Genomic DNA, 71,655 nt, shown 5'->3' with positions numbered 1-71,655 from the left:
CAATAGGCAGCAAGGTCGTAAGTGTTGAACAATCAATTGTGAATATCGTTAGTGGTTGTAATACTAGTGAGTGTAATTCTTTGACTTTCTTTCTTCACATCCTGAGAACACGTTCAGTGTAAGAAGATGTGTTTCATTTAATTCCTTCTCTTCTTGTAACCTTGATAAATACCTCCTCTTGAAGGTGAATAAGATTATCCAACATACAGTTGATGAACCTTAAGCTTATTGACATGGTATCAGAGCTCCATGGTGTGTTGAGTGCTTCTTAGTAATAGCGAGTGCTTCGATTTCCATGGTGTGTTGAGTGCTTCTTAGTAATAGCGAGTGCTTCGATTATTTCGATTTATCCTTCTTCCGCTGGCTTAAGGTTCTTGTCTTTCTTAATACACTTATTGAAAAAAGTAAGTTATACTTCTGATCTTATGATAAACTTGTTATGTTGAGTTTATGATCATTCCTTTTTTTTTTAAATCCTACTTAATCTTGTTAATCCATTTATCTTGGACTGGTAAGTTGTATTGCTTTTGCTTCTTACAAACAATTGTCATCTTTGATCAACATCTTGTTTTCTCATCTGACGTCTACTTGTTTACCTTGTGTTTCTTTTATCTTAGCTAAATTAATTGATCTTAGCTATTAAAACCGTAAGCCTCCTTATCTTGTGTTTTTTGATCGTAGCTAATTGAGTCCATAAACAAACCCCTGTTAAGTTTGTTTTTATATTTGGTTGATTCTTTCGAACTTAAATTTCTCTGCATATAACCGATTTGGATTTAAACTATTACCATTTTACCCTTGTAGGATTTATTCCTATTCGATTACGCATATAATTTCTAGGTAAGAGTATCTAGCAGGTTTGATTCCCGCCGATTTGTACCTATAAACAGTTGTGTACAAAATCAGTTTCATCTGTACCTTTTTTCTAGTTTGTGGAAGTCTTTTTTCCTTTGGAAAACCGCTTGCAAACTTCTCCCAAGCTACTTGCGACCTGCATGCATACTTCATATTATTTCTTCTTTAACCGTGATAATGTCTTCCGATAGACGTTGTGTTTACTGTGGAAGCGACTCACATTACGTGGATAAATATTTCAAGAAAATTGGGTATCCCGATTGGTGGGACACCTTAAAATAAAAATAAAGACCGATCAAAGAGGGTCACATACATGTACTTCAGTGATGAAGACAACAACCAATACTCATTCTTCCGTTGTTGTATCTCATTCTTTGGTTAATCCTAACATTTTTCAGCGATCAAGTGAATTTGATATAGCTTTACTTATTACAAATTTTGAAAAAGATCATGGTTGGGTACCTGACTCCGGTGCCACTAATCACATGACATTTGAAACATCTATTTTGAAAGATGTATGTGCACCTGAATGCTCAACGGTTTATAATGCCAATGGCGTTCCATGTCCGGTTACTGCAGCTAGGAGAGTGGATTTGAATTCTTCCTTGACTTTAGAACATACTCTGTTGATTCCATCTCTTTCTAATAACCTTTTATCAGTATCACAAGTGACTGCACAATTAAATTGTGTAGTATTGACTTATTCGACTTTCTGTTTTCTCCAAGATCTCAGTGACGGGAAGATAATTGGGCGTGGTATTAAGAAAGGGAGTTTGTATTACGTAGATGATGTTTGTGAAAGAGGGTCTTTGTTATCCAAATGGCCTTCCCGTGCAAATGAAGATCAAATATTATTATGGCATCACCGGTTGGGTCATGTTTCTTTTGGTTATTTACAACATTTATTTCCAACCTTATTTTCAACCTGCAAACCCTCTGATTTTAACTGCGAAACTTGCATCTTAGCGAAGAGCCACCGTACTACTTATCCTGATAGTTCTAATAGAATATTAGTTCCATTTTCTTTGGTTCATTCCGATGTTTGGGGACCTTGCCGAATTACTAGTACTTCAGGATTTCCTTGGTTTGTTCTTTTTGTCGATGATTGCACCCATATGACTTGGCTTTACTTGATGAAAAAAAAAGTGATGTAGATGATATTTTCAAGTCTTTTCATGTAATGATTCAAATACAATTTTCCACCGTTATAAAGGTCCTTCGTTCTGATAATGGTGGCGAAAATGTTAATGAAGTTTTACAAGGTTATTTCCAGGAACATGGTTTAATTCATGAGACTACTTGTCCTTCTACTCCACAACAAAATGGTGTTGCAGAAAGGAAGAACGGGCAATTACTTGAGATTACTAGAGCTTGTTTGATTGGATCAAACATGAGGCCACATTTTTGGGAAGAAGCTATCACAAATGCATTGTATCTCCTTAAACGTGTACCCACAAGTGTTTTGAAATTTCAAACACCTTTGGATAAATTGTCTTCTTTTGTGGCAATTCCTTCCCAGCTGAAACTTTCTCCACGAGTGTTTGGATGTGTTTTATATGTCCATATACAAATAAAATTACGAAGTAAGATGGACCCATGTGATCTAAAGTGTGTATTATTTGGTTATCATCCGTACCAAAAGGGTTACAGGTGTTATCACCCTTCTACTCGCAAATATTATGTTAGCATGGATGTTACCTTCTCTGAGCACGAGAAGTTTTACTCAATATATGATACAGGTTCTCCTCTTCAGGGAAAGAGAAATATTAAAGAGTTGAATTGGATGGATTTATTTCCAACTAACAGTGAGATATATCTTTCTGTCACGGAAGAAAGTTCAAGTAACCCTCAAGATTCTACCGATTTTGGCATGACTACTATGCAACCTCCTGAAACAGTTAAAGAAGTCGAAAATCTTATCGTGGAAGACCCCTTATTTTCTTCAGCAGTACCTACACCAAATCATCCTCCCGCTGACGTTCTTGAGGTAAGCGTTGAGGATGAGATTAATGCTGACAATAATTGTGAATTAATTGAGACAAATAGGTATCAATGCCACAAAGGAGTAACCGTGGGGTGCCGCCAAATCGTTTTTTGCCTGAACCGATAAAGAAGGTAAAATATCCCATTGCAGATTACATGTCTACTCACAGATTGTCAGAATCTGGCAAAGCATTTGTCAACCAGATGGAAGATGTTACCATTCCTAAAAATGTACAAGAAGCGTTATCTAACCCGAAATGGGATGGTCCTATGAAAGAGGAGATGGCGGCACATGAAGAAAATGGTACATGGGATATAGTCTCACTACCAGAAGGAAAGAAACCAGTTGGATGCAGGTGGGTATATACTAACAAGCATAATCCAGATGGGTCGATTGATAAGTACAAAGCAAGACTTGTGGCTAAGGGATTTACCCAGAATTATGGTATTGATTATCAAGAAACATTTGCTCCTGCTGCGAAATTCAATACTATTCGAGTCTTGATTTCCTTGGAAGGCACCAAACTTAGGATGGGCTCTACAACAGTATGATGTAAAAAATGATTTTTTACATGGTGATTTGCAAGAAGAAGTCTACATGACATTACCTCCAAGTTATAATGCTCCAAACAATGCTAATGTTATGTGTAAGTTAAAGAAGGCTTTATATGGTTTGAAACAATCTCTGAGAGGATGGTTTGGTAGATTTCGTCTTGCAATGAAGAAGTTAGGGTATATCCAGAGTAATGCTGATCATACCTTGTTCCTTAAAAGTGTAGGTGACAAGGTAACCGCTCTTATTATCTATGTAGATGATATGGTGGTAACAGGAAATGACCCTGAAGAGATGAGTAATCTGAAGAGGTGCTTGTATTCTTAGTTTGATATGAAAGATTTGGGTAGACTTAAGTATTTCTTGGGTATTGAAGTTAATCGATCCAGAAAGGGAATTTTCTTATGTCAGCGAAAATATGTGATTGATTTGTTGAAAGAAACTAGTATGACTGGTTATGCGCCAATCGGGTCTCATGTGGAACAGAATCATGGTCTTGAAGAATGTTCTGATCAAATACCAGCAGACAAAGGACAATACCAGAGGTTAGTTGGTCGCTTGATTTATCTTTCTCATACAAGGCCGGATATTGCCTATGTTGTAATTGTTGTAAGCAGAATTATGCATAATCCGGGTCAGCAACACATGGATGCAGTCATCAGGATACTAAGATATTTGAAGTACGCACCAGGCAGAGGTTTGATGTTTTTAAAACATGGACATCTTGATGTATCAGGATACACATACTCGGACTGGGGAGGCAAAGGTGTTAGGAGAAGATCGACATCTGGGTATGTTACCTTCGTTGGGAGTATCTTGGTAACTTGGAAGTCTAGAAACAACAGGTTGTTTCCTTGTCAAGTTCTGAAGCAGAATATAGGGCAATGGTAAAAGGAATTTGTGAATTGTTATGGTTGAAAAGGCTTATGGGTGAGCTTGGTTTCCCCTCTGAAAAATCTACGATGTTGTTTTGTGATAATCAGTCGGCAATCAAAACTGCAGAGAATCCAGTGCAACATGATCGAACGAAGCATGTGGAAATTGATATGAACTTCATCTATGAGAAACTAGAAGAAAACATTATTGAAGTATCACATGTCCGTACAACACAGCAGTTGGCGGATATTCTAACCAAGGCACTATCGAATAATATATTTAACGATTCACTTGTCAAGTTGGACATATGTGATATATATGCTCCACCTTGAGGGAGAGTGTTGAACAATCAATTATGAATATGGTTAGTGGTTGTAATAGTAGTGAGTGTAATTCTTTGACTTTCTTTCTTCACATCCTGACAACACGTTAAGCGTAAGAAGACGTGTTTCATTTAATTCCTTCTCTTATTGTAACCTTGATAAATACCTCCTCTTGAAGGTGAATAAGATTATCCAACATATTGTTGATGAACCTTAAGCTTATTGACAGTAAGAACATCACATGAGGAAATGAAAGATGGGGAAGCTGTTAAAGACTCCACCAAGGTTGAAGTAAGTGAGGACATTTCCCTCTCAGCTGGAACTGGAATTTGAATCCCAGTAATAAGGGAAGAAGAAGTCTCCTGGTAAGGGTGATACTGATGATACAATTGAAAATGTAGAGACTAGAGACATTAAAAGTCGAGAACCCATTCATGGTTTTATCCGACTCCAAGCGAATCTGAAGTTATGACGAAAGGATAGGATTGAAGTTTCTTCATAATTGATAGGTTTGCTCAATGGTTCCATGTCTATTTAATAGTCCAATTGGTTAATTGCTTAGAGTTTCATCTTAATTGCTTCTGCTTGATTAGACCAATTTTTTTGGTTAGAGTTTTTACTAAGGGCACACACCACCACAGACAAGTTCGTTTTGTTTGCCATCTTTAATTTTTTTGGTTAGTATTCCGTTATACCAGTATAATGCATGCATAGCCAACCGACGAGGGTGCATTACTTTAAAATTTACTTTGAGATTTCACACAGTGCGATTATTGAAAGACTACATCGGTCACTGACGGACCTACAGCTGGCTAAATGGGGCTTTTTCCCGGGTAGCCTTCCCAGTCCACAAGCCAAAAAAAAAGAATCTCTCGACCAATGCTTCTAGCGCGGGTCTTAAAAGGAAATTTATCCTTCCTGGATCCGCCCCTGACATCGGTTCAATTGTACAAAATACAAAGAACCCGCACTCTCAAGTCTCATCTAAATGCTTCCATCCAAGGAGCAGATCAGAATCTCAGGGCCGACGGTCATCTAAAACAATACAATTGAACCTTCTAGTATCTTGGGTTTTATTACGCAGTTGAGCAAGTAGCTACACTACTATTGATCCTGACAGAATAAAAACTTGAAGCTACATTGTAAATTGTACGATAAAGTTCGCCAAAGAATTAGATAAAAGCTTTGGGCATTAGTAAATCTGGTGAGGACGCTTGGTGAGACTCTATTGGTCAAAAACATTAAAGTTTCGGTTACACTCTGATTACAACCAATATTGATCCAACAGTTTGTAACATCTTTAGCAAAAACATGGGTATACAAAACTTATGTGAGGATTTGCACCTATTTAATTACTTTGGTTTACACCAAATACTTAATTGGACTTTACTAATGCCAGTTACGTAGACAATACATCCGTTAGTTATTAGGTATACTAGTAACTCACCCGTGCGATGCAAGTGCATCAGCTGTTCATCAAGGAACCTATATAGCAAGAATATTTTGTTGAACTCTGAATACGATCCTTGAGTTTCTGATTTCGGTACGGCGAGGATTTTAAATCCAGATTCATCAAATTGGACTTCACTTGCAGGAACCTATGGATATCTTTCTCCGGGTATATAATTCAATTGAAACTTTTTATTCAGTTTTTATTGGTACCATTTTTCTGAAGTTAGTATATAAATTTCACATTCATTTTCTTTGTTGTGACAGAGCTTGCCTATACAATGAGGGTCAGTGAGAAATGTGATGTTTATAGCTTTGGGATGATTATATTAGAAGTACTAATCGGAAGGCATCCATCTGAAATCATCACATTACTCTCGCAAAATATTGCTTCTACTTCTTCTTCTTTGAGTAAGGTGGAGCAAAACACAAGGTTGAGAAACATTTTTTTTTTTTGATCAGTAATGATAATATATTGACGGAAGCAAATGCTAAGAAGCATAGCCCAAAAGAGGTATAAGGTTATATACAATGGATGTCACAAGGACCCAAAAGAGGAGCAAAAGGAATTTTTTTTTTATGGAGGATCGAAGAATTTCGAAACCCAGTTTACAATGATATCGTCAATTGCGACATTAGATAAAAAAGGCAGGTTACTAGTACATTAGAGGTATAAGGTTGAGAAACATATTGGACCCATGCCTTGGAGCACCAACTGATATTGTGAAGAAAGAAATAATGTATATCACGAGGGTTGCATTTTCATGTTTACGTCCACTCGGCCAACTATGCAAGAAGTATCAGTAGAGCTATCATTGTCAGCACAGAACAGGGCTGATTTAGCAAAGCCTTTTAAAATGATTACACTAGGAGACCTACTGCAATCATAATAATTCGTCTAACCAAGTCATCTTCTCCTTTTCATTTCAGTTGTTTCCTTCAAAATATTTAGTTATGAATATATGCGATTGAAATCCTTTTTTCTTATCCTGAATCCGCTACTGATAAAATAAATAACAGCGTCTAGGAAGGTTTGCATCCACTGGGGCTGCTTCGACACTGACAAATTAACTGTAAAGTTAGGTACACGATCCACACAACTGGTAAAGATTAATAATATCTCACCGTAATCAAAACTCATCAAAGAAACCTTGAGGTGCTTGAATCGTCTTTAGAATCTTGCGATGTATATAACTATATGTATGTTGCTGATTCAGTCAATGAGAACGATACACTTCCTGTTTGCGTTTACTCAGAAATTTCTTAACACCGGCTTTATGGACCAAATGAACTTGGAAAATCAATGCACTCTTTTTTTCGCCATTAGTCAATTCAAGGAGTAATAATATCAAAGAGTGAGAGATATGAACGGATGAAGTCGTGGAAGATGATGCTCCGAGAGAGTCTTAAATCTAAGGTAGGTCCTTTCTGTAAACGGTTCATTTTTGACTTTTATTAGCTGGAAAAATAAGCAAAAGAACTGTATGCTTAATCGTTTAGGGCGATTGATATATATAAAGAATCTTCAAAACAGTAAATCTCTGGGTTTTTTTGTCTTCTTTCGGAGATGGAATTATAAAGTCTTATTGTTGTTGTAGACCATCTCCATCAAACAAGTTCCGCGGCACTTCTGGCAAGACTATTATGCACCCAAGTTTATTTTGGGCAATACACTGAGTTGTGATGGAATACTTATCTCATTCTACTAATTCTTTGGAATTGCGAGGTAAGACCCTAATTGTACTCAACCACACAAAGTCTTACCCTAATTGTGATGGAATACTTATCTCCTTCTAATTATACACAAAGTCTCAACCACATAGGATTTTATTATAAGAACCCCTTCTACTTAATTAATCATCATCGGAAAACCAAAACTACTATTCTTCTTTTAAAATGTCACGACGAGCTAAATTTAAAGCTCCTATTGATACTTCAATATTACAGTTGGCATTACTGTTAGTTTTATCTTATTCTTACACTGTTGTTGTTTTTGCTTCTGCTTCTTCTTTTTTTACAACTCATATAAAACAACAATTGCAAGTAGTAGGTGTAGAACAGGAAGTAGATGCTCTTTTGAAATGGAAATCTACACTTGTTAACAAAAATCACTCTCTCCTCTCTTCTTGGAAGATAAAATCTAGTGTAACTACAACGAGTCCATGCAAGTGGTATGGAATTTCATGTAACAATGAGGGAAGCATTGATAAAGTGAATTCAGGAGGTTTGGGTTTACAAGGTACGCTCCATAATTTCAACTTTTCATCTTTCTCTAACTTAGTTAGTCTTAACTTGAGCCTAAATGAACTCTTCGGTACCATTTCCGTCAAAAATTAGTAATCTTCCAAAACTCAACCACCTTGATCTTTCCGACAATAAACTCTCCGGATATATCCCATCGCAGATAGGCTCTCTCACAAGTCTGCTATACTTAGATATTTCTTCAAATTACATTACTGGATCCATCCCTCAAGAAATTGGCAATTTCTATCTTCTTACTTTTCTAAGCTTGTACATGAACAATCTAACTGGTTCTATGCCTACTTCTATATGCAATCTGGCTAACTTGACCATTTTAAAAATTCATGATAATCAAATCTCGGGTATCATTCCTCAAGATATCGGAAGGCTAAGTTCTCTAACCCTCTTAGAATTGTCAAGGAATAAACTCACCGGTTCAATCCCTGCATCAATAGGTAATTTGAGAAATTTGACTCATTTATATTTTTTTCAAAATGAATTAAATGGTTCATTACCAATAGGAATCAACAATTTAACACAGCTAAAAGAGTTATATCTGGTTGAAAATAAATTTTCCGGTTATTTACCTCACAATATATGTCAGGGCGGGACACTTGAACACTTTGCGGCAGGGAATAACCGTTTCACGGGCCCTATACCAAGAAGTATTAGAAATTGCACCAGCCTTATGTATCTCGAGCTTTCGAAGAATGAACTGGTAGATAATATAACAGAGGCATTTCACGTGTATCCGGATCTATTTAGGTTTCGTTTGAGAGCCAATATGTTATACGGGGAACTTTCAAAGGGCTGTGGTAGCTGTCAAAATTTGACAACCCTATCTCTTGCAGGGAACAATATCAGTGGTAGAATACCACCTGAAATTGGCCAGCTGAAGATTTTAGCTGAACTTAATCTCGATTCAAATAATCTAGTAGGTAAAATTCCTAATGAGTTGTTGAATATATCTTCGTTGATCAAGTTAAATTTAAGAAATAACAACCTAACTGGTAGGTTGTCCTCAACAATTGGAATGTTATATAACTTGCAACATCTGGATTTATCCAACAGCAACTTCAATTGACTGATACCCAAACAGCTTGGAGAGTGTTCCAAATTATTATCTTTGAATTTGAGCACAAACAATTTCAATGAAAGCATCCCACCTGATATTGGAAACTTGGATTCATTACAGATTTTTTTAGATCTTAGTTATAATGATTTGAGTGGAGAAATAGCGCCAGATCTAGGAAAATTAAACAAATTGGAAACACTAAATTGATCCCATAACAAGCTTTTCGGCTCAATTCCATCTTCTTTTGATCAAATGCTTAGCTTAACCACTATCGATGTTTCATCTAATGAATTGAACGGTCCTCTTCCAAACCTCAAGGCTTTCAAGGATGTTGGAATATTTTCAACGCCGCTAACCAAAGGGGGGTCCTGGGGGGCATCGCCCCCAGGCTGTGGTCGACCTGACAGGTCAGGTCGTGGGGGTCCAGGGGAGACCGCCCCTGGTGGGGGTTTCAAGGTTCAATGTGGTACCAACAAGTTATGGATGTGGATTATGGAGCACTAATATAAAAACTTCCCATTTCTTATTAGTGCTGGTTTCTGCAAGAAAATAGGATGGATGTAAATCCTTAATGAGTCTATGATTAGTAAAAGGTGTATCGCAGAAACACCTTCGAGACTTACCTATATGAGTATGGAAATAAGGCCGTTTCCTAAGAGAAGAAGACCGTTCTCTAAAGAAGACTCATGAACAAGGATATAAGCACATGGCCATTAACGTGCTTGGCTACAGAACACATGATTTTATGAAATCAATATGTGTGGAGACTCCGGTTTTATCATAAGGGGTACTTGGTTCAAGACTGGTTTCACCATAGAACCTCGATAAGACTTTGAGTTTCTTACACTAAGTGAAGGTTCAAATCCAAAAGATACCTATCATTTATGTGTTGATTTCAACGATGATGCTTAGTCTCAATTGTGCTTGAACTACGTTGGCTTGATCCCACTCGGGTACGTAGGCAGTCACTTCGGTGATGCAGTCACTCTGATTTAAAAGTTTTAACTTTGTTTTATGGTTTTTGAAAATAGGGGGAGAATGTTGGAATATTTTCAACGCCGCTAACCAAAGGGGGGTCCTGGGGGGCATCGCCCCCCAGAATTTTTTGAACTGACGGTTTTATTTGGCCGATAAAAGCCTGTTCGAAAATTTCGAATCCAAAAGACACCATTGATGTCTGTTGATGAAGGAACCTGACGTTTCGTGAATAGAAACCTGTTGGCGAATAAAAACCTATTCCCAACAGGTGCAAAACCCTTTATAAATAGCTTCTCCCAGTTTCGTTTAAGATATTAGAAAAATCAATCTGTTTTCTCTGTTTCAAAAAGCATCATCAGAAATCAGAAATCTCTTTGTGTGTTCTTGATTGAATCAAGGGGTACAAACCTTGAATTCAGTTTTCGTTGCAGGGCTTTCATTGTATCCTGAAGGCAATATTTCGCATACCTGTTGTAATCGCCAATTGTTATTGGGAGGGTAGAAATATTTGTCTAAAAGAAATTTATACAAGCCTTGAAAGTTTTGGAGTGCAACACTTTCTTCTCTGATTCATTCATCCTTTGTGAAACCCAATTTTTTCCAACAGTTTTTAGACAAATAATTTCTGGCAATGGAGGGTGAATCTTCGAATTCGACAATGTTGTCAGAATTGATAGCTTTAACTGATGCATGTAAGGAGGCAGATTGGCTTAGAAACCTACTTATGGAAATTCCTTTTTGGAAGAAGCCAACTCCGGCGGTCTTGATTAATTGTGATAATCAAGCTACAATCTATAATGTCTCTAATAAGACTTATAATGGAAAGTCTAGACATGCAAGTCTTAGACACTACATGGTTAGGCAACTACTCAAGAGGGGAGTAGTTACGGTTAACTTTATTGAATCAAAGAGAAATTTGGCAGACCCATTTACGAAAAGTCTACCAAGTTCAGTGGTTTCAATAAAAAGGAAAGAAATGGGACTAAGGTCTGTGAAGGAAGTTTGATCTCCCATAGCAGAAACCCAACCTATGTTTTGAAAAGGATAAACAAGGTTCAATGTGGTACCAACAAGTTATGGATGTGGATTATGGAGCACTAATATAAAAACTTCACATTTCTTATTAGTGCTGGTTTCTGCAAGAAAATAGGATGGATGTAAATCCTTAATGAGTCTATGATTAGTAAAAGGTGTATCGCAGAAACACCTTCGAGACTTACCTATATGAGTATGGAAATAAGGCCGTTTCCTAAGAGAAGAAGACCGTTCTCTAAAGAAGACTCATGAACAAGGATATAAGCACATGGCCATTAACGTGCTTGGCTACAGAACACATGATTTTATGAAATCAATATGTGTGGAGACTCCGGTTTTATCATAAGGGGTACTTGGTTCAAGACTGGTTTCACCATAGAACCTCGATAAGGCTTTGAGTTTCTTACACTAAGTGAAGGTTCAAATCCAAAAGATACCTATCATTTATGTGTTGATTTCAACGATGATGCTTAGTCTCAATTGTGCTTGAACTACGTTGGCTTGATCCCACTCGGGTACGTAGGCAGTCACTTCGGTGATGCAGTCACTCTGATTTAAAAGTTTTGACTTTGTTTTATGGTTTTTGAAAATAGGGGGAGAATGTTGGAATATTTTCAACGCCGCTAACCAAAGGGGGGTCCTGGGGGGCATCGCCCCCCAGGCTGTTGAACTGACGGTTTTATTTGGCCGATAAAAGCCAGTTCGAAAATTTCAAATCCAAAAGACACCATTGATGTCTGTTGATGAAGGAACCTGACGTTTCGTGAATAGAAACCTGTTGGCGAATAAAAACCTATTCCCAACAGGTGCAAAACCCTTTATAAATAGCTTCTCCCAGTTTCGTTTAACATATAAGAAAAATCAATCTGTTTTCTCTGTTTCAAAAAGCATCATCAGAAATCAGAAATCTCTTTGTGTGTTCTTGATTGAATCAAGGGGTACAAACCTTGAATTCAGTTTTCGTTGCAGGGCTTTCATTGTATCCTGAAGGCAATATTTCGCATACCTGTTGTAATCGCCAATTGTTATTGGGAGGGTAGAAATATTTGTCTAAAAGAAATTTATACAAGCCTTGAAAGTTTTGGAGTGCAACACTTTCTTCTCTGATTCATTCATCCTTTGTGAAACCCAATTTTTTCCAACAGTTTTTAGACAAATAATTTCTGGCAATGGAGGGTGAATCTTCGAATTCGAATGCTACTGCTCAATCTCTGCAAGTGATGAACCAAACCTTTACTCGATTGGAACGTTTTGATGGTGAAGGTTTTACCCGTTGGCAAGAGACTGTGAAGTTTTTCCTGATCACCATCAAGTTGTGGTACATACTTGAAGATGGATTGGAGGAAATTCCTGTGCAACTGACAATGACACTGAGGAATTGAAGGCTAGACGAAAGCAGCGTCAGGAAGATGATTTCATGTGTCGTGGTCATATTTTGAATGCTCTGGACAAACATGTGTACAATGCACATCGGAGTATTGGGACTGCAAAGGGATTGTGGACTGCGCTTGACAACAAATACAAGATTTCTGAAGCAAGCAACAAGAAATTCCTGATTTGCAATTTCATGGATTTTAAGATGGTTGACAGTAAGTCAATCATTGCCCAGGTCAGTGAACTTTTACTCATAGTTAATCATCTTAAGGATGCTGGAATTGATCTTGTTTCTGCGTTTGTTGTTGGGGTTATTATTTCTCGTCTCCCCCCTTCTTGGAATGGTTATAAGAAGAAACTTAAGCATGCTGAGACTGACTATGATTTAGAGGCCTTACAACGTCATCTTCGCATAGAAGAGGACTCTCGTAAGCGAGAACTTAAGGATAGTCCACATTCTGAAAACCATTCTAAGGTGAATAGCGTAGAAGAATCTAAAACACCGAATTCCTTGAAACCTAAGAATGATACTCAGTTTAAGAAGCATCCCAACAAGAAGAGTAAGAAGAAGGGCGCTGTCGGCCCTTGCTACTTCTGTGACAAACCCGGCCATTTTGCTCGTGACTGTCGTCTCAAAAAGAAACAACAGCAGAACCAGAAAAAGGAGGCAAATATGGTCGATGACAAACTTGTGATCGTGGTGCAAGCCGCCAATGCTGTTGCTGAAACTGGGGGTGGATGGTGGTACGACAATGGTGCAACCATCCATATCTGTAAGGATAGAAATCTTTACAAGACATACGAACCGGTTAGTGGAGAAGGAAACGATGTTGTCTCCGCAAACGGTCAACGCAGCAAAGTTATTGGGAAAGGCACTGTTGAACTCTCGTTTACTTCGGGAAAGACTGTGACTCTTACTAATGTTTTACATGTCCCTGACATCGTGAAGAACCTTGTTTCCGGCGACCTTGTTATGAAGGCTGGATTCAAGACGACCTATGAGTCTAATAAGTTTGTGTTGTCCAAAAATGGTGTGTTTGTTGGACAAGGATATGCTTGTAATGGGATGATTAAGCTTAATTTAATAAATAATGGTTCTGCTTATATTGTTGACTCTGTTAATTTATGGCATGGTAGATTAGGGCATGTGAATTATGGTTCTCTTAGAAACATGAATCGATTAGGCTTGATTTCTGATTGCAATTTTGATCATGCTTCTAAATGTGAAATATGTGTGCAAGCAAAGATAACTAGAATTTCCCATAAGTCTGTAGTACGAAATTCTTCCTTACTTGAATTAGTACATAGTGATGTGGGTGATTTGCATGGTTCTGCCACTCGTGGTGGAAATAAGTATTATGTCACTTTTATAGAAGATAGTACTAGATATGCTTATACATATTTAATGAAATCTAAGGATGAAGTCTTTGATAAATTTAGGATTTATAAAGCAGAAGTAGAGACACAATTAGAGCACAAAATTAAGATTTTACGTTCTGATCGTGGTGGTGAATACTTTCCTACTGAATTTAATTCCTTTTGTCAAGAGCATGGTTTAGTTCATCAACGTACTGCACCTTACACACCTCAACAAAATGGTATGGCTGAAAGGAAAAATAGAACTTTGATTGATATGGTTAATTGCATGCTTATAAGTTCTGGTTTGCCTAATTCTTTGTGGGGTGAAGCTATGTTGTCTGCATGTTATATTTTGAATAGAATTCCTTTGAAAAAGAAGAGTGTTTCTCCTTATGAGTTGTGGTTTAAGAGGAAACCAAACTTGAGAAGACTTAAAGTCTGGGGTTGTTTAGCATATGTTCGAAAGCCTGATCCCAAAAGACCAAAGTTGGGAAACAGGGCTTATAAATGTGCTTTTGTGGGATACTCTCTTAATAGTATCACCTACAGATTTATAAACCTTGACACTTTTGAGATTATAGAATCTGTAGATGTGGAATTCTTTGAGAACTTAAATAGGAACAGTTCTCAAATGCAACCCATGGAGAATCCATTGTTACCTGATCTAGAACCTATGGAGATTGATAACAATGATGAAAATCCCTCTCCTACTCATGACAATGATATTTCAGTGCCTACTGAAGATATCGAACCTAGAAGGAGTAAGAGAGGAAGGATTGAGAAAAAGCCTGATCCAAACTTTATTTATTACCTTGTAGAGGCAAATAAGAATAGAATTCTTAGTGTTAACCAGTATGTTATGCATACTGATGATGACCCTAAAACTTATGCTGAAGCCATGAGTTCTAGAGATGCAAATTTCTGGAAAGAAGCCATCAATGATGAAAAGCATTCGCTTTTGACTAACGGGACTTGGGTATTAGTAAATTTACCTCCTGGTGCTAAAGCAATAGGAAGTAAATGGATATTCAAGAGAAAGTTGAGAGCTGATGGTGAAGTTGATAAGTTTAAGGCAAGGCTAGTTGCCAAGGGTTATAAACAAAGACATGGTATTGATTACTTTGATACATATGCTCCTGTTGCCCGCATCTCATCCATTCGTTGCTTGATTGCACTTGCTTCTATTCATAAGTTGGTTGTGCATCAAATGGATGTCAAAACTGCTTTTCTAAATGGGGATTTAGAAGAAGAGATATATATGGAACAACCTGAAGGTTTCATATTACCAGGCCAAGAGAAGAAAGTTTGCAAGTTAGTGAAATCTCTCTATGGTTTGAAGCAAGCCCCTATGCAATGGCATGAGAAGTTTGATAAAGTAGTTTTGTCATATGGTTTTGTGGTGAATGATGCGGACAAATGTATCTATAGTAAGCATGATAGTTCTGGTTGTGTGATTCTCTGTTTGTATGTTGATGATATGTTAATCTTTGGGTCTGACATATCTGTTGTGGAAGAAACAAAGAAGTTTCTTAGTTCTAACTTTGATATGAAGGATTTAGGAGAGGCTGATGTAATCTTGGGAATTAAGATCCTAAGAAAGGGAGATGAGTTGGTTTTAACTCAATCTCATTATATTGAGAAATTTCTCAAGAAATATGGTCACTTTGATGACAATCCAGCACCTACTCCTTTAGACCATACTATCAAGTTAATGAAGAACACCGGCCGTACTCATGCTCAACTTGAGTATTCTAGTGTTATTGGGAGTCTTATGTACGCTATGCATTGCACAAGACCGGACATAGCCCAAGCCGTGGGAATATTATGTCGTTTCTCAAGTAATCCAGGATATGAACACTGGAAAGCAGTTTCAAGAGTTATGGCTTACTTGAAAGGAACAATAAATTTTGGTTTGCATTACCAAGGCTATCCCGCTGCACTAGAGGGGTACAGCGATGCTAACTGGAACAATGTAGAATCAAATTCCAAGTCAACTTCTGGATGGATTTTTACATTAGGGGGTGCTGCTGTGTCTTGGAGTTCCAAGAAGCAGACTTGTATTCTGATTCAACAATGTTGTCAGAATTGATAGCTTTAACTGATGCATGTAAGGAGGCAGATTGGCTTAGAAACCTACTTATGGAAATTCCTTTTTGGAAGAAGCCAACTCCGGCGGTCTTGATTAATTGTGATAATCAAGCTACAATCTATAATGTCTCTAATAAGACTTATAATGGAAAGTCTAGACATGCAAGTCTTAGACACTACATGGTTAGGCAACTACTCAAGAGGGGAGTAGTTACGGTTAACTTTATTGAATCAAAGAAATTTGGCAGACCCATTTACGAAAAGTCTACCAAGTTCAGTGGTTTCAATAAAAAGGAAAGAAATGGGACTAAGGTCTGTGAAGGAAGTTTGATCTCCCATAGCAGAAACCCAACCTATGTTTTGAAAAGGATAAACAAGGTTCAATGTGGTACCAACAAGTTATGGATGTGGATTATGGAGCACTAATATAAAAACTTCCCATTTCTTATTAGTGCTGGTTTCTGCAAGAAAATAGGATGGATGTAAATCCTTAATGAGTCTATGATTAGTAAAAGGTGTATCGCAGAAACACCTTCGAGACTTACCTATATGAGTATGGAAATAAGGCCGTTTCCTAAGAGAAGAAGACCGTTCTCTAAAGAAGACTCATGAACAAGGATATAAGCACATGGCCATTAACGTGCTTGGCTACAGAACACATGATTTTATGAAATCAATATGTGTGGAGACTCCGGTTTTATCATAAGGGGTACTTGGTTCAAGACTGGTTTCACCATAGAACCTCGATAAGGCTTTGAGTTTCTTACACTAAGTGAAGGTTCAAATCCAAAAGATACCTATCATTTATGTGTTGATTTCAACGATGATGCTTAGTCTCAATTGTGCTTGAACTACGTTGGCTTGATCCCACTCGGGTACGTAGGCAGTCACTTCGGTGATGCAGTCACTCTGATTTAAAAGTTTTAACTTTGTTTTATGGTTTTTGAAAATAGGGGGAGAATGTTGGAATATTTTCAACGCCGCTAACCAAAGGGGGGTCCTGGGGGGCATCGCCCCCCATTTTGAACTGACGGTTTTATTTGGCCGATAAAAGCCTGTTCGAAAATTTCGAATCCAAAAGACACCATTGATGTCTGTTGATGAAGGAACCTGACGTTTCGTGAATAGAAACCTGTTGGCGAATAAAAACCTATTCCCAACAGGTGCAAAACCCTTTATAAATAGCTTCTCCCAGTTTCGTTTAACATATAAGAAAAATCAATCTGTTTTCTCTGTTTCAAAAAGCATCATCAGAAATCAGAAATCTCTTTGTGTGTTCTTGATTGAATCAAGGGGTACAAACCTTGAATTCAGTTTTCGTTGCAGGGCTTTCATTGTATCCTGAAGGCAATATTTCGCATACCTGTTGTAATCGCCAATTGTTATTGGGAGGGTAGAAATATTTGTCTAAAAGAAATTTATACAAGCCTTGAAAGTTTTGGAGTGCAACACTTTCTTCTCTGATTCATTCATCCTTTGTGAAACCCAATTTTTTCCAACAAAGGATGCTCCAGTCGATGCTTTAAAGAACAACAAAGGATTGTGTGGTAATATCTCTAGAGGTTTAAAACCGTGTAATAATCCTACAACTGAACTCAAAGAAGATGTTCAAGAGGACACAAATGAGAGAATATTGTTTTACGGTGTTATTGCTTTAGGATTCGGGGTTGGATTTTGGGGTTTGTTCTTGGTTCTACTTCTCAAAAAAGAGAAATGGTGGTTTCGGTATTGGAGAATTATTGATTCCATTGTGATTACAATAATCGGTTGTATATACAAAAATTGATTGTAATAATGTTATTGTATTCTTGTTATAATGTTATTGGGAACTTGTAGGCAAAATATCACACGACACATTTTGTTAGTGCGCGAGTTTCATTCATCTACTTAGCGCGCCAGAGAACATAACATTGAGCGCGAGAGAACGTAGCACAGGCGTGGGGTGAAATTAGCTAAGTTCCACTACATATTAGTTATCATGCACTATGTAAATACATATATAAAGAGAAATGTAGGAGAGAAAAATGTAGGAGAGAGAAAGAGACACATTTTTGTAAACTAGAGGCACACTATCATCTTTTTCCTTCACAAACCTAGGAGCTCCAAATACTCATTAATGAAGTCTCAATGTAATCCAAATGTAATTCCAACAATCATATTGAAGAACCATGGATGTAGATCACATTAATCGAACCATGTCAAAAATCCTTGTGTCCATTTACAATTTTAGCTCTCTTATCATCATTTTTAGGTATAGAACTAAAATTTTACTAAACTTTGAAACCTCCACCGGCAGTCTAGGAAAGAGAGGGAATGGAGACGGTCCCTCAATTGTACGAGGAGGTTCAGATGACACTTATCACAAGGGTATGCAGTTGGACGTCAAAATCTATTGAGAACCGAACAGCTCAACGTGGATATATTAAGAACCCCAAGTCCTCAACTAACCCAATATGCAGGTTAACTTCTTGAAGTTCCTTATCCAAACTTCCATCAGCAATTGCATCTACAAAACACAAAATAACAGAACAAGTCAGTACAGAAATAGAAATAATCAGTGCAACGTATTCTAATTTAAGAAGAAAAACAACATAGGTTTGGGTTCAAACAATCTTACATTTAGGGATGGAGAGGTATTGGAAGAGAAAGAGAGCAGCCTCCATCTGCTACTCTGTATCTTATTCAGTGGTGGTTCTTTTACTGCACATTTTACAAGACATGGTTTTCTCCTATTGCTGGTGAGATTAGGGATATTGTAAACTCTGTTGATTTGAGTTTCCAGTCAAAATTGTTGGAATGGCTGTAGAGAAGATGAAGAGCGAAAGCTATCCTCTGTTTTTATGGAGTGAGGAAACGGATATTTCAACCCATTTTAGATGTCGAATTTGGGATTCCGATGTAGGAGTTCAGAAATGGCAGTGAAGTGGTTAAATTTTGGGTCACATAACATATTTTGATTCATAGGGAAAATAGTAAGTTACAGGGTTAGGAGTCTTAGGACTACGAGGCCAGGCTAATTGTGAATCACGCTGCAAATTTTGGGTTACCTGATTAGATTTAAGTCCAAGATGGAAATTTTTGTCGCAATACAAATTTAGATTCAACATACAAGAGTTTGTGTTTGTCAGATTTGACTAGCTACCTGATTACCACCTAAATTTTGACTCAAACCCATTAGAGTTAGGAAACAAATTTACACATACACTCTTATTATAAAGTTATAGTTTAATGTTAATGCGGACAGCACACAAACTAAACCCTATTCTGACATGAGTAGATCTGTTAAAGTAATAGTTTCAAAGGACTTCGGCAAAGATGTGATGCTTTGAGTTGATGATGATAGCTGTGCTGATATTTCTTCCATAATCGGACGAGTAAGTGGATCACCACGTAGACATGAAAATCCAACTTTCACAATACACATTATTTCCTTCTGAACAACATCTGGTGGTGCTCCAATGCGCTGATCCAAAATGTCTCTTAATTTTGTGTTTTGCCCGACATTACTCGTAGATGAAGATTGCAGAAGAATTTGCGAGATTAATGTGATGAGTTCAGATGGATGCCCACCCATTAGTACTTCTAGTATGATCACCCCAAAGCTATAAACGTCACACTTTTCTGTCACCTTCATTGTATATGCAAGCTCTGTAACAACACAAATAATGTAACTTTACTAGCTAACAACGGGAAATGGTAATTGTAAACGTTTACTTGGCGGATTAAATACCTGGAGCAACATATCCATAGGTCCCTGCAAGTGAAGTCCAATTTGATGAATCTGGCTTCAAAATCCTCGCCGTACCAAAATCAGAAATGTGAGCTTCATATTCAGCATCCAACAAAATATTATTGCTAGATATATCCCTGTGAACTATTGCTGGAATGCAATCATGGTGCATGTAAGCAAGTGCACTAGCTGTTCCCTTTATGAATCTCACCCTCTTTATCCAATCGAACCCCATTGCTCGTTCCCCATCACGTAAAACATTTTTCAAACTTCCCCTTTCCACAAACTCATAAACCAAAAATGAGATCCTCCTTTCTATATTAGAACAAAAACCAAAAAGTTTCACAATGTTTCGGTGTCGGATTTCTGTCAATGCGTGAACTTCCCTTTCAAATGATTTGAGATCAAGTAACTCAAAATCTTCATCTGACGAGTGAAGTTTCTTCACGGCAACAATTTGACCTGTTGACAGCTCTGCTTTATAAACGCTCCCATATCCTCCCGTTCCAATGCAGTATTTAGCATCAAAATCCTCGGTTGCTTCAATTATGTCTTGAAACACTATTTTGCCATCGTAATTCCACATAGAAAACAAATTTTTTTTGGTATTTGCAGTTGTAGCTTGCTCTGTAGGCGCGACATTTCTTACCAATTTTTTTCGAAGTCGAAATAAAATTGCTAAAAGAATGAATAAAAGACACAAGGAACCAATCAATGGAAGTAGGATTACGAGCAAAAGCTTTTTCTTGCCTAGTTTTCTTCTAATCAAAACAGAGGAATCACATGATTTTAAACCCTTACTGTTACTACCACATAACCCTTTGTTGTTTTTCAATGCATCAAGTGGAGCATCCTTAAAGGCCTTGATATTCGGAAGAGAACCATCCAGTTCATTGTCAGAAATATTGACAGAGGTCAAGCTAAGCATTTGATCAAAAGAAGATGGAATTGTGCCGGAAAGCATGTTATGAGATAAATCTAGTGTTTCCAATTTGCTTAGTTTTCCAAGGTTTGAAGGGATTTCTCCACTCAAGTTATTGTAACTAAGATTTAACAAAATCTGCAAAGAATCCAAATTTCCGATCTGGGGTGGAATGGTTTCATTAAAATTGTTTTTGCTCAAATCCAAAGTTAATAACTTTGAACACTCCCCTAGATGTTTGGGTATTGAACTGATGAGTTTGTTTGTTGATAGGTTGAGATATTGCAAGTTGGATAACATTACAATTATCAAAGACAACTTGCCAGAAAGATGGTTATTACTCAAATCTAACTGGATCAATGAGGACAAATTCAAAACCTCCTTAGGAATTTTTCCTACCAAGTTATTTGAAATAAGATCAACCACACTCAAAATTTTCAACTTTCCCAGTTCAGATGGTATTCTACCAGTTATATTGTTCCCTCCGAAAGATACTGCTGTTAAATTTTGACAATTTCCCCAGTCTTTTGAGAGTTCACCATACAACATGTTGTTTTGCACAGTAAACCTATCTAGATATGGATACACGTGAAAAGCTTCTGTTACATTATCTACAAGTTTATTATTTTCAAGCCCGAGAGTTTTAAGGCTGGTGCAATTCCTAAGGCTTCTTGGTACGGAACCCGTGAAATAGTTACTACCTACTTGAAATTTTTCAAGCGTTCCGCTTTGACATACATTTTGAGGTAAATAACCAAAAAGCTTATTCTCAGTCAAATACAATGTCTTTAACAGTGTCAGACTGTTGATTCCTGTTGGTAACAAACCAGATAATTCATTTTTGTAAAGAGATAAAATCGTCAAATTTCTCAGGTTATCGATTGATACAGGGATGGGACCAGTGAGTTGATTTTGGGACAAATATAAGGTATCTAAAGAACTTAGCTTTCCAATAGCTTGAGGGATGGCGCCAGTGAGTTGATTTTGAGAAACTGAAAAAAAGCTGAGGTTAGTCAAGTGGCATATAGAAGCAGGGATTGGACCAATAAAATTGTTTGTTGACAAGTCGAACAATACAAGAGAGCGTAGTCTTCCTATATCTTGAGGGATGATGCCTGAAAGTTGGTTAACATACAAGTGAAGAGTGTTCAAATTAGTCAAGTTGGATAAAGAAGTAGGGATATAACCACTGAGATTGTTGCCGGACAAAGCTAAGATGGTAAGAGAACTGAGCCTCCCGATATCTGGAGGTATGATGCTAGAAAGTTGATTATTATATAGTTGAAGAACGGCTAGACTAGTCAAATTGGTCAATGAAGAGGGGATACATCCATTGAGATTGTTGTCGGACAAACATAACTGGGTAAGAGAACTGAGCCTTCCGATATCTCTAGGAATAACGCCCGAGATTGAGTTTTCATAAATCACTAAACGGGTCAAATTGGTCATATTGCAAATTGAAGTTGGGATTGAACCAGTCAGATTATTTGTAAACAACCCTAGAGCAGTGAGAGAATATAGATTGCTAAGTTCTTGAGGGATGGATCCATTAATTTGATTTTCAGAAAGGTCCAGATATAACAGATTTGTGAGGGAAGCTAATTTTGGCGGAATCTGTCCAGAAAGTTTATTGACGGAAAGATCAAGGTGGGTGAGTTTTGAAAGTGTACTGATTTGGGATGAAATAGTTCCGAAAAGTTCATTCTGCCTCAAGACAAGACTAACTAAGTTGGAGAAAGATGAGAAGTTGAAACTATAGAGCGTACCTTGTAAACCCAAACCTAATACATTCAACTCAGCAACGCTTCCCTCATTGTTACAAGTGATTCCATACCACTTGCATGGACTCGTAGTCGCAGTAGAATTCATCTTCCAGGAAGAGAGGAGAGAATGGTTTTTGTTGATAAGGCTTGACTTCCATTCTAAAAGAGCTTTTAATTCTTGTTCTACACCTACTTGTAAATGTTGTTTTGTATTAGAATGATTAAAAGAAGAACCATATGCAAAATGAACAAAACTGTAAGATGAAACCAACAGTAATGCGTAAACAAAAAATGTAACAGATGCAATGTTTACTCGTAGCAACATTTTAAACAATGGTTTTCGTTTTCGAGTGACAATACAAAAAAAATCCCCACTAGGAAGGTGTTATATAGTGTCGTTTATTTTCGATATCAGAAGACTTAAGTTGGAGTCAAGTCAATAAACTCAGTATTTTATTCAAAAAATAATCCTCTCCATTCAAACAGATTCCATGACTACTTGTAAATGAGTGTACTAGGTCTTGTATCAGGAGACAAAAGTTCCAGCAGAACATGTTCTTGAAAGAATATTTTTCAGTAGGCACTAGCTAGGTGCAAGACTTTAGTCTAACGACTCAAGCCTCGTTATCATCACCAATCAACGCGTGAGAAAACCTCCACCAAGAACGTGTATTCCTACAGATGACATAATCATTCTGACGATGATCATTTTCCAGACGTTTTTAACGCGGTCATTGTACTATCACTTACTACAGATAAATTTTACTGGAACTAGGTACCACAAGTACAATTAGGAATTTGATTAATTACCCTTGCTACTCACATTCTAAATCCGAGTTATGCAAGTGTGAAATAAACGCAAAGGTCTAATCTTCACCCTAAACTATAAACTAGATCGGCCTGCATATTAAGCAGATAGATGGTCAAATTGAATCACATCAGGTTAAGATCTTACCCCCTTTTTTTTGTTTCAACCTCATATAAGAAAGAGATATTTTTACACCCTTTTCTCACTTCCTTGATCTGTGACTGTGGCTGTGAATTCAATTCACTTGAAAGAAAAAAATGATAGATTTTCAGGGACGCCTATTACCAGAGAAACATGTGACATATTTTGGTCAGGAGTACAAGACAAGACAGCTTTATTAGTTAGGAAAATGTTCAGATCTGGGGTACAACGCGTTCAATCAATCAGGACTAAAAATAAAGATTAGACTAGCTTAAACATACAAGCTTAAAATATGACATCAAACAAAGAATAAAGGTAAAACACAAGTCTGTCAAGGGGTTATGGAGATCTTTTTGATATAATGCACTGAAGTATTAATGTAGATACAAAATACCGCCCACCAATCAAGAATGTGAAACAATGATCACCAAGACCACGCGAAGACAATCGCGTATAGCTTATCCAGAACAATGCATCAGATGACGTCAGCGTAATCACGAGTAAAGTGTGAAGATCGTGCGATGTTATAGAGCACGTGCGAGAAGAGTCAGTGTACGCGTGCGTTAATGACGCAGATCCGAAAATAAAGGATTCATTAGTTGTCATCCATTATGTAAATCTCTATATAAGGGACTGAGCGACCTTGTATGAAGGGGAGATCTTTTTGAGAGCTTAGATAAGAAATCTAGGAAAGAGAAAGATTGTTTGTTCTCCAAGTTAGAGATTTTTCATAATTTTGTATCCAAATTGAAGATCTAATGAATGTTCTTATGAATTTTATGATAATCACTTGCGTTGTTCTTTAGATTTCATTTAAGGATGTGGTTGTAAGATTTCCTGCAACTACATTTTGACGCTAGAAAACAGCTCGGAATGATATAACCTGTTGGTGAATCTAATTGAGAAGCATATCTGAAGTGGTTAGTGATTCTTCATTAAAAAGAAACTTGTTACCAAGGACAGATCTTATCTTAAGAGGAATGAAAGATAAAATTGTTAAATCAGCAAAAATGGATGAAACGAAAAACAACCCACAACTAATCAAAGAGCAGATCCAAGAAAAGAACAATTACAAAAATCAAAAATCAAAAAGGTATTAAAACAAGAGACGGACAAGTAGAAGAGACCATAATCATCAAAGCAAGAGAGGGCTGCAGGAGATTACAGTGTAACCTAATAACCAAAACAATTATCAAGGATTTCCATGGAGGAATCACGGGAAAAATTATGACGGTAGAAAAGCTATCTCCCTTGAAGGAATGCGAAAAACAGAAGATAACATTCACAGCAGAGGAGATACCGGAAGAAAACTTAAGGCACACAGATCCTTTGGTAATTACAGTAACTACAGCGCGAAAAGAAAGAAGTGCGGAAGTGAAATTTTCAGATGAATGAGCGATAGATAAAACCTTGGTTTACACGGGAAGTTCGGTAGATATCTTATTATGCCGTGTGTTCAAAGGTATGAGATACAAGGATACATATATGACCTGCTCAACTTATAACATTCATGGTTTTAACAAACAACAACAAATCCAAAAGGAGAGATAATCGTGCGAATAATGTTCAGAGAAATAGTAACACAAGTGACATTATGCGTGGTTGATGTGTGATAGACACATTTTTGTGTCTAATTTTTCTAGATTCAATATACTGTTAGGCATCATTTTTGTACTTATTATGGTGTTTCATGTGTGAGTAGGTATTTTTGGCCAATAATTTGGAAAAATCGGCTCGAAAAGTTGATAAATGCACCCGGAGGACATCTACTATTCAGACTCCCATTTTGGATAAGGGATAACCCAGGGAACCCCCCAAGGCACCTGCTATTTTCACCCCTACTCTGGATAGGGGGCTTTTCTTATCAAACTTCAAATTGTGGAATTGGCGGGAAATAGTTCTTCACACAGGCAGAAATTAGGGTTTTGGTTTTGATCGATTTTTAAGGGGACTAAAAGGCTGAAATTGATAGGGTATCTTCCTTAGGACTATACATATTATAGTCGTTGGATTGAATCCAGTTAGGCTAGAATGCTAGTTTGAGCAAATCAGGGTGATTTCAACTGATTTAGAGAGATTCAACTGCGAGTTTTTGTTGGGATGGACTTCCTGGAGCATAAAAGGGTTGTTACGATTGATTTTATCCAACAAAATTTGGCTAGATAAGCCGGGAGAAGCAAACAGTGGAGGTGAAGTATATCGAGTTTATTTTTGAGCTATATTTGGAAGTTGCGTAAGAATTATGAGAAGATTGTATATTCATATCTATCAAGTTTTAGGAGGAATTAAAAAGCAGAGAATACCCGTGATGAAAAGAAGAGGAATAAATGGAAATTCCCGTAACTTGGTGAGAAAAGAACAATCGAAGATTTATCGAAGTTCTGTCGACCTGTGGGCTATAAAAGGAGTTGGGATAGGTAATACAAGGATTAAGAAATCATTGGATCACTTGCAGAGGAGTTTAGAGCACAACAGAGATGAGTAGATCGAGTTGCAGAAGAAGTATCGTTTTAAGCTGCTGCTGAAGAACCAACGTTGCAAATAAAACGGTGTTTCAAATTTTTAACAGTGCTAAAATGATTTCTCTGTAACAATCAACCCGTTTGTAACAGCTGCTTTGAACGTCAATGCACCGTTACGAATGGTCTTTTTTATTGTTTCTCATCCTTTTAATCATGTTTTGAGCCATAAACACATATTTTGAGATCATGATTAATATGAGGAGATAAACCTCATTGCTGAGGCGATAGAGGAAGTTATTTTTCCAACAAAAAGTGGTATATTCTATTTTATCTATTTATTGCAATTATTTACATGATTATGTTGCCTTGATTGATAATTGTTTGAATGATTTTCGTTAAGCAGTTGTTATTTTTTTTGATAAAGAATGCTTAGCCATAGGTTTTGATGCTCTATGCTCTGGACTTACACTTGTTATTTCGCAAATCTACTCGTGGCAATAGCTTATAATCAAATAAAACGGAAAAAAATGCATGAATATGAATACTGGATTAAATCACTTTGAACTTGGAAAATAGTGGAACCTTATCCTCAGTGTTCTTTTAATATTGAAATAAACTTTGTTAGTGTTTGCTATAATTATTAGTGTGTTTTCTAGTTTTTTTTTAAATTTAAGTCTAAAAAAATCCTTCGCAAGTCTGAGAATCAAAACTCTTTTTACCACTATCTACAAATCACATCAATTTTTGGCGTCGCCGACGTGGATTTTCTTTTAGAGTTTTAGATTTATTTTTTTAGGTTTTTATTATTTTTGTTCGATATTACGTTTTTTGGGTATTTATCTTTTGTCACAGGTTTTGGATCATAAAGAAAATTGAGCTAAGGAGTTTGGTGATTTCAGAAAGGCTTGGAGCAAAAGATTAAAGCGAAAAGAATGGAAAAGAAGACAGTTTTTTTTTTAGGTTTTTGTTTATCTTTCCTTTTTAGAAAAAAAAATGTATTAGGGTTAGTTATTATTTTTGTAGTTTTTCTTTTCTTTTTGGACACTCTTGGACTTTTGGACTTTGGGACACTATTTTTATTTACCCTACGGAAGGGTACCTTTAAATATAAACTATTTGCAGAGAAGGAGGACAATTACGATATTGTCTCTGCACCTTGGGTTCGTACACTGACATAGGAGTCAGTGGCCCGAGTCGACTACAACCGATTCATCCCACGTCTTCAACGGGAGGTAAGATTCTAAACACTTGTGAATCCCCTGTCAGCGAGTTACTGGACTCCTTCATATGCATATAAGTTGAGGACTGAATACAAACATTTATTTTTCTAGTAAAGGGAAAGGCCTGGCCATACAATCTAAGGATTCGGATTTCATCACCGTTCTATTCTTGCCCTCCTTAGAAACACGTAACCTACGCGAAGCTAAGCCTTAAAATTTTGACTAGAACGAGACCGATAAGGTAACGAGCTTATAGGAAAGTCGTTCAAAAGGATCGTATTGGGTATCTTGTTAGCCTAAGTCAAAGGTCGGGAATATTAATGGAAGTCGATTAGAGCCTCCTTGTAACCCAGGGAAGCGTTGCCACAGAGGTGGAGGTATCCAAGCTCCCCAGAGTTTCTCCTACTTGTCTTCGACTTGCTTTATTCAGATCGTCCTAGGAGGTTTGCTTTATTCATATCGTCCTAGGAGGTTTGATTTATTTAGTTTCCTCTTGAAAGAGTAGAAGTTGGTCTAGAAACAATCTAAGTGGAGCCATCATGTTTTTTGTTTGTTAGAAATCAATAGGTTTGATTTGGTCGAGTCACCCTTGTTTTTTGATTGCTTAGAATACCTTCCAATTTAGGAAACTTCTTTTATATGTATGAATGTAAAAAAGACGCTCTAGGTAGATTTTTTAAAGAGAAGCCTAGTAGTTCGAAGCGTCTTGGTTACCTAAATTTAGAAAGTCTGATTTTTGAAGATTCCGGTTTTGAACATCCGTTTAAGGAAAGAATCCATATTGCTCATATAGCGCCAGAAATGGCAACTTTGAAAACTTTGTTGAATCCGACAAGGACTGCTCGTCCCTTATGTATCAGGTTAGCAGACACGGAAGAAAATTATGAACTTAAACCTGAGACATTACAGATGCTTCCAATCGTTTTAGGGAAAGAAAATGAAAACCCTTATTTCCATGTTAGGGATTTTGAAGAAATTTGTAGTACCCTAAAAATTAGAGATCTTGATGATGATGCTCTGAAACTTAGGTTATTCCCTTTTCCCCTGGAAGATAAAGACAAATCGTGGCTATATACTTTGGCTTCCGGGTCAATTAAAACATATGAACAACTTACATCTTCCTTTTTGAACAATTTTTCCCTAGGCACAAAACATCGTCTATAAGGACGTAAAATCTGCACGTTTTCTCAACAGGAGGGAGAATCTTTGTATAGGTATTTGGAAAGGTTCAATGATCTATTATCTCAATGTCCTCATCATGGTTTAGAAAAGGTTAGGGTATAAGTCATGTTGTGTGTATAGAAGACATTAAGGGTATAAGTCCTGTTGTGTGTATGCATCAGATTCATTTATAGGAAGACTTCAAACCTTCTAGGGAGATGCAACGTCGACTGAACCCCAACATGAAGAGGTAGTTCGAAAAGAGGTGCTTAAGTTGTTAGATGCAGGTATTATCTACCCAATTTCAGACAGTAAGTGGGTCAGCCCCGTTCAAGTTGTCCCAAAGAAATCAGGTATCATTGTAGTCCAGAATGATAATAATGATTTAATCCCAACCACAGTGACCACATGATGGAGTGTTTGTATTGACTATAGGAAATTGAACAAGGTCACAAGGAAGGATCACTTTCCCCTTCATTTTATCGACCAAATGCTAGATAGGTTAGCTGGACATAGTCATTATTGCTTCTTATATGGAAACTTCGTATATGATCAGATTGTTATTGCCCCAGAAAACCAAGAAAAGACCAATTTTTACCTGTCCCTTTGGTACCTTTGCGTATAGACGCGTGCCTTTTGGGCTTTGTAATGCCCCTGCGACTTTTCAGCGTTGTATGATAAGCATATTTTCGGATATGGTAGAAAGGTTTTTAGAGGTCTTTATGGATGATTTTTCAGTGTTTGGTTCATCTTTTGATGAGTGCTTGCATCATTTGACATTAGTGTTGACTAGGTGTAAGGAAAAGAATTTAGTGCTTAATTGGGAAAAATGTCATTTCATGGTTAAATCAGGAATTGTGTTAGGGCACATCGTTTCCTCAAAGGGTATAGAGGTAGATAAAGCCAAAGTTGACCTTATTAAGACGTTACAGGTCCCAAAAACCGTAAAATATATTAGGTCATTCCTAGGGCATGTAGGTTTTTAACGTCGATTCATTAAGGATTTTATCTTGATTTCTAGACCTCTTTGCAATTTGCTTGCAAAAGATATTAAGTTTGTCTTTGATAATGCTTGTTTATAGGCTTTTGAGAAGCTTAAAACTTTACTCACTACCGCTCCCATAGTCCAGACACCTAACTGGAACCTATCCTTTGAGATTATGTGTGATGCTTCAGATTATGCTATAGGCGTTGTGCTAGGTCATCGAGAAAACAAATTACTTCATGTGATTTACTATGCTAGCAAAACTCTGAATGATGCCCAAATGAACTATACAACTACCGACAAGGAACTGTTAGCCATCATGTTTGCCTTGGATAAGTTTAGATCCTACCTATTAGGTTCTAAGATCGTAATCTATACGGATCATGCTACTTTGAAATACCTTTTGTATAATAAGGATACCAAACCTAGATTGATTATATGGATCCTATTGTTACTAGAATTTTGTCCATACATTAGAGACAAAAAGGGTGCATAAAATGTAGTAGCAGACCACTTGTCTAGGATAGTTATTAGTTCCCGTAATATTCCTTTCCTATAAGGGATAGCTTTCCTGGTGAACAATTGTTCTCTGTTTCCCAATCACCTGTATGCAAATATAGTAAATTATCTTGTTACTGGTCAAACTCCTCAACATTGGTACAAAAAAGATTTTTCTAGGATTTTAGCCGAGGTTAAGCATTTCTTTTGGGATGATCCTTATGTTTTTAAGTATTGTCCAGACCAGATTATTAGGAGATGTGTACCCGAGAGTGACCAGTCTAGTATTATGTCCTTTTGTCATGAACATGCGTGTGGGGGTCATTTTAGTGCTAAAAAGACTGCTGCTAAGATATTGCAGTGTGGATTTTACTAGCCTTCATTGTTTAAAGACTCCCATAGTCATTGTGTTTCTTGTGATCGTTGCCAGAGGTTAGGAACCATTTCCCATAGAAATATGATGTCTTTGAACCCTATTTTAGTGATTGAGGTCTTTGATGTGTGGGGCATTGATTTTATGGGTCCATTTCCTAATTCTTTGGGTTATCTTTACATACTTGTCGTTGTAGGCTATGTGTATAAGTGGGTTGAGGAGGTTTCTTGTAAAACAAATGACCACAGGGTCGTATTCCAGTTTTTGAAAGAGAATATACTTACACGTTTTGGTACACCGCGAGCTATAATTAGTAATGGAAGTTCACACTTTTGTAATAGACCGTTTGCTCTTTTAATGAAACAATATGGTATTACGCACAAAGTAGCTACCCCAAATCACCCAAAGACTAGTGGTCAGGTAGAGGTTTCCAATAACGAAATTAAGCGTATTTTAGAGAAAAGAGTTAATCCTAATAGGAATGACTGGTCGTCGAGGCTTACTGATGCCTTATTGGCCTACCGTACTGCGTTTAAGACACCCATTGGAGTGTCACCTTATCGTTTATTGTTTGGCAAGGCATGTCACCTTCCTGTTGAGTTAGAGCATATATCCTATTGGGCTATTAACAACTTAAACTTTTCACATGACAAGGCAGGAGCTCACAGAAAGTTCCAGCTCAATGAGTTGGACGAGATTCGTAGAGATGCATACGATAGTGCTAAGGAGTATAAGAACAGAATGAAACTTGTGCATGATAGGAATATTTTCCGAAATCATTTTCTCCAGGTCAAAAAGTTCTTCTGTATGACACTCGTTTGCATCTATTTCCCGAGAAGTTGCGCTCTCGGTGGACCGGTCCTTTTGTGGTCCGTACTATTTTTCCATATGTCACTGTTAAGATTGAGACACCTGATGGTAGTAGTTCTTTAAAGGTTAACGGTCATAGATTGAAGCCCTTTTTAGAGTCTTTTCCTACAGGTGATGTTGAGGAGGTCCCTCTGGGGGACCATGTTTACCTTGATTGACCATCGAGGCTTTTTTGTATGTTGTATATTATTTTTATAGGTTTCTGGTTATACTTCACCCAGGTACTATCTTTTCGACTTCTCTCTTTACTATTTCCTCATGTTATTTATACTTTTGGTATTGTTCTTTCATTATAAACATTGAGGAAAATGTTAGATTTAAGTTTGGGGGTGGGGTAGATACTTTTTGTTACCTTTTTGTTGCAATAAATACACTCCAGAGCCTAGAAATTTATTCTTATTAAGGATGGCACTAACCAATCTAAGTGGATGGAAGCATTTTGGTTGTAGGAGTTGAGGAACCAATCTGATTAGATGGAAACATCTAAAGAGACTATTCATAAAAGAATAGAGCTCGGGTGTTAGAAATAACATGGTAGTTTCGCCATATCTCCTTGAGTCATTTTCATTTTCATTTCTATTTTTATTTTGTTTTCTTTTTAAATTATGTTTCTCTAAGTGATTTGGTGGGGCACACGATTCAAGTTGTTACCACTGCTAGAGTGAAATAGAGTGATTGAGATATCTAAAAAAAAGAATATTTATGAGAAAAAAAAAGAAAGATGAAATTGAGACCAGACCATCAGACCAGCTGGAATAAATTCAATAAAGTCGACCACTGGTACCCTTGTATATGCCAGTTGAGTTGACCTAGAGTTAGGATTATCGACCACTGGTTCCCTTGGATATGACAGTTGTGTTGATATTAGTCAGACCGATATCTCAGTCCATTAGGATAGGTTCATTTTGGCAGTGGCCTTCAGACGGATATGGGAAACACCGTTCACCTAGTAAACATCAAAACCATTTATGCTTTTATATATCCATCTCATTATCTATCCATGTGATTTGTTGACTCCGGATATTGATGTCCATAGTGCGACTATCTGTGTAGAGATATTTCACTAATATGAATTTTAGTATGCTTGAGTGCAAACTCGTGTATATCAATTGGAATTTCGCATCAGGGTACTTCCTCCTGTAGTCAATAAGTATGCCAACCAAAGAGATACTTTAGTTCCTTCCAAGGTTCTGCGTAGATAGCTAGGGTTTGGAGTAGAGGTTTTGTAGGTATACCTCTGGTAAGCCCTCCCGAGACTATAACTCGGCCACTAGGGCCACCTAGGGGTTCAAAAGGCTTATTGCATACGCTAAATGCAATCGACGATGCCTGCGACAGTGAGTCAGTATTTTCTTTTTATTTTATTTTTGCTCGAGGAGTAACACATAATAAGTTTGGGGGTATTTGATAGACACATTTTTGTGTCTAATTTGTCTTGATTCTATATATTGTTATGGATCATTTTTGTACTTATTATGGTGTTTTATGTGTGTGTATGTATTTTTGGCCAATAAATATTTTTGGAAAAATCGGCTCGAAAATTATAAATGCACCCGGAGGACATCTACTATTCGGACTCCCAGTTTGGATAAGGGGTAACCAAGGGCACCCTTCAAGGCACCTGTTATTTTCACCCCTACTCTGGATAGGGGGCTTTTCTTCTCAAAATTCAAATTGTGAAATTCGCGGGATATAGTTCTTCACACAGGCGAAAATTAGGGTTTTGGTTTTGATCGATTTTTAAGGGGACTAAAAGTCTTAGATTGATAGGGTATCTTACTTAGGCCAAAAAATGCCTATTATAGTCGTTGGATTGAACCCAGTATGGCTGGAACGCTAGTTTGAGCAAGCAGGGTGATTTCCGGCGAGAATCCGGCGAGCTTTTCTGGATTGGATTTAGAGAGATTCAACTGCGTGTTTTTGCTGGGATGGACTTCCTGGAGCATAAAAGGGTTTTTACGATTGATTTTATCCAACCAATTTGGCTATATAAGCCGGGAGAAGCAAACAGAGGAGGTGAAGTATATCGGGTTTATTTTTGAGCTATATTTGGAAGTTGCGTAAGAATTATGAGTGGATATCCTTTTATATTCGTATCTATCAAGTTTGAGGAGGAATTAACAAACCAGAGAAGACCCGTGATGGAAACAAGAGGAATATATGGAAATTCCCGTAACTTGCTGAGAAAAGAATAACCGAAGATTTATCGAAGTTATGTCGACCTGTGGGCTATAAAAGGAGTTGGGATAGGTTATAGAAGGGTTAGGAAATCATTGGAGCACTTGAAGAGGAGGTTAGAGCTCCACAGAGCTGAGAAGATCGAGTTGCATAGGAAGTATCGTTTTCTGCTGCTGCTAAAGAACAAACGTTGCAAATAAGAACAACATCTTGTAACAGTACTATAGTGATTTCTCTGTAACAGTCAACCCGTTTGTTACATCTGTTTTGTAACGTCGTTACATCGTTGTGAATGGTCTGTTTTATTGTTTCTCATCCTTTTAATCATCTTTTGATCCATAACAAATATTTTGAGATCATGATTAATATGAGGAGCTAAACCCCATTTCTGAGGGGATATAGGAAGCTATTTTTCCAACAAAAAGTGGCATATTCTTTTTTATCTATTCATTGCAATTATTTACATGATTATGTTGCCTTGATTGATAATTGTTTGAATAATTTTCGTTAAGCAGTTGTTATTTCTTTTGATAAAGCATGCATAGACATAGTTTTTGATGCTCTATGCTCTGGACTTACACTTGTTATTTCGCAAATCTACTCGTTCCAGTAGCTTAGAATCAAATAAAATGGAAAAAATTGCATGAATATGAATACTGGATTAAATCACTTTGAACTTGGAAAAAGTGGAATCTTAGCCTCAGTGTTCTTTTAATATTGAAATCCACTTTTTTAGTGTTTGCTATAATTATTAGTGAGTTTTCTAGTTTTGTTTTAAATTTAAGTCTAAAAAAAATCCTTCGCAAGTCTGAAAATGGAAACTCTTTTTACCACTATCTACAAATCACATCAATGCGGAATCACCGTACAATATTCTCTTGGGAAGACCATGGATACATGCGATAAAATTCGTAGCATCAACTCTTCACCAATGTATACGGTTCTCAATACCAAGCGGAATAGGCGAGATCAAAGGAGATACTAAGAGTGCGAAGATCTGCAGCTAGGTAGATGTAAAAAATTATGAAGGACGCGCACGGAAGCAAAAGGATCATTGGAGAAGAGCAAAATAACTAAGGAAGGAATAAGAATTAAGAATATACATGATAAGAGCTCAAGAAGGAAGAGGAATACCAAGCGAAATTCCAGAAAAAGAGGGAGAATCTGTGCATTGAAATAAAAGAGCCTACACTGTTATGAGAACCAAAAGAGAACTTTACCGCAACAAAGCCGAAAAAGGAAATAAATTTTGGAACAACGGACGAACCAAAGATATTAAAAAATTGGACCATGATGGGAAAAGGGGAAGAGGAAAGAACGATCAACATTTTACGTGGATATAAAGACATCTTCGCATGGAGCATGGAAGAAATGCCAGGAATAGATCCTTCTATCGCATGTCATAAGTTGGATATTAAAAAGAATGCACGACCGTTCAAACAACGACATATCATTCTCAGATAGAAGCTGAGCTACAAAATATGCTTGAATCAGGAATTATAAGACCAACAAAATGCCTAGAGTGGATAACAAATATGGTGGTGGTGCCAAAGAAGAATAATGGAATAAGGATTTACGTCAACTTCACTGACCTAAATAAGGCATGTCCAAAAGACAACTTTACATTACCAAACATACCACAAATGGTTGAAGCGGCGTCAGAAAATGACATCTTATCACTGATGGACGGATATAAATACAATCAAATTTCTCTGGATGAATAAGATCAAGCACATACGGCTTTTTTCGCACCCAGAGGATTATATTTCCATACAAAAATTCCTTTTGGTTTGAAAAACGTAGGTGCGGCATATCAAAGAACGGTAGAAAAAAGTGTTTGCAAAATGGATACATACAATATTAGAAGTATACGTCGATGACATGTTGGTGAAAAGTAAAAACGTTGAAGATCAGGAGAAATCTTTGAGCAGAGGCGGCAATTCAACATCAAGATAAATCCAGAGAAATGCATTTTTGGATTCGCATCAGGAAAATTCTTAGGATATATTGTATCAAAAGAAAGAATTGAGGTCGACCTGGAAAAGGTGCAATCAGTTCGCGACATGCCAACACCTACGACTGTGAAAGATGTACGGATATTAAATGGACTTCTAGCTTCATTGGGAAGATTTATTTCGCGTTCATCAGATAAGTGCAAACACTTTTTCAACATTCCAAATAAAGGGACCAAGTTCAAATGGACAGACGAATGCGACAAAGCGCTGCAAAATATAAAGAACTACTTGATGAATTTATCTATTCTACAGATAGTGGAGCCAGGAGAAGAATTACTGATATATTTGGCATCAACATCGCATGCATTAAGTGTTGTACTACTACGTTTGGACCAAGGATTAGAAAATACGATATACAACATAAGTAAAACATATGTAACACCAAATCTAATCCTCGCACTGGCCTATGCAACACAAAAGCTTCATACCTATTTTCAAGCACAAAAGATTAAGGTATTAACAAGAGTACCAATCGAGTTAATGAAAATTCAAAAAGATCAGGAAGAATCGAAAGATGGAATGCACAAGTAGGGCATTTTGAGATCAAGTATGAAATATTATCTTCACCAAAATCGCAAGTTATTACAGATTTCTTGGCAGAGTTCTCATTTAGAAGAAGACGAAAGTGTGGAAGAAATGATGGATGTAGATGAATAGCATGGAAACCTTAAATACCTATTGATAAATCATAATATATGGGAGATACTGGTGGATGAATCATCAAATGGAGTAGGCAATGGAATCGGAATAGTTTTTATCTCACCAGTAGTAGCGATAATGGCATACTCATTCAGGTTGGAGTTCACGTCCACCAATAATGGAACTAAATACGAAGCGGTGGTGCACGCTCTTCGGTTGGCAACTAAAATGAAATTAGAAGATGCGCGAGTAACCAACAACTCACAATTGGTTATCCGCCAAATAGAATGGACATCTAGCACAAATGAGCCATCCTTACAGAAATACAAGAGACTTGTCGCGGAGCTATCAACAAAGATTCAAAAAATAAGTTGTAGACAGATATCAAGGAAAGATAATATATTAGCAGAGCATTTTCTTTTATTCCATCTATGATGGTAGATCCAACCGCAAGGTGTATAAAAATACAAACGCTCTTTTCTCCCTCTATCAAGAAGGAAGGAGCGGAATACACAGATGTAATGATAGTAGACAACATGAGCAAGCGAATAAAGATGCAGACTGGAGAACCCAACTCCATTTGTATTTAGAGAAAGTAGAAATCCCGAGAAATAGGTTGGAGGCACACAAGTTAAAGAGTAGAGCGAAAAATTATGAACTAAGAGATGATGTACTCTACTGAAGATTATTCCTTGGACCATCACTAAGATGTTTGACACGAATAGAAGGAATGGAGATCTTGAAAGCATTACATTATGGAGATGCAGGCAACCATAGTGGAGGAAGATCTTTGGCATACAGAACAAAGATACAAGGATATTACTGGCCTTACATACATGAAGACGCGAAAGAAGTATCGAGGCGGTGCGATGAATGTCAACGTCACGAAAAAAAATACATGCACCAAGAGCGGCGCTGAGCTCATCAAAACGTGTGTGTCCATTTGGAAAATGGGGCTTAGACATTGTAGGTCCATTTATACCAGGAACAGGGCAGAGGAGATATTTAATAGTAGCTACAGATTATTTTACAAAGTGGGCAGAGGTGAAAGAAGTGCAACATATTCGAGATAAAGATATATTCATATTTGAGAATATCATTTGTAGATTCTGAATCCCCACACAACTATTTCCGATAATGGAAAGCAATTTTAAGGAGAAAACATAGAAATGTTGCTTAATGCATTCAAATTCAAAAGTGGAAAATCCACTCCTTTGTATCCTCAGAGTAATGGACAATCTGAGGCAACCAACAAAAAATTGCACATATATTGAAGAAAAAGTTGGAGGGATACAACAAAGGATGGTGCGAACAAGTGCATAATGCAATATGGGCATACAAAACAACCAGAAGAGAAGCTACATGAATGTCACCTTTTTGCCTGACATATGGAGTTGAGGCGGTGTTTCCAACTGAGGTTATCATCCCTACAACTAAGAAAGAATCATGGGAAAAAATTTTAAGCGCGGATTTAATCTTAACAAAACTTGATGATCTATAAGAAAGTAGAGAAATTGCTTTGAAACATATGGAAAATTACCATGAAAAGATAGCTCGAGAGTATAACAAGCGCCTTAAAGAAATAGAATTTCAGCCAAGAGAGCTAGTGTTGCGAGAAATACCTCCCTATCAAAAAAGAGGAGATGGAAAGATGGAAAAACGGTGGCATGGACCATACATAATCAAGAAAATAGTTGGAATGGAGCGTATGAGTTGATGGACCCTGAGGAGAGGAGTACAGGTTGCAAGATTGAACATCCATGGAACATATTATATTTAAAGAAGTATTATCCATAAGTCATGCGGAAATGGTCGCACATATGATGAAACCAATCCCATGTAACTGAAAGTGAAGTGTGCGAAGTTGAAGATGAGAATTTATAAACATTCAACAAATATATATTATTCAAACATATGAATAAATTTGGAGATTTCGCTCTTTTATACATGATTCTCAAAAAGGCAAAAATAAGACCTTATAACAAGACCATAATAGAAGGCATAAGAAGTAAAGGCTCCACTTAGGGAGGCTAGTTATCCAGTTATGGCGTGCACCCTAGTCCGCATATAGCAAAAGGAAATAATAATACCTAGCGCGCGTCATAATTTGGAAGATAGTTAGCATGATTTGGGGGAAAGCTACATCGACCCTGAAACCCAAGTCATGGAGATTTGGGGTGAAACAAAATCTCATCCAGGAGAGGCGCCTAAATCGAAAGGTTAAGGTGACAAGGTATCTCCTAAGGAGTGCAGAAACTCGATCAAGGCGTCGAGGTACACAGTTGAGTCAAGAGTGCCTGAGGCGTACCTGTCCTCTCTTGACAAGTCTTGAGTATGATACACTCGGTCCAAAGAAACCCCACTTAGGGTGCGGTCTCATAACCATAATCCATATCAGTGGAGGCATAAGAGGCCGCGAAAACAACTGGTTGTTGGATCACTGGATGGGAGGATCCCATCCTAACCCGGTAGGGGTAAGCCTCCTTGAAGGGGCAATCAGAGGGAATATAAGGACGACACCCTCCATTAGGGAGTTGAATTGTGTCAAAAGATGCAAATATCATGAGTATTTTTACTCACGGGAGTTAAGTCTTGTCGTATTTGTGTGGAAATAAAACCTGAAGAGGCAATAATACAAGAAGATGATAAGGAGAGATCAATGGGTCATTGCACGAAAGTATAAAGACCTCCTGCAATCTCGTCGCATAGAAACAATATCATATACTAGGAAAACTAAGACATTTACTTAGGAAATCCAAATAATACCTCACGAGAAAACTAAAATTCGAAGTAACATTGTTTTGCAGGAAACATTTAATGAGAGAAACAATGCACATAATTGCTCAATCATTTCTTATAAGGAATATAATAAGAGGCAAGTATGGGAATTAAAGAAAATGATATATCATCTTCCTTGTCAAGAAACGAACGTTAATAACAGGAGTATGTTTCGAGTACACCAGAATTCATTTCAAGACATAAAAGGAAAGTTAAGCATCATTGGAAGAAATAACTTGATTAATCACAGAAGCTTCAGCGTTGATTCCACTATTAGGATCTTTGAATAAGCCTTCATCAAATCCATCCTTTTCAAGATGATTTTATTGAAGAGGAATTTCAAGATCTTATTCCTCATCGTTTATATGTTCATAATCACTATAAGGATCGGGAAGTTGTTCATCATTGCTTATTTCAAGAGGCGATACCGTCACAAAAGGAAGTGACTTGTCTAAGAGAATTTTGTTCACAAGACCTTGATCCCTAACACGAGCGACACCCTTCTCAACATTTCTTTGGACAACCTCAAAGAAGCTTTGGACATACGAACATCTTCTCTTCGCTCCATCACGAGAAGAAGTAAGAGCATCTGAAATCTCGCACGCTCTTTGAGGGCCTTAGACAAATCATATCTCAGCTGAGATATAGTGGAATGATGCAATTTCTCAGCCTCTGCAACAGAAACACAGAATTATAACCAAAACGAAGCTTTCGCAGCAAATAAGATTCAAGTAATAACCAAAAAGGATAAGTAAATTAAGGAAGTCATCTCCATATGACTACCTTCCCTCTGTGAAAGGATATATTAATCTAAACCAATACCATGATTCTTCATATATTCCATAGCCTTATCCAAATCATCACCAACCAAGCCTTTAAGACGAGATCGAATCTTCTTCTCATCCAAAGAAAGAGAAGTCTTCTCTTCTCTAAGAGCTTCATGAAATTCTTTTAACTGAATATGTTGTCCTTGAAGTTGATTCATCTTTACAGTCAAGTTTATCTTATTCTGGACGATCTTCTCGATCTTTTCATTTTGGGCGATTAGTTCCTTTGTTGATTCATCATGCTGATTCCTTAATATGCAAAGAGATTCTTCTTGGTCATCACAAATTTTTTGGAGAATAACATATTGACGAGTAAACATCGCTTATTTCTTAAAAAAAGATCGTTTTTCCATAGATATATCTTGGTTTTCATCTGACAAAGTTTGATGTTTCAAATCAGCACTATCCAACTGTTTAGATAGCTGGGAAACTTGGGAGCCCAATATCTCACATTGCTGAGTTAACCAGATATTCTCATTTGATAGATTTTCAATTTGGTCAAGCGAATATTATTGCACGTTACTCAATTGATTTATTTGGTTCTGCAACTTCTCATTGTCAGCACGAACATCTTCAACGGAAAATTGAAAATCATACCTCTCCATAACCCGCTTCTGATTTAAATCTTAACGTGCGTACGAAGAAATTCAAATAACATGAACACCAAAGATAAATTACTTCTAAAAAAAGTTAAAAAGGTAAAGAGAAAAGCACATATAAGTTCTTGATTCTTGTTGCGAAGACCTTCAGACTTCAGAGTTACAGTTTGGAGCTCCCCTTTCAGGCTATTGACCTATTTTCCCAAGGAAGTATTTTGACCAGAAAGTTCTAGCATGGAAGGACCGAATTCGAAATATCCTTCAGTCAAGATCATACGGCGATGAGATTCCTGGAAGAGAAATGATATAAGAATAAACACGCATCAAGACATTTCGAATAGAGACATATGTACGAAAAGATACTTACCAAGAGATCAAGCGCGATATGGACACTCAGATCAATCTGAGGCAAGATCTCGCTCCTTGTTGCCTTGTTTGGTGGAAAATCACATAATAACTTACTCAAAGCTTTACATGTGTGAAGTTTAAAATGATCAGTAATAGACGATTGAGCAGCAATGAGAATATCAGATAAAGATTGAGAAGCAGGACCAACTCTCTCTAGGATACCCTTATCAACAGAGATGGACTCTAAAGAAAGGGAAGCAAATTTGGAAAAAGAAGAAGAAGATGTAGGGGAAGTAATGTTCTCCACAGGTGTGACGTTCTTCACAGATGCGGGAATACTCGCAGACAATGGAACATTCACAAACATAGAGATAGTATGATCCAATGATGATGCGGTCACAGTCGCATGAGTATAAGTTTTCATTACCACATGATTAATTGAAATATCTTCGTTAGAAGAGAAAATTTCATTAGGAGAAGCAATTATATCTAAAGGAGGAGAGGCAATCAAACCTTATGAGGAAGCGTCAACATTAATGCAAGGAGGAACCTCGACTTCCTTACAGTAAAAATTAGGAATGGAAAGATCCATGTTGAGCATCGGGGCTTTCCGAATTCTCTTAATCTTCAACTTCTTACAACCATCGGTCTCGAGTTCATAATCCTGCGAAGAAAAACGCAGATAAGAAATAAAGGCACCAATATTGTTTTACAAGAAATAAAATATTTCTTACTCCTTTGTTCTGCGACGGATTCCTCTTGAGAGATCCTTTGGATTTCAAGCTTGAAGAAGAATTAGGGTTAGGGACTGTAAATCTGGTGTTTCCATAAGAAGAACTTTTGCTGAAACAGAACCAGTATGGGAATTAATATAACAACATATTAGCATTATAATTTTAACAAAAAGAGTCAAGATCAGTTTCAACAGAATATACAAACCTTTGGTGAGGATCCATAGAGACAGCACCAAAATCAAAGCTGAGACAAAGATGAAGAAATATGGAGAAGACGGAGAAAATGAAGATTCGCAGAGGAAGGTTAACAGAGATGAAAAGGAAAGACGAAGTAAAAGAGAAAAGAGTATCTCTCCTCAAACCCAGTTATTAAATAGGTAAAAAGATGACCGATTAAATTCAGACGTGCCGGTAGAAAGGGGAAAGAAGTTAACACGTGTAGACGGTTACACTGAAATCACGAAAATATGCCAGCAGTTAAGAATATGAAAAGATGAACGGGTGCGGCTAAATATCGCTATTTTGTAAAAGAAACGACATGAGAAGCGGAAAAATGTAGATACAAAATACCGCAGACCAATCAAGAATGCGAAACAATGATCATCAAGACTACGCGAAGACAATCGGCGATGACGTCAGCGTAATCACGAGTAAAGTGTGAATATCGTGCGATGTTATAGAGGATGTGCGAGAAGAGTCAGTGTAAGCATACGTTAATGACGCACGCCAGATTCGAAAATAAATGATTCATGAGATGTTATCCACTATGTAAATCCCAATATAAGAGACTGAGCGACCTTGTATGAAGGGGAGATCTTTTTGAGAGATTAGATAAGAAATTTAGGAGAGAGAAAGATTATTTATCCTCCAAGTTAGAGCTTTTTCAAAATTTTGTATCCAGATTGAAAATTTAATGAATATTCTTATGAATTTTATGATGATCACTTGAGTTGTTCTTTGGATTTTATTTAAGGATGTGGTTTTAGGATTTCCTGCAACTACAATTAAAGGGCATACTCGTTTTCTTTACAACCCACTTGTATGCTCAATTGTCAAAGACCGATTTGTTCCACTTCAGACACTCAAAGACCGTTTCAGATATTTGGTACCATGAAGATCAAATAGTTTTACATACACTCTTATTATGAAGTTATAGTTTAATATAATGCTAACATGACACAAACTAAAACCTTTTCTGACGTGAGTAGGTCTGTTAAAGTAATAGTTTCAAAGGACTTCGGAAAAGATGTGTTGCTCTGAGCTAATGATAATAGATGTGCTGATATTTCTTCCATAGTTGGACGAGTAAGTGGATCACCACGTAAACATGAAAATCCAACTTTCACAATACGCATTATTTCCTTCTGAACAACATCTGGTGGTGTTCCAATGCACTGATCCAAAATGTCTCTTAATTTTGTGTTTTGCCCGAGATTACTCGCAGATGAAGATTGCAGAAGAATTTGCGAGATTAATGTGATGAGTGCAGATGGATGCCCACCCATTAGTACTTCTAGTATGACCACCCCAAAGCTATAAACGTCGCACTTTTCTGTCACCTTCATTGTATATGCAAGCTCTGTAACAACACATATAATGTAAATTTACTAGCTAACAACGAGAAATGGTACCAAAAAAAAAAAATTGGTTTCACTTGGAGGATTAATTACCTGGAGCAACATATCCATAGGTTCCTTCAAGTGAAGTCCAATGGGATGAATCTGGCTTCAAAATCCTCGCGGTACCAAAATCAGAAACACGAGCTTCATATTCATAGTCCAGCAAAATATTGTTGCTAGATATGTCCATGTGAATTATTGTTGGAATGCAATCATGGTGCATGTAAGCAAGTGCAGTAGCTGTTCCTTTGATGAATCTCACCCTATTTATCCAATCGAACCCCATTGCTCGTTCCCCATCACATATTTTTTTTTTCAAGCTTCCCTTTCTACAAACTCATAAACCAAAAATGAAATCCTCCTTTCTATATTAGAACAAAAACCAAAAAGTTTCACAATGTTTCGGTGTCGGATTTCTGTCAATACGTGAACTTTCCTTTCAAATGACTTGAGATCAAGTATCTCAGAATCTTCATCTAACGCATGAAGAAATTCAAGACATGAATACAAGCACAAGTTTCATTTAAGTGATTGACAAAATAAAGATAAAAATACCTTTAAGTTCTTGAATAGTCTTAGAGCGAAGATTCTCGGATGTAAGAGATTCACCTTGAAGAGCAGCCTTCAACTTAGCATTTTGACGATGAACCTCTTGGATGGTGTTGCTAGACTCAGAAAACCCCTCAGCTTGGACTAAGCGACGGCGAGAGTCCTAAAGGAGGAAATACTTTAGATAAAAATAGGAAACACAATAAATTAAAACAAAAAGAAAGTTACGAGCAAAGGAATATTTTCCAGAAGATCAAAATCAAGATTAACATTTGAGTCAAGTTGTGAGAAGATTTCGCTCCTATCAGATTGATTTGGAGGAGAGTCACCTAATAGCTTGACGAGAGCATCACAAATGCGAACTTGGGAAAGATCATTAACACATGAGCGAGCGACGTTAATCATTTACAAAAGAGGTTTCGTATTGGAAGGAGATTGGGAAGTGAAATATAACATGAAACCGTAAGCTCCCGCGGTCATTCACAAATGTGGAAATAGTGGAATCCACGATTGGTGCGGTAACATTCTTAGAAGAAGAAACAACCGAGTGATCAACTAAAGCAGCTTCCGTAGGAGCGGATATTTCCCTCGAGGACGCGGAAACATTAAAAGAAGCTGACGCAGCAAAGCATTGTGAGGGGGCATTAATATTAACATTAGGAGAGACCTCAGTATGTTTCTCCTTATAGTTGAATTCCGTCATGACAATGGAAGTATTGATCGTGAGGGATTTGAGAACTCTCTTAACCTTTTTCTTCTTCTCGCCATCAATCTCGCTCTCAGTATCCTACGAAGAACAATGCAAATAATAAACAGAGGTAACAATATTGTTTTAAAGAAAAAAAATTATTTCTTACTGCTTTGTTATATGAAGGCTTTCTCTTGCGAGACTCATCATCTTTGAAACTAGAAGAAGATATAGGGTTAATAAATGTAATACGAATATTACAAGAAGAAGAATTCTTTCTGCAACAAAACCAGTATGGGAATATTACTAGAAGAATAAGAACAGTAATAAATCAACAAATAACAAAGTGAAAATTCAAAAGAAAGAAAAATACCAAAAGCAAAATGTACTAACCCCCAATGAGAATCCATAAAACTCAAAGAAGACAAACACCGGGTAAATCATTATGAAGAAAGAACGAATACCTCGAGAAGATGAAGATTTGCAGAGAAGATGAAGATCGAATAAAAAAAGAAAAAGATTATCTATCCTCACTCCAGTCATTAAATAGGGAAAGGAAACAACCGGTAAACTCAAGACGTGTCGGTTGAAAGGGGAAAGAGTCAATACGTGTAGACGGTTAAGTCCAAAATGCGGAAACATGTCGGTTGAAAAGAATACGAAAAGATAAACGGGTACGGAAAAATAAATCAGAATTTCTCATACCGCTCTCTTTACCATAATAACAACATGTGAAGAGGAAAAATATGGGTACAAAATACCGCAAACTCGTTTAGTATGCGAAATAACTCCTTAACTGATAAGCGAATACGACCGCATATAACATATTCAAGATGACAAACCAGATGATGTCACCTAATCACGAGTAAATTGTGAAGATCTATGTGGCAGTATAGAAATCGTGCGGCAGTGATAAATCCCTATGCTTCAATGACGCACGTCAGATCCGAAATAAGGGACTTTATTAGCTGTCCTCCTCTATGTAAATTCCTATATATGGAGTCAAGCGCCTTTGTAAAGGGGAGGTCATTGGAGATAGTCTAGACAAGATATTTTAGAAGAGAGAAAGATTATTTGCTTCCTAAATTAGGGTTTTCTCATATCTTTGTACTTTTTCTAAGATATCTTTATACTTTTTCTAAGACTATAATAAAAGTTCTTGAGATTCTTATGATGATTTCTTAAATTTCTCTATAAATTTTACTAAGGGTGTAGTTGTGAGATTTCTCGCAACTACAAACATCATATAAGAAATAGCTATTTTTACACTCTTTTCTCACTTCCTCGATCTGTGACTGGGGCTGTGAATGTAATACACTTGAAAGAAGAAAGAGTGAGTCTACACTCACCGAAAGTATCACTTCGAAATGCCCCGAAGAATGATCGTACGGATAGCACGATGCTTGCTTAACATCGAGATCATAAAGGGCAGATGTGGGCCCAATGTTTGTGTCACGCGGTGACCCTTTCGGTGAAACACCGAAGTCAATCTAGAGTTTCCGAAGAAAAAAATGTTAGATTCTCTGGGACGCCTATTACTAGAGAAACATGTGACATTATTTTCGTCAGGAGTACAAGACAAGACAGCTTTATTCTATAATTAGGAAAATGTTCAGATCTGGGGTACAACGCGTTCAATCAATCAGGACTAAAAATAAAGACTAGACTAGCTTAAACATACAAGGTGAAAATATGACATCAAACAAAGAATAAAAATAAAACACAAGTCTGTCAAAGGGGTTATGGAGATTTTTTTGATGTAATGCACTGGAGTATTAAAGGGCATACTCGTTTTCTTTACAACCCACTTGTATGCGCAGTAGTCAAAGACTTATTAGTTCCACTTCAGACACTCAAAGACCGTTTCAGATATTTGGTACCATGAAAATCAAATAGTTTCACATACACTCTTATTATAAAGTTATAGTTTATTATGATGCTGACACGACACAAACAAAAACTTATTCTGACGTGAGTAGGTTTGTTAAAGTAATAGTTTCAAAGGACTTCGGCAAAGATGTAATGCTTTGAGTTGATGATGATAGCTGTGCTGATATTTCTTCCATAGTTGGACGAGTAAGTGGATCACCACGTAAACATGAAAATCCGACTTTCACAATACACATTATTTCCTTCTGAACAACATCTGGTGGTGTTCCAATGCACTGATCCAAAATGTCTCTCAATTTTGTGTTTTGCCCGAGATTACTCGCAGATGAAGATTGCAGAAGAATTTGCGAGATTAATGTGATGAGTTCAGATGGATGCCCACCCATTAGTACTTCTAGTATGACCACCCCAAAGCTATAAACGTCGCACTTTTCTGTCACCTTCATTGTATATGCAAGCTCTGTAACAACACAAATAATGTAAACTTTTTAGCTAACAACGAGAAATGGTACCAAGAACAAAAAAAAATTGGTTTTACTTGGCGGATTAAATACCTGGAGCAACATATCAATAGGTTCCTGCAAGTGAAGTCCAATTGGATGAATCTGGCTTCAAAATCCTCGCTGTACCGAAATCAGAAACTCTAGCTTCATATTCATAGTCCAGCAAAATATTGTTGCTAGATATGTCCCTGTGAACTATTGGTGGAATGCAATCATGGTGCATGTAAGCAAGTGCAGTAGCTGTTCCTTTGATGAATCTCACCCTTTTTATCCAATCGAACCCCATTGCTCGTTCCCCATCACATAAAACATTTTTCAAACTTCCCCTTTCCACAAACTCATAAACCAAAAATGAGATCCTCCTTTCTATATTAGAACAGAAACCAAAAAGTTTCACAATGTTTCGGTGTCGGATTTCTTTCAGTGCGTGAACTTCCCTTTCAAATGACTTGAGATCAAGTATCTCAGAATCTTCATCTGACGAGTGAAGTTTCTTCACAGCAACAATTTGACCTGTTGACAGCTCTGCTTTATAAACACTCCCATATCCACCCGTTCCAATGCAGTATTTAGCATCAAAATCCTCGGTTGCATCAATTATGTCTTCAAACACTATTTTCCCATCGTAATTCCAAACGGAAAACAGATTTCTTCTGGTATTAGTAGCACTAGGTTGATTTCCAGGATCGACATTTCCTGCCGATATTTTTCGAAGACGAAATAAAATGGCGAAGAGTATGAATAAAATAAACAACGAACCGAACAAAGGAAGTAGGATTATCAGCACAAGTGTATTATGCTTGGTTTCTTTTCTTTGGATAACAACCGAGGAATAATTACATGGTTTTAATCCTCGGAAATTATTATCACATAACCCTTTGTTGTTCTTCAATGCATCGACAGGAGCATCTTCAAAGGCCTTGATGTTGGGAAGAGGACCACTCAATTCGTTATACGAAATATTGACGATTGTCAAGCTAAGCATTCGTTCAAATGAAGATGGAATTGATCCGGAGAGCCTGTTGTGGGCCAAATTTAGTGTTTGCAGTTTGCTTAGTTTTCCGAAAGCTGAAGGTATCTCTCCACTCAACTCATTATAACTAAGATCTAACAAAATCTGTAATGACTCCAAGTTTCCGAATTGTGGTGGGATGCTATCATTAAATTTGTTTGTGCTCAAATTCATATATAGTAACTTTGAACAGTCCCCTAATTGTTTGGGTATTGATCCGATGAGTTTATTTTTTGATAGATCGAGATGTAGTAGGTTGGATAACATTCCGGTTTGCGAAGACAACCTACCAGAAAGCTGGTTATTCCTCAAATGTAACACGATTAATGAAGACAAGTTGAACAACTCATTTGGAATTTTCCCTACCAAATTATTTGAATCCAGATAAAGTTCAGCTAAAATCTTCAACTTGCCCATTTCAGATGGTATTCCACCTGTGATTTTGTTCCCAGAGAAAGAGAGCATTGTCAAATTTTGGCAATCCCCCCAGTCTTTTGAGATTTCTCCATACAACATATTATTACTCACAACAAATCTCTCCAGATATGGATATACGTGAAATGCCTCTGTTACATTATCAACCAGTTCATTATCTTCAACTCCGATAATGCTAAGGCTGGTGCAATTTCTAAGGCTTCTTGGTATAGGACCCGTGAATTGGTTTTTTCCTACCAAAAACTGTTCTAGTGTTCCGCTTTGACAAACGTTTTGGGGTAAAAAACCAGAAAACTTGTTTTTCATCAAACTTAACCCTTTTAACTGTGTTAGGTTCTGGAATCCTATTGGTAATGAGCCAGTTAGTTGATTTCCAAAAAGATATAAAATATTCAACTTTTTCAAGTTACCAACAGAAGCAGGGATAGAACCAGAAAGGTTATTCATGTTCAAATATAAGCTTGTAAGAGAGACTAGCCTTCCTATATCTTTAGGAATGAAACCAGAGAGTTGGTTTTCTGAAAGGATTACACTCTCCAGGCTAGTCAAATTGGTTAAAGAAGCAGGGACTAAACCACTGAGATTGTTTTTGGACAAATAAAAGATAACAAGAGACTCTAGCCTTCCTATATCTCGAGGTATGATGCCAGAAAGGTCATTATCGAAAAATGATAAAGAGGTCAAGCTGGTTAAATTGCATATTGAAGTAGGGATTGGACCCATGAGTTTGTTTGTGGCCAAATCAAAGATGGTGAGAGAGTGTAGCCTTCCTATATCCCGAGGAATGATTCCGAAGAGTTGGTTATCCGAAAGGTAAAGTTCTTTTAAGCTAGTCAAATCCGTTAAAGAAGCGGGTATTGAACCACTAAGACTGTTTCGGTGCAAAGCTAAGCTAGTAAGAGAGTGTAGCCTTCCTATATCTCGAGGTATGATGCCGGAAAGGTTATTTTGGAAAAGGGAAAGACTTTGCAACCTAGTCAGATTGATTAAAGAAGTGGGTAGTGAACCACTGAGATTATTGTCGGACAAATCAAAGAAGTTTAGAAAACTCATCCTTCCGATATCTCGAGGAATGATACCTGAGATTTGATTTGTATAGATTGATAATCTAGTCAATTTAGTCAGATTGCATATAGAAATAGGCAATAAACCGGCCAGATTGTTCTTGTACAACCTTAGATAAGTGAGAAAATATAATAGCCTTCATGTATCTCAAGGCAGAGCCACGAAACGTCTTAAAGAGAGCGACCTGGTCGTGACTCAGCCATCAATCTATTTTGTGATTAATTCTTGTTTTGCAGGTGTGAAATCGGCAATTGATCCAACAGTATTTAAGTGCCAAATGCTTAAGTATATATGAGTTCTCGAACATGAGATGGTGCATGACAGCAAAACAATACAAGGAAAAAGACCTTCTAGTCCATGCTTCAAGTTCAACTCTTGTTTATCCCATAGGGGACATTATAGATTTTGTCATCGTATTCAAGCACCCACGCCAATAATTATTAAAGTATTCGCTCATTGTTTTAAGTATTAACAAGACAATCATAACATATTCAGTCAAAGAGAAGCAATTTGCCTAAGTCCCTGAACTGTGATTTTCTCAAGATTACAGCAGGTACATATACTTCAATATGATCAAGCTTTTTCCTGGTAAATCCAAACAAGGTTACAGGAATAACCAACCAAAAGATCATCACAAAATTGAACAACAAGCTTATTTAAATCTGACATCACAAAATAATGTCCAATGCGGCGTTTGTTGCTGACTGCCCTAAACCTTGCCCAATTGTTCCATCTTATTCAAGTGTGCGCATCTAAATATAAGTATCTAACTCATCTCACGGGATTCTTTAATGTCATATGACAATATAAGCCTGACTGAGCTACCCATAAAATGGCACAAAATCTGACAACTCAGTCAGACCGCAAGTCAGACGTAAACAAAACACCCCCAATTTAACCTTAAAGCTCAAAATTCACATAAACCGAAACCCAAATTTGAACCTTTCAAATCTTTAACCCAAGAACTCAATGAATTAAAACAAGGGTTTTTGTAGTTGCTGGAAATCCTACAATGCACCCTTTATGATATTTTGTAAATCTAAGTCTATTTCACAATCAATGATAAAGATGAAAGTGCTAAAATGTAAATGCAGGCACAAGATTTTTTACATGGTTCGATCAATTTGATCTACATCCATGGTTCTTCACTATGGGTGTTGGAATTACATGAGTATTACATTTCGAATCTCCATTAATGGATTTTTGGTAAAACTCTAGATCTAGTTTTGTGATTGAGAAAGAAGATGAGAATACAAAAGATAAAGTTGGCCTCCCTTTTCCCTGTCCTGCCTTTCCCTTTATATATATGTTTACATAGTGGGTGACATCTAATATGTAATGGAGTACAGCTAATAAATCCTTTTATTTCGGATATTGAAGCGCGGCTCTATTGATATTGGAGTGCGGCTATGTTGATAAATGACGCGCACCAAGGAAATGTATAAATAACGCGCACTCTTTAAATGTATAAATGCCTCTTTCTTGAAATGAATAACTGCCTCTTGTTATTCCCACACTCTCTTGATATGTTTTGCGATATTTTCCCCCTACATTTTGCGTCTTTTTTCTTGAATATTGCTTGAAAAACGATCTTTAAGGAAAAATCCGTGTTGGTGTAGTTGTTAGAGAGAGACGTGTGGTGTTGATGTAGTCTTTGATCTTTGTTGATGAAGGAACTACGCGAAAGAATACTAAGCTTCAAAAGTATGTACTTTCCCTTATTCTTTTGTGAAGTTCGGAAGCATTGGGAATTGTGAAGTATCATTCCTTGAAATATGAAGTATAAGAGGTATCCGTCTTTGAATGCCGATAAGAAGTATTGCGAACGAATCAAATGAAGCTACTACTCCATGTTTCCTTCCCTATGATATGCTGCAATCCAAATAAGAACTTAAATTAGCATTGGGAAGTACGTACCTGACCAACTGTGCTGCCTCTTGTTTGTGGAATGAATAAACAACGCCTGGTTTCTGCTCTTATTTTCTCCCTTAGCAGATCAACAAAACTATGTGGAAAAATACGGGTGTGGATGGAGTTGAACGCGTGACGATGAACTCATTATCTTCTCCCGTGACCAACTGTGCTAACTCTTTTATGCAATTGTGAAAGCAACTGTTACTACTATAATTAGCTTTTCCTTGTGCATTCACCAAAAATATGCGAAAAACACCGCACGAAGTAGGAATCGAACGCATTACTTGTAGCTTGCTCTCCCCAGTTTGGACAATCCATCCTAGCATGCGGTTGTGACAAACGATGCAACACATGTAACTTATATTGATTTCGCCTGACAGACTAAACTAATTTCATTCCATCACTCTTTCTTCATCTTCTTCACGGATTTGCCTCGTCTCCGAACTCCAACGTCATTTGTATTCTGAAGACAAAAATTTTTCACCGAGACTTCCGATTTTTCCCTTGAAGTTTAGAGATCCAGTGAGATTTGTTGTTGATAGTAGCCAAACTTTTTACCAAATTTTTATTGAATCAACGAATAGGTAGGATAAATCCTTTACTCTCCCTGTTTCTAGCGCCAAAATGTAGTTGCAGGAAATCCTACAACACACTCCTTATGATATTTTCTAATTTTAAGTTTATGTCACAATCAATGATAAAGATGAAAGTGTTAAATGTATATGGAGACACGAGATTTTTTACATGGTTCGATTAATGTGATCTACATCCATGGTTCTTCAGTATGAATATTGGACTTACATGAGTATTACATTTGGAATCTCCATTAATGAGTTTTTGGTAGAACTTTAGATCTAGTTTTGTGATGGAGGAAGAAGATGAGAATACAAAAGATAAAGTTGACCTCCCTTTTCTCTCTCATGCTTTTCTCTTTATCTATATGTTTATATAGTGGGTGACATATGTAGTGGAGTACAGCTAGTAAACCCCTTTATTTCGGATATTGAAGTGCATCTCTATTGATATTGGAGCGCGGCTCAGTTGATAAATGACGCGCACTCTTTAAATGTATAAATGCCTCTCGCTTGAAATGAATAACTGCCTCTTGATATTCCCGCGCTCTTTTGATATGTTGTGCGATATTTTGCCTCTATAGTTTTGTTTATTTTTACCTCTTAAGATACTTATCCATACCTCCATCTACAAAACAGAATCATCAATTGCATCTACAAAACACAAAAATTGAACAAAGCAGTGAAATTCTTCTTATTTAAGATGTAACAGAGAAAGGGTTTTTCTTTAAAAAACTTACATCTAGGAATGAAGAGGTTTTGAAAGAGAAAGACGGCCGCAGCCGTGGAAATGGAACGTCTACTCCTATGTATCTTGTTCAGTGGTGGTTGATTTACTGCACATTTTACAAGACATGCTTTTTTCTTGTTGGCGAGACTAAGGTTTGTAATGGACAGTCTGTTAATTTGAGTTCCAGTCAAATTTTTTGCAATGGCTGGAGAGTTGCTTTTCTCTGTTTTTATGGAGCGAGGAAACGGATATCTCCACCCATTTTAGGAAATTTAGATAGACTCAGAGGCATGTCTTTTTTTTTTTTTTGGCTTAATCCGCCAGACAAGTCAAATGTTATACTGTTTGTATTTAAGTGTTTTTCAGATCCGACCAGTTACTTGATTATCACCTAGATTTTATCCAGACCCATTTGAGTCAAGGAACAAAATTCTCTCGGCTCATGGGACCAATTCACTAACTTTTATTATTGAGTTAGTTGAGCCAGTTCTAAATGGGATCCAGATGACGGGTGATGTTACTATGAGTCAAAATTTGAAGTCATATAAAGTCAACAGAGTCAAAAAAAAAACAAGTTAAAATCATATAAAGTCATATATCAGAGATTTTTGATCACAATGTTGATTTTGAGCTATAACATACATTTAGGAATAGAAATTCTCTGTAATCGTAGAAATTCTTTGTAATCATTTTACTATATCCATAGAATGTTTTGTTTAAACAAAACAAATTTGGTACCATGAAGATCAAATTTGTTTAATTTTAACACTGACATGACACAAACTAAAAACCTATTTTGACATGAGTAGGTCTGTTAAAGTAATAGTTTCAAAGGACTTCGGCAAAGATGTGCTGCTTTGAGTTGATGATGATAGCTGTGCTGATATTTCTTCCATAGTCGGACGAGTAAGTGGATCACCACGTAAACATGAAAATCCAACTTTCACAATACACATAATTTCCTTCTGAACAACATTTGGTGGTGTTTCAATGCACTGATCCAAAATGTCTCTTAACTTTGTGTTTTGCCTCACATTACTCGCAGATGAAGATTCCAGAAGAATCTGCGAGATTAATGTGATGAGTTCAGATGGATGCCCTCCCATTAGTACTTCTAGTATGACCACCCCAAAGCTATAAACGTCGCACTTTTCTGTCACCTTCATTGTATATGCAAGCTCTGTAACAACACAAATAATGTAAATTTACTAGCTAACAACGGCAAATAGAATAGTAACGACAACAACAACAACAAAAATTGAAACATTTTACTTGGTGGATTAAATACCTGGAGCAACATATCCATAGGTTCCTGCAAGTGAAGTCCAATTGGATGAATCTGGCTTCAAAATCCTCGCCGTACCAAAATCAGAAACTCGAGCTTCATATTCAGAGTCCAGTAAAATATTGTTGCTAGAGATGTCCCTGTGAACTATTGGTGGAATGCAATCATGGTGCATGTAAGCAAGTGCAGTAGCTGTTCCTTTGATGAATCTCACCCTCTTTATCCAATCGAACCCCATTGCTCGTTCCCCATCACATAGAACATTCTTCAAACTTCCCCTTTCCACAAACTCATAAACCAAAAATGAGATCCTCCTTTCTATATTTGAACAGAAACCAAAAAGTTTCACAATGTTTCGGTGTCGGATTTCTGTCAATGCGTGAACTTCCCTTTCAAATGACTTGAGATCAAGTATCTCAGAATCTTCATCTGACGAGTGAAGTTTCTTCACGGCAACAATTTGACCTGTTGACAGCTCTGCTTTATAAACGCTCCCATATCCTCCCGTTCCAATGCAGTATTTAGTATCGAAATTCTCGGTTGCTTCAATTATGTCTTCAAACACTATTTTCCCATCGTAATTCCAAACGGAAAACAGATTTCTTCTGGTATTAGTAGCAGTAGGTTGATTTCCAGGATCGACATTTCCTGCCCATATTTTTCGAAGACGAAATAAAATGGCGAAGAGTATGAATAAAATAAACAACGAACCGAACAAAGGAAGTAGGATTATCAGCACAAGTGTATTATGCTTGGTTTCTTTTCTTTGGATAACAACCGAGGAATAATTACATGGTTTTAATCCTCGGGAATTATTACCACATAACCCTTGGTTGTTCTTCAATGCATCGACAGGAGCATCTTGAAAGGCCTTGGTGTTTGGAAGTGGACCACTCAATTCGTTATACGAAATATCGACAATATTCAAGCTGAGCATTTCATCAAATGAAGATGGAATTGAGCCGGAAAGCCTGTTGTGGGACAAATTTAATGTTTGCAGTTTGCTTAGTTTTCGGAAAGCTGTAGGTATCTCTCCACTCAACCCATTATAACTAAGATCTAACAAAATCTGCAAGGACTCCAAGTTTCCGATTTCGGGTGGGATGCTATCGTTAAAATTGTTTGTGCTAAAATTCAACGACAGTAAGTTTAAACACTCCCCTAATTGTTTGGGTATTGATCCGATGAGCTTATTATTTGACAAGTCGAGATATTGCAGGTTGGATAACATTCCGATTTGCGAAGACAACCTACCAGAAAGCTGGTTATTCCTCAAATGTAACACGCTTAATGAAGACAAGTTCAACAACTCATTTGGAATTTCCCCTACAAAATTATTTGAATCCAGATAAAGTTCGCTTAAAATCTTCAACTTGCCCATTTCAGATGGTATTCTACCTGTGATTTTGTTCCCAGAGAAAGAGAGCATTGTTAAATTTGGAGAATCCCCCCAGTCTTTTGAGAGTTCACCATACAACATATTATGACTCACAACAAATCTCTCCAGATATGGATATACGTGAAATGCCTCTGTTACATTATCAACCAGTTCATTATCTTCAACCCCGATCATTCTAAGGCTGGTGCAATATCTGAGGCTTCTTGGTAAAGGACCCGTGAAATGGTTTTTTCCTACCAAAAACTGTTCTAGTGTTCCGCTTTGACAAACGTTTTGGGGTAAAAAACCAGAAAACTTGTTTTTCATCAAACTTAACCCTTTTAACTGTGTTAGGTTCTGGAATCCTATTGGTAATGAGCCAGTTAGTTGATTTCCAAAAAGATATAAAATATTCAACTTTTTCAAGTTACCAACAGAAGCAGGGATAGAACCAGAAAGGTTATTCATGTTCAAATATAAGCTTGTAAGAGAGACTAGCCTTCCTATATCTTTAGGAATGAAACCAGAGAGTTGGTTTTCTGAAAGGATTACACTCTCCAGGCTAGTCAAATTGGTTAAAGAAGCAGGGACTAAACCACTGAGATTGTTTTTGGACAAATAAAAGATAACAAGAGACTTTAGCCTTCCTATATCTCGAGGTATGATGCCAGAAAGGTCATTATCGAAAAATGATAAAGAGGTCAAGCTGGTTAAATTGCATATTGAAGTAGGGATTGGACCCATGAGTTTGTTTGTGGCCAAATCAAAGATGGTGAGAGAGTGTAGCCTTCCTATATCCCGAGGAATGATTCCGAAGAGTTGGTTATCCGAAAGGTAAAGTTCTTTTAAGCTAGTCAAATCCGTTAAAGAAGCGGGTATTGAACCACTAAGACTGTTTCGGTGCAAAGCTAAGCTAGTAAGAGAGTGTAGCCTTCCTATATCTCGAGGTATGATGCCGGAAAGGTTATTTTGGAAAAGGGAAAGACTTTGCAACCTAGTCAGATTGATTAAAGAAGTGGGTAGTGAACCACTGAGATTATTGTCGGACAAATCAAAGAAGTTTAGAAAACTCATCCTTCCGATATCTCGAGGAATGATACCTGAGATTTGATTTGTATAGATTGATAATCTAGTCAATTTAGTCAGATTGCATATAGAAATAGGCAATAAACCGGTCAGATTGTTCTTGTACAACCTTAGATAAGTGAGAAAATATAAATTGCCTATTTCTTTGGGGATGGATCCAGTAATTTGATTTTCAGAAAGGTCTAACAAACGCAGATTTGTGAGAGATCCTATTTCTGGTGGAATACGTCCATTGAATTCATTGAAAGAAAGATCTAGGCGTGTGAGTTTTAGAAGATTGCTAATTTGGGACGGAATGGCGCCGAAGAGTAGGTTCAGGCTCAAGTTAAGACTAACAAAGTTGGGGAAAGATGAGAAGTTGAAACTATGTAACGTACCTTGTAAACCCAAATCTGCTGCATTCAGTTCAACAACGCTTCCCTTGTTGTTACAATGGATTCCATACCATTTGCATGGAGTCGTCGTGTTCACAGTAGAATTCATCTTCCAAGAAGAGATGATGGAAAGATTTTGGGTTACAAGGGTAGATTTCCATTCCAAAAGAGCATCCACTTCTTGTCTACTACTACTTGACGAAAGTGTCGAAGAAAAAGAAGAACTATACGCAACACTGTAAGATGAAACTAACAGGATTGCCAATAGTACTAGTAATGTATGAATTGAAATTTTTACTTGCTGGAACATTTTGAAAGAAGAAGAGTTCTGAGTTTTAAGTGATGATTAATGAATTCATTTGAAGGGCTTCTTATAACAAGATATTGTTTGTTTGATTCAGAAGACTTAGTTAATTAATTTTCAGTCAATGAATGATTAGGGTATTGAATTGGGATATATGTTCTTTTTTGTGGTGGAGTCTTATCTCAATTCTAAGAATGAATGGAAGGAGTTAATTATTCCATGATAACTCAGTCTGTTGCTCAAAATTCAGAAAGTATAGATGAACCGAATGCACACCGTGTGAGACCCACGGTGAACACCACGGTGGACACCGTGTGAGAAAAGAGGTGAGACCAGAGGTGAGACCCACTTCTGCCTATTCCTATCCAATGCACACAATATTTCACTATGTCCGTGCAATCCTACTCGGTGCACAGCTTGGTGCTTATTTGCGGTACTCTATCAAAGCTCCTCAAAATTAACGTGAGAGATGGGCCAATTTACGGACACCTACCAGGAATACTATTTATTCGATGGGACTAGACCTTCCCTTCCAGTCAAGTTTTGTCCTTTGCACATGACAATATTTCTAGTGGTTGATTGTAATTTGGTCAGTGTGAACCCTGGGAGTGACCATCACTCACTATCTACTATAACTATTACTTTCTGGAATCTGTCAGAAGTTGATAAAGAACAGAGAAAAGTCGTACAGTTTGATTCTAAGCAAATCCCACAAGGAAGGTGTTATATAGTGTCGTTTATTTTCAGTCTCAGAAGACTTTAAGTTGGATTCAAGTCAATAACTCAGTATTTTATTCAAAAAATAATCCTCTTCGTCAGAGATTCAAACAGATTCCATGACTACTTGTAAATGAGTGTACTAGGTCTTCTTGTATCAGGAGATAAAAGTTCCAGCAGAACATGTTCTTCAAAGAATCTTTTTCACTAGGAACTAGCTAGGTGCAAGACTTTAGTCTAAAAACTCAAGCCTCGTTATCATAACCAATAAACGCGTATTCGTACAACATAATCATCCTGACGATGACCATTTTCCAGAGGTTTTTAATGCGGTTATTGTATCACCTACTACAGATAAATTTTACTGGAACTAGGTACCACAAGAACAATTAGGAATTTGATTAATTATCCTTGCAATAGAAGATACTAAGAGTTTATGAACCAATGCTAAATATTTTCGTTAATCTAATATACCCTGAGACATTATCATTGACGCATTCATAATTTATATCAAAGGACCGACCTTTATCAGAAAAATGTTGAAAACAGGTTTTAACTTTGCGATGCAAAAGTTGAAACCTCGAAACACATATGTTTTTATGCTAAATCAAAGATTTAACATATTGTGACTTTTTCACATATTGTTTCTACAGGAACTCCTCATGATCCTTTAATAAAGCTTATCAACATGGGATGGAACTTAATCCCGCTAAATTAAAAAGTCACCCAAACCACAAGGGTTAACACATTATGAGATCGGATATCAAGGTTAGAAAATCGAAATCAAACATCTCATAAACATACATAGTAATATCAAAAAGCAATTAAGCACAGGCTATGTAACCGAATACTATCACAAGAAAAATTATAAAATTATAATGTTATTCATAATAAGATAGTTTTATTCAAAATAGACTTTACAATTATTGAAAGTAATCAAAAAATGAAGTATATTCTCCTAGGATTACTCCTTCATCCCAGCACTGGTGAGATAAAAGTTATTACTTTCACATTTCCACTTAAGAAATTTTTTCAGTAGATAACCTTGTTGTTTGACCAGAATTTATTGCATATGAGATATTTTCGAGAAGGATTCTGTAAGAGCATGTAATTCGGTCTTGGATTGAACACATAAGTGTGTTAACGCTTCAATACAATGATTTTTCTTCAACGAGTTCTCTTTTTCCATCATACTAATCCAATCTCTATTTTTGATCTTTCTCCTTGGTTTCTCGTCGAGAGATGATGCAAATTTATTCTTCAAGAGATCTTTCTGATCTAGCATCTTATCAAAAGAAGACATTGGATCCAGACCCATAGTTCGGACAAGGAATAACCGAATTAGGAGAATGATCTTTTTACCGAAAATATAATATTCTTATAATTATCTTGACTATATTCCATTAGTATATTTCAATCCCGTAATTTTCACAGAAAGTGCCTTATCTTTCATCTTCCTTACATATCTTGGCACACAAAGTAAGAACGATATTTTAATACCGATCAGGCGGTATTCATGAGATATTTCCTCTCATTACGGAATCTAGAAAAACCAGAGTGTCATTGACCTAGTATCATATGAAATTATCTCTTTCCATTACCAAGAGTTAACGAAGTACCTTGAAATTGACTGTGGTTGCATATGCAACTTTTAGAAATTATGTGCTTAAGACAATTTTTGCATATCGTCTTATTTTTCCTTTTCCCTTTGAATGATTTACTAACATCGGAAGAGATGTCCATTTTTAAAATGGGTAAATCACTCATGGATGAAGAAGAAATAAGATTGACAACTAATGCAATATTAGTTGTTTCCTATTCTTCAGAATCATATGAATCAGAGGTCTCATCAAGAGTTACATCCAGTGCCTTTTCTCCTGTGTATTTCTTAAGATTGAGACAGTCTTCAGCAATATGACAAAACCGTTTACACTTGAAGCATTGCGGCTGATATTCATCGTCTTCTTCCTAATCTTTCTTGACTGGAACACGATCATGTGGCCGAGACGATCGATGAGTATGTTTAATGAATCTTTTACCTCTTTTATTTACGAGATCTCGAAACTGTCTACTGATTAGTGATAATGATTGTTCAATTTCATCATCAAACAACTATGCAATCTGTTCAATTGAATCATACAAATGTATATTATTCTCCATAGGTGCTTTCGGAATCTTTACAGCTTTAAAAGCAATTCTCTTAGTTTGAATGGACTGGGATTCATGATCAAAGATATTTAAATTTCCAACGAGTGTGCTTCGTGAAAGTGTAGAAAGATCATTTTCTTCTATGATTGCATGTTTCTTAGAATCATATCTTGATGGAAACGATCTGAAAATTTTGCATACTATATCTTTTCAGAAATAATCTTTCAAAAGAGAAAGAAGCATTCATTATCTCAGAGAGTTTGAGGTAAAACTCTTCAAAAGTGTCGTTGTCATCCATTCGAAGGTTTTCCTAGTTGGGTATTAGAGTTTTAAGTCTAGCTTCTTTCGCTGAAGTGTTTCCTTCGAGTGAGATCTGAAGATTATCCCAAGCTTCTTTCGAAGTTAGGCAAGATGATATATGATGTTGTAGATCAAGGATTACAACATGTACAATAGCATTCAAACCATCTGAATTCTGCTTTGCAAAATCCTTTTCTTCAATTGGGTATTTGACTAAGCGTTTATACTCTGTTTCTAAATTTGCTACTTTCGGACGATCATAACCATCGACGAGTAATAGCCATGTATTAAAGTCTTGTGATTGAAGAAAATATCTCATAGAAAATTTCCACCATAGATAGTTTGATCTTTAAATATTGGAAGTACGTTAATCGAAGTCGATTCATGAAAACTCGAATTCATTTCTTATAGGTTGGATCGCACCAAACACAGATTGTTAGTTATTTTCGTGTTTGCCTTCTCTAATACCAATTGAAAAGACGAGGTTACCCAAATGTACCTCAATCTAAAACTTTTCCACCTATAAGTCCTTTGTCCGAAAGTGATTATTTATGGACTGAGTCGAGATAATACAACAAATCGGTTTCACACTTTATGTGATCGTCTACGAATACGAGATCGAGACAATACAATAAAAAGTGTGTTTAGTTGATAATAGGTTTGTACTTAACCGAAGACTATAAGATTACTTATCAACTAAATAGGAATTAACGTTTGTGTATTTTACTTCTAATTTTAATAAACAATTATAATTGCGGAAATTAAAAATTAAAAGACACAACAAGGTTTTGTTAACGAGGAAACCGCAAATACAGAAAAACCCCGGGACCTAGTCCATATTGAATACTATCAAAATTAAGCCGCTATACAAAATATAAACCAACTACGTATAGTTAAGACCAAGTAACTAAACTTATAATTCACCTAGTTCCTCAGTATCCCTGCGCCTCCAACTTGTAATAAGTCCCGCACTTTGAATAATTCCTTTGGTTTGTATTCCAAACAGTAAAGGAAAAACAAATCTGTTTGGTAACAACTCTTTCAAACAAGTGATATGAGTTTGACAAAGGCTTTCTCGTGTAACTAATAAACACCTTTGTCGGGTCACAGATCTTATCTAAATCAGTAACATATATTTAGATTTACGACTAATCAAATTCGGACACTGAAGAATGCCACCAAATTATTAATCGTCGATCTCACAACTAATCAATCAAATATATCACAAAGATCAATCCAATTATAGTTAAATCCCTTTCCATCTGAAGCAAGTATTCTGCACACCAAAGATTATGAACCAAAAAAGTCTTCTTATCTTCAAATCTTCTTATATCTTCAATAAACACCTCTACAAAATCATATTGAATCTCTTGTGATTAATCACACACAGAGCGGAGTCTGTTAACGTTGGATTATCACTAGACATCTTTAGATCTACAAACAGTCTAAAGATCCTCGTCGAAATTTCGATCTAGTTTGAGTGGATCTTATATCAGAATAGAAGATTCTCAAGCATAAACAAACTAGGTGCAATAAAATTTCAACCACTGTTAGTCAACCAAATCAATCGAAAACTAATAATAAACCGCAATTATATAGTTTCCCACCAACAGTATTAATAGAGCTTCTCAATCCCAAAGAAGTCTTTAAACCAAGCGGCCATATGAGATTTCTCCTAATTAGGGTACTCTCCTCTCCGATAGGCGGCTCCACCAGTAACAACACAACTGAGGTAGTTTTGCTGGCTGCGGATTAGTTTGCTAAAGAGGCAAACTTCAGTTTTTATAGAAAAAAGAAGTTTGGACACCAAGAAATTTCTAAAATAGAATATTCTCAAAGATATGTAATAAATCCAAAAACGGCTTTCATAATTTCTGGAAATGCTATGTCCAGATTTGACCGAAATCCCAATAGAAAAATCTATAATCAGTAAATACACATTACTAATTATTATTTTCTAAAGATATGTATTTAATTGCTGGAAATTAAATACCATATAAAAACTAAGAAACCTTAATTAAAAGATTCTCAATTTATTTCGATCCTGGGATTTTCCTTTAGCTATTAAGGAATATCTTTGAACAATTAATGATAAGACTTACAACTCATGTTAAAAGAATGAATACATCCTTACTTTGCAAGTCCTTTTTCATACTTACAATCTTGGAAACGATTTGCATCCGATTTCCAAGAACTATGTGATTGATTATCCTATCAAATCACCAATCATGGGTTTCACGGTTCTACCTAAACAAGTTTTTTTTCTACCTCCATGTGATTACTGTGCATAGTCACACTAGTTACCAAAACTCGGTTGACTAGGTACTAGGATCGGTTCCCCGCATACTTATGCTAACTACCCGTAATTTGGTGTATATGGGCATAGGATCGGTTCCCTCATCTTCTAAGAACTTGTTGCACATGTTCATAGGATCGGTTCCCCTTTCACTAATAACTTATGGAACGTCTTACATGGATCGATTCCCTTTTTGCAAATTTACATGCACCTCTCTCTAGGATCGGTTCCCCTTTCAGTAGAAAAATTTCATATTTACAAGGCATCGATCATACCATCTTGAGTGATTACTTAAGATCGGTTCTACTAATAAAAGTTACACCAATGACTTAAGTTCGGCCTATGTGAATATTTATACCAAGAACATAAACAAGTTTATGATCGGTTATACACATCAAATATATTGGTAGTTCAAAATAAATTTGCAATGAATAACAATACCAGTAAGCCTAACGATTTCCTTTTAGATCCACAAACGAGTTTGTGAACTTACTTCCTTTAAACTAATGTGAAAATATTGTTTCCTACGATGAAATCTTCACTCATATACATACATAATTACAATAGCAATTATACAATTATGTTGATGTCTTATATACAAAGTTTAAGGGTTAAGAAAATAAACCTCGTATTGTATTCCTTAATATTATGTCTATCTAGAGTTTCATACACAGCTTCGCAGTTTCGTTTTCAATATGCACGACTTGAAAGATACGTTCAGGAATTAAAAAGTTCAAGTCAAATATTACTAACCTCAAGAGGAAGGATGATTGTTGTTGTACCTCCATACTTCTTCACCATCTTCAATTCTTCATGTAATACTTGTAAGTCTCACATCCTAATACTTTCAAGGTAACCTATATGAATTTGACTCTAGCATATAATCAAGCGACTCTTTAAATGAGTTTTGATTCACTAAAATATGACAACCAAACTTTACATACCAACGCTTGGTGGGTTCAACTGAGCAATGCTCTAACAGTAATAATTAATGAATACAATTCTAACTACAAACTAAAAAAAAATAATCATATACTTACATGCAAGTACTTAGATATTTTTTCTAACCTTGTCATTGAAACAATACTAGTGGTCAAATAATCATTTTCTACCTTGTTGGCACTAGCATTATCCAAAGTGACAGAAAAAACATCTTTAAGCCCCCAATCTGACAAGCACTTCTCCAACATCTCACCAATATAAATTCCTTTGTGACCACTAACCTCACAAAATATAATAATTCTATTTTCTAACTTCAAGTGTTGATCAATAAAGTGCACTGTTACACAGATGTAGTTGAAATTATTTGGTGAAGTCCATGTGTCTGTTTTCAAACTAGCCCTCTGCTTGCTTGACTTGAAGTAATTTTTAAATTTATCTTTCTCATCTACACACATTTTTAATAAACATCTATAAACAGTCATTCTACTTGGTACAAAAAATCTAGGCTCTAAGACATGCATCAATCTCCTAAACCTTTCACACTCAACCGCTCTAAAGGACATCTCATCAATTATTATAAACTCAACAACTTCCCTTTTACATTTTTCTTGACAGAAAATAATAGAGACTAACTGACCTTCTTCCTCACCCAGTGTTGCAGGTTTTAATGTCAAAGTTTTTTGTCCTTTTGGCTTTGGCTTGTTAGGATTCTTCTTGCATCTGTTAAAGTGCTTCCACATTCCACTTGTACCATTCATTCCAGTATGATCCTTTATTGTCTTGTTGCAGTAATTACAATCATTTTCTTGAACATTCTTCTTAGTGAAATGCTTCCAAATGTCAGAAGTTGTCTTACCACCCATTTGAGTAAAAGTAGCTTATACATCTATTGTTGCTGTATCTGGCTATGCTGCTCCATGGTTGGATAAAGGATCCAACAGCTATATCCGTAGCAGGTGTAGGTGTAGCAGCTAAAGTAGGTGTAGGAGTAGCTGTTTCATAAGATTGACTTGATGCATCCATGATTCATCACTGAGAAATCACAAATATACATAAACATAAGTACAATGTACATGTAACATACTACATATACACAAACATAATGCACTAAGCCACTAATCAAATATTAAAACCACCAAACACCACATGAATACCACAAATGAAATAAGAAGTAAGAACTAAAAATAAATGTGAATTTCATATATATAAAGTTAAATACTACAAATTGTCCATAAATATTAAAGACATAAACATTATTGTTGAAAGTAAATACTAAATAGCAAAACTGCAGTACACATTACACATAAACCTTTAAGCCTGAGTTCAAAGCATTATGTGAGCTATGTTAGCATTAGGAATGTTGGTGCATCATATTAAGTGCTTGCACAATGCATATGTTCCATTTTTGCAGATGTGATCCCTAAATGTCTTTCCACAGTAATTACAAGTGGCTTCTGCAAAATTTCTCCTAGTGAAATGGCGCCATATAATGTTCTCAACTCCAACTGGACTTGATGCATCCATGATTGATCACTGACAAACAATATATACACAAACATGATTTCAATTCATAATCCAAAACAACAACAACAACAAAAAAAATCATGAAAGGACTAAGTAACATAACATAGGCAGACTCTAATTATATGCATCAATGGTAATGTGTGCATAGTTGGACATAATATAACATGCCATACTTATTTCATAGTTGGGAAGAAACTAATGCAGATATAACATGCATTCTGCATTCATAAAGTGGAAAAGATTACAACATAAGTGTATAACACGTGTGCATGTTTGCACACATAAGCAAATTACAATCCAAACTACACTTTGCATATAAACTGCACAAATGAATTAGTTAGAGACAACCTGCCATTATCACTTTCCAGATTCAGTAATCAGTATGGTATTTTCACTTTGCATATAAATTACATAAGCAGATTACAATCCAAACTACACATGATCATGGACACTAAACACAACAAAAAATTAAGATCCTCAAATTAACAACTAACATGGTGAAATGCTAACCTCAGTAAGAGCAACTAGCTGTCCTGTCCCTAGTCAAATAACAGAGTTTCAGTAGCTCCAAACTTCAACAACTAATCAAGATTACCTGCCACAATACACTTGACCAATTCATATGTTTTAAACTGATTTATCATTAATAAGAAGTAGCTTGAACTGATTACAAGCCTTCATGAATCATGAGGGAAAAAAGAAGAAAAATCTTAATTACTGAAATCAAAAAAGTTACAGATCAGTTAGAGGCAGAGCAATCAATCGATTCAATTCCAGTATTCTCAAAATCAATAACAAATTCAATTTCAATATTCTGGTAAGATTTTTCATTCATTTTCCAACAGATCTAATTGCATGGAACCAAATCAAGCTCAAATTAGAAAAAAAAAATCAATGAACCCAGTAGTCCAAATCAAACGATAAAACAATAAACCCTATAAGGAATCAATAAAATTGGAGAAGCAAAAAAAAAAAAAAAAAATTACAACTGAAATTTCTTCTTCTTCTGATTTGCTGCTTCTGCAAAAAGGATCGAGATAGATCAAGATTTCGGGTACCTAACAGATAGATCGATCACCCCTCAGTCTAAATTTAGCTAAGCACACAAAAAGAAGAAAATAATCAAAATCAAAATAAAAAATATATAGAAGCATCATAATCATAATCAAAGAAATTAGTTACCTGTTGTAGACTTGTTGTTGAATGAATAACAAAAACAATGGTGGCGGCGTGTTCTTATGAACCCAGTGATGAATAAAAAAAACAATGATGAAACACTTCTGATTCTAAACCCTAACCTAATTTATATATATACTAGAAATATACAACCGTCAGATTATATCTAAATCTAACATTCAATATTGATCGGTAAAATTGGTACGGTACGGCACGGGATATGGTTAGGGCCGATTACCTGTACCTCCCTATTGTCGCTTCCTATTTTTTGGACCGGTAAATGTACTCTGTACCTCGGTTCGGTACAAAACCAGGTACGGTTCCACGGTTCTAGTCTGGTCCAGTTTTTTGGCTCGATTCCTGTACACCCTAATAAATGACGGATGTTTCAAGGAATGGATCCATTAATTTGATTTTGAGAAAGGTATAACAAATGCAGACTTGTAAGATAGCCTATCTCTGTAATAATATATCCGGAAAGTGTATTGACGGAAAGATCAAGGTGCATAACCCCTGACTTCCTCCTTACTATAGTGGATGGGATGCCACTAATCTATGTTCTTGGCCTTGAGACGGAATGAGTCGGAAGAGGTTGTTATGGCTCAAGGCCAAACTAACAATGTTGGAAGAACTACTACTAAACCCATTTTCCCGTTTTTATCTACTATGAAACCCACGGTCAGAAATGCACACGCACGCCCATAAATTTCACTTTTCTTATTACGAAACCCATTTTTTTTGAAATTACATTTTATCGATATCCTCTTTTTTCACAGACACTAACATATAGAGAGAACTGTCGGATTAACTTCAACGGAGCAACTGATTCGTAAGTTTTCATTGATTGCGACTCTTAAGTCTGATCATTGCTTATCAATTTCGTTTAGTTCGACTCTCAATAGTTGATTCTTATAATTTCTTATCTATTTCGTTTAGTTCGACTTCAAGTTTTCGTTTATAAGTTTTAGATCTTATTAATTTATTAGGATTCTTTAATTTCGTGAATACGGTCGAAACATTAGTTTATTTTTTACTTTAATGGGTTTCATCAATATTAGGATTAGATGGGAAGAAAAGAAAAAGCCTCACTATTGAAGTCTTAAAAAGTTAAATCTAAAGGAGTCCATGGTCAGCTTCACCTATTCATTTTCACTTACCAGAACATGGCAGTTCAGTTGTTTAGTTGTTCGACAAAATGTTTCGAGCAAAAGATATTATTTTTTTGATAAATAATGATTCCAAAGATAAATAAATGGTTAACTAAATGCTTATCACTATAAAAGGGTATACCAATTTTCATCAGAATTGTCCTACAGTTTATTCAGTAAGTAGCGGAGACACAGAAATCCACTCTGGGTAACATTTCACTTTTCATCCTGACATTAGTTTTCGTTTCTTGATGGATATCCCTGTGATTTTGGAGTCCAATGCCAGTGTAGTTTAACGGCATGGTTGATTTGAATTCTGTGGTTGGTGATTCTAAACAAAAAAAAAAGGTATGATTCTAAACAAAAAAAAGACCTTCATTTCCCGTTTCTTTCGTATGTTAATTTTTTTATTTATTTCGAAGGTGAACAGATGTCGTGGAATAACTGTTCTTTCATATGTTAATTTTTTCTTTCAATGGACGTATAACTTTTTGGTAAGAAAGCTGATATATTGGCGTCTTTCATATGTTAATTTTTTCTTTCAATGGATGCATAACTTTTTGGTTAGCAAGCTGATATATTGGTGTAGCTATATATTGGTGTAGGTAGGATCTTGTACGTTGGTGGTATTGGTTAGGAAGCTACGGATATATTGTTGTTGGTCATAATGGTTGAATAATTATTTTATGCATCTAAGAAAATGGATGGATAATATCTTATGCATCTACAAAATTTGTTGCATAACTTGTTATGCTGTTCAGAAAACGGTTGCATAACACGTTATGCAGTTACGTTTTTTATAGTATTTCAAACCAACAAAAAATAATTTTGTACAGAAAGATTGCGAAACGACAATCCTCAATTTGTATAAAATAATTTCCGTTCACAGATATCGAAAGTTACAGCAATACATATATTGATTCAAAGTTTGACCGATAGAAGAAAAAGAAATATCCAAAGTTACAGCGATACATATATTGATTCAGAGTTTGGCCGAAAGAAGAAAAAGAAAAGTAGGGTTTGCGGAAGCGATACCATGATCAATTTTAAATTCGGTGACTAACCTGATTCTATACGAAGGAACCAAAAGGAATTGAAAAAAAAGAAACTCATAGTTTCATTTTACACGAAGAGAGGCGTTTTGGGGAGGTGAACTTAAGGAACATAAAATCCGAGTACGTAATGTCCGGAAATCTTAACAATAACATGATTGGCACTGGTTAAAGCTTTGAAGGTAGTCCAACAGTACTCAAATCTTTTTCCTTTCAAGACCCACAAGGTATACTGTAATACTATTAGATTAGCGAATTTAAATGATTAACACTAATTAAATGTCGGTGATTTAGTCATTATAAAATTATTTTAGATGAGAGATTTTTGATTATCGTTTTAAGTGACATCCCTCACGCCCCAATAATATCATTCAATTAATGGAAGAGTTGTTTTAGTCTTCCTCCTTCTCACGTATCTTACATTCATCTTGGTGTACAAGCATACAAGTCAAGGAGGGCTATGCGTGGCGGAGTATAATTTGGGTCTTATTTGAACAATTCCAAAATTAGTGAAGGAGACAAAAACTCAGTGTGTGGCCAAAGATAAACTTAGGTGCACATTAGTCTTTCCAGAAGTGCTGATTTTGGACCAACATGCCAATCATATCTTCCATGGGGCTGCTCTTAAGTCTTCTGTTCGAGTCAAGTTTTGTCTTGATTCAGTTTTGTTATTTACAGGTGACGTGTTCTTGTGGTTCAGTGCAACTAGGTTTCAAACAACTAACAATCACTACGTGCGTACTACTAGAACAATAAAGACTTTTAAATTATTACAGTGATATGTTGTAGTAAAATTTCAGCTACTGCCACTAAGTATTACACTTACCCTGATGCTTGATTTTTTTTAATCCTTCTTTTCTAAAAAAATCTCTATTTCCATCTCTTTCTTCTTCATCTTAGTTTTTTGTTTTCTAAATTATAAAATTCATTGTTAAAAATTTTTATTTATCTTTTCATTTTTCGTTATTTTTATTTATTACTGATTATTCTATTTCTACCTTATAACCCGACCCGAAACAGTAGCTAAAAATATAGAGTATTAGACGAATTAAGCACATCACTGTACGATATCCCAAAGCACGGGAAATTGTATTTACTAGGACCACGTAGAGAAACAGATACGAACATATTGTATCAGATAAACACATGTAAATCCACAGTGATATTTTTGCAAATTCAAACATATTGAGTTGTAAACATATTCACTAAAAATGATTCAAGTTTTCCATTCTGACATATATCTGGAGGTAAATGCCCAGATAGTATGTTGTCACCTAAAGACAGCAGTGTCAATTGGTTTGGAATGCTGATTTCTTCCGGCAATGAACCGGTTAATTGATTTTTAAAAAGAGATAACTCAGCTAAATTTCTCAAATTACCAACAGAAGGAGGGATTGAACCGGTAATATTGTTTATGGAAAAATATAACATAGATAGAGACCTTAGCCTTCCTATGCCTCGGGGGATGGTACCGGAGAGTTGATTTGAATAAGCAAAAAAGAGGGATAGGCTAGTCAAATTGGTTAAGGAAGCAGGGATTGAACCCGTAAGATTGTTCCTATACAAAGCTAAGACAGTAAGAGACCTTAGCCTTCCGATATCTTGAGGGATTGGACCGGAGAGTTGGTTTCCATGAAGGTATATGCCTTCTAGGAGGTGCAGATTGCATAAAGAATTAGGGATGGTACCACGGAGACTGTTGTCATACAAAGATAACAAAGTAAGAGACCTTAGAGTTCATATATCTTGAGGGATGATACCAGAGAGTTGATTTCTATACATTGATATGAGGGTCAAGCTTGTGAGGTTGCACAAAGAATATGGGACGGAACCAATGAGATTGTTCAGGTACAAACTTAGATCAGTGAGATGACGTAAATGACCGATTTCTTGAGGAATGGATCCGTTGATTTGATTTTGAGAAAGGTCTAACAAATGCAGACTTGTGAGAGAGCCTATCTCTGGAGGAATATATCCGGAAAGAGTATTGACGGAAAGATCAAGGTGCATAAGTTTTGAAAGATTACCAATTTGAGATGGAATATGTCCAAAGAGGTTGTTTAGGCTCAAGTCCACTCTAACAATGTTGGAAAAAGATGAGAAGTTGAAATTATGGAGCGTACCTTGTATGCCTAAACCCGTTATATTCAATTCCACAACGTTTCCCTCGTTGTTACAAGCAATTCCATACCACTTGCACGGACTTCTGGTCACCCCTGTAGAATTTGTCTTCCAAGAAGGGAGGAGAAAACGGGTATGGTTCACAAGAGTTGATTTCCATTTCAAGAGTGCATCAACTTCTTCTTCTACTACTACCTGTAATTGTTTTCTATGAGTAAGTGAAGCAAATGCAATAGATGAAACAAATAATATTGCGAACACTAATAAAGTCGCAGTAGCAATCTTCATTTGTAACAACTTATTCTCTGCTGATCAAGAACAGGTTTAGTTTTCAGAGTGATAATTTATCAAGTACTAAAAGGTGGTTATGTAATAGCATTTCGCAAAATTTTGAAACCTCAACCAGAGTACAGCATTTCGAGGCTTTTGAAACAAATTAAGATCTTTTCTGCTCGACTTCCCTTTTCTGTAAAAGCCGAGGGTTCAGGAGCACCTAGTTTTATTTTATTTTTTGAATTGTTTGCCCCTGCAAATCATTTTTGGTGGCTGTGAGTGCCAACCTAGTTGGAATAATAGTCACTAGACTCGGTACAGTGATGCTGTGGAGGTAGTGTCTTGTTTCTTACGTTTACCAGGATCTACAATTCAGGCTGCGGAATCATCTAGGCCATTAGAGTCTTTGGAGCAGCAAGGTGTTGGACAGGATGCAGAAGTCAGGCCTTGTATTCAACTTCAGTTAGCGAAACTTATAGATATTTCAGATAATCCTAATCTAGTCCAGGCTATTAATGGGGAACAACAAGATCATGAGGAACCAAGGACACCAACTGAAAATTTCGTTATGCAGTCAGATGTTGCATTAGCATATGCTGCATGAACACAACCAGTGCATCAATTCAAGACCTTTCAATCAAATTCAGATTTTCTCTACTCGAATTCTATTTCTGTAACAGTTGATATCAATCTTTATTGTTATGTTTGTTTTCCGGACCACGTAGAGAAAAAGATACAAACATATTGTATCAGATAAACACATGTAAATCCACAGTGATATTTTTGCAAATTCAAACATATTGAATCAGATAAACACATGTAAATCCACAGTGATATTTTTGCAAATTCAAACATATTGAGTTGTAAATCTAAGTAAAAAAAATACTCCAAACAAGCAACTAAACTTGTTAATTATTGGAGTAGCAATTGTGAAACCTAGTAAGTAAAATTCAGACGAGTAGAAAACAATCAACATAGGACAGCTATTTTCATCTTAGTAAATTAGAAAAGTCACCCTGCCCACTCTCTGGTTGGATCGTTCCAGGCATAAGACCCATGCATGGTGTCTATCGTAGATTTTTTGCAGCTTTATGAATTCCAGTCACGCCATCTCAGATGTTTTTGTAACTTGTGAAAATTCACCTGAGTTCAGTGAAACAAGACTTCCAACAAAAGCAGTTGTCGTCATTGAAAAGCGTTTTGGTAAACGGGGGATATCCAAAGTCACAAGTTTTCCACTTTTTAGGTCATATGAAACTAAAGCATGCTCTCCTGGACTATTACAGTCTAAACTTGTTGTTGCATATGCTTTTA

At 36.4% G+C, this 71,655-nt stretch overlaps 7 protein-coding genes across 8 annotated transcripts; all 7 read right to left on the bottom strand.

Moving 5' to 3' along the window:
• Positions 1 to 19,448: 19,448 nt before the first annotated feature.
• LOC113292648 (MDIS1-interacting receptor like kinase 2-like) lies at positions 19,449 to 20,847 on the bottom strand. Its single transcript, XM_026541531.1, has 2 exons — positions 19,920 to 20,847; positions 19,449 to 19,837 (listed from the first exon to the last, which is right to left on the bottom strand). Exons 1-2 carry the CDS (start codon positions 20,845 to 20,847, stop codon positions 19,449 to 19,451), a joined length of 1,317 nt encoding a protein of 438 aa, XP_026397316.1.
• Positions 20,848 to 20,962: 115 nt separating this feature from the next.
• LOC113292644 (probable leucine-rich repeat receptor-like protein kinase At1g35710) lies at positions 20,963 to 22,929 on the bottom strand. Its single transcript, XM_026541528.1, has 2 exons — positions 21,165 to 22,929; positions 20,963 to 20,979 (listed from the first exon to the last, which is right to left on the bottom strand). The coding sequence occupies exons 1-2, from the start codon at positions 22,927 to 22,929 to the stop codon at positions 20,963 to 20,965; spliced, it is 1,782 nt and encodes a 593-aa protein (XP_026397313.1).
• Positions 22,930 to 41,020: 18,091 nt separating this feature from the next.
• Positions 41,021 to 43,145, bottom strand: LOC113292632 (MDIS1-interacting receptor like kinase 2-like). The gene is made up of 5 exons (XM_026541515.1): positions 42,911 to 43,145; positions 42,414 to 42,819; positions 41,446 to 41,484; positions 41,241 to 41,349; positions 41,021 to 41,170 (listed from the first exon to the last, which is right to left on the bottom strand). Exons 1-5 carry the CDS (start codon positions 43,143 to 43,145, stop codon positions 41,021 to 41,023), a joined length of 939 nt encoding a protein of 312 aa, XP_026397300.1.
• A 29-nt stretch (positions 43,146 to 43,174) lies between these two features.
• Positions 43,175 to 46,432, bottom strand: LOC113292630 (receptor-like kinase LIP1). The gene is made up of 5 exons (XM_026541514.1): positions 46,068 to 46,432; positions 44,266 to 44,374; positions 43,863 to 44,195; positions 43,415 to 43,571; positions 43,175 to 43,335 (listed from the first exon to the last, which is right to left on the bottom strand). Exons 1-5 carry the CDS (start codon positions 46,430 to 46,432, stop codon positions 43,175 to 43,177), a joined length of 1,125 nt encoding a protein of 374 aa, XP_026397299.1.
• A 121-nt stretch (positions 46,433 to 46,553) lies between these two features.
• LOC113292625 (MDIS1-interacting receptor like kinase 2-like) lies at positions 46,554 to 48,989 on the bottom strand. Its single transcript, XM_026541507.1, has one exon. It carries the CDS (start codon positions 48,987 to 48,989, stop codon positions 46,554 to 46,556), a length of 2,436 nt encoding a protein of 811 aa, XP_026397292.1.
• Positions 48,990 to 52,776: 3,787 nt separating this feature from the next.
• LOC113294157 (probable leucine-rich repeat receptor-like protein kinase At1g35710) lies at positions 52,777 to 56,805 on the bottom strand. Of its 2 annotated transcripts, XM_026542575.1 has the most exons (3): positions 56,344 to 56,805; positions 53,506 to 54,150; positions 52,777 to 53,397 (listed from the first exon to the last, which is right to left on the bottom strand). In XM_026542575.1, exons 1-3 carry the CDS (start codon positions 56,648 to 56,650, stop codon positions 53,009 to 53,011), a joined length of 1,341 nt encoding a protein of 446 aa, XP_026398360.1. In that variant the 5' UTR covers positions 56,651 to 56,805; the 3' UTR covers positions 52,777 to 53,008. The 2 variants fall into 2 exon arrangements, with proteins under 2 accessions (XP_026398360.1, XP_026398359.1); XM_026542574.1 differs by having other exon boundaries at positions 53,506 to 56,805.
• Positions 56,806 to 63,133: 6,328 nt separating this feature from the next.
• Positions 63,134 to 63,910, bottom strand: LOC113292622. Its single transcript, XM_026541502.1, has 2 exons — positions 63,685 to 63,910; positions 63,134 to 63,492 (listed from the first exon to the last, which is right to left on the bottom strand). Exons 1-2 carry the CDS (start codon positions 63,908 to 63,910, stop codon positions 63,134 to 63,136), a joined length of 585 nt encoding a protein of 194 aa, XP_026397287.1.
• Positions 63,911 to 71,655: the final 7,745 nt, after the last annotated feature.

Source organism: Papaver somniferum, chromosome 7 (genome assembly GCF_003573695.1).
Source record: "Papaver somniferum cultivar HN1 chromosome 7, ASM357369v1, whole genome shotgun sequence".
Lineage (NCBI taxonomy): Eukaryota > Viridiplantae > Streptophyta > Magnoliopsida > Ranunculales > Papaveraceae > Papaver > Papaver somniferum.
The sequence above is the reverse complement of the archived record's forward strand: the minus strand, read 5'-3'. Positions and strand labels throughout refer to the sequence as shown.

Bases quoted from the DNA above. Each gene is read 5' to 3' on its own strand.
- LOC113292648 (XM_026541531.1), bottom strand. From the start codon at position 20,847: ATGCTTAGCTTGACCTCTGTCAATATTTCTGACAATGAACTGGATGGT. The intron at 19,838-19,919 runs GTATTTAATCCG...GTGTTGTTACAG, and splicing joins CTATGGATATGTTGCTCCAG to AGCTTGCATATACAATGAAG.
- LOC113292644 (XM_026541528.1), bottom strand. From the start codon at position 22,929: ATGTTGCTACGAGTAAACATTGCATCTGTTACATTTTTTGTTTACGCA.
- LOC113292632 (XM_026541515.1), bottom strand. From the start codon at position 43,145: ATGGGGTTCGATTGGATAAATAGGGTGAGATTCATCAAAGGAACAGCT. The intron at 42,820-42,910 runs GTAATTAATCCT...GTGTTGTTACAG, and splicing joins CTATGGATATGTTGCTCCAG to AGCTTGCATATACAATGAAG. The intron at 41,485-42,413 runs GTTAGCATTATA...TCTTTGTCTCAG, and splicing joins AAGGTTTTAGTTTGTGTCAT to CTTTGATTTTGGTGCTGTCT.
- LOC113292630 (XM_026541514.1), bottom strand. From the start codon at position 46,432: ATGAAGGTGACAGAAAAGTGCGACGTTTATAGCTTTGGGGTGGTCATA. The intron at 44,375-46,067 runs GTCAGAATAAGT...GTTTTGTTGCAG, and splicing joins ACTTTAACAAACCTACTCAC to AAAGAATTCTTCTTCTTGTA. The intron at 44,196-44,265 runs GTAAGAAATAAT...TGTTCTTCGTAG, and splicing joins AGCCTTCATATAACAAAGCA to GATACTGAGAGCGAGATTGA.
- LOC113292625 (XM_026541507.1), bottom strand. From the start codon at position 48,989: ATGAGTTTTCTAAACTTCTTTGATTTGTCCGACAATAATCTCAGTGGT.
- LOC113294157 (XM_026542574.1), bottom strand. From the start codon at position 56,650: ATGTTCCAGCAAGTAAAAATTTCAATTCATACATTACTAGTACTATTG. The intron at 53,398-53,505 runs GTATTTAATCCA...GTGTTGTTACAG, and splicing joins CTATGGATATGTTGCTCCAG to AGCTTGCATATACAATGAAG.
- LOC113292622 (XM_026541502.1), bottom strand. From the start codon at position 63,910: ATGGGTGGTAAGACAACTTCTGACATTTGGAAGCATTTCACTAAGAAG. The intron at 63,493-63,684 runs GTCAGTTAGTCT...AAATGTGTGTAG, and splicing joins AACACTGGGTGAGGAAGAAG to ATGAGAAAGATAAATTTAAA.